General features: G+C 37.4%; 1 pseudogene; it reads right to left on the bottom strand.

The window, feature by feature from the left end:
* Positions 1–16,218: 16,218 nt before the first annotated feature.
* On the bottom strand, positions 16,219–64,379 carry LOC143690661 (isochorismatase domain-containing protein 1 pseudogene; annotated as a pseudogene).
* Positions 64,380–72,089: the final 7,710 nt, after the last annotated feature.

Raw genomic sequence — 72,089 nt, 5'->3', positions numbered from 1 at the left:
AAAGTCATGTATTAAAATCTCCTACTACTACTGTAGAACCATCAGTTTCTTCTTTCAAATGTGTACATATTTCCTTCATATGTTTTGGAGCTCTGATGTTATGGCCACCTATGTTTTAAATTATTATGGTCTTCTTGTTGAAGTCAACACTTTGTTAGTATATAATGATATTATTTGCCCATTTTAACAGTTTTGATTTAAATTCTATTTTATCTGAATTTAGTATAGCTACCCAAGTTCACCTTGCTGACTATTTGCATGGCGTATTTTTTTTCTGTCTTTTCACTTTCAATTTACTTGATGTTTTGAATTTATAATAAATGTTTTATGAACAGCATATAGTTGGAACATGTTTTTTTATCCATTTTGGTTGCCAATCTCTACCTTTTGGCTGGAGAGCTTAAGACATTTATATTTAAAATCACTACTGATATTTTAGGACTTTATTCTGCCATTTTGCTATTTCACCATTGTAAGTGTTATACCTTTTTGTCTTTTAATTTTCCATTAATGTCTACTTTCGTATTTATTTTATTTTTCTGTATTGTAATATATTGAGTCCCTTCTCATTTCTATCTGGATATATTTTTGTCTATTTTCCTTGTGGTTAGCATGAGGTTAAAATTTATATTCTAAAATACATATATACATGCACATATATGTATCATATTTCATTTAATATGAGCTTGACTTCAATAGCATACACACACATAGTTCCTATACCTGTATCCACCTTTATTCAAATTTGTTACAAATTATATCTTTGTACATGGTATGTCCAAAACCACAGATTTATCATTTTTATACATTTGAATTATAGTACCTATAAGAAGTAAGAAAGTGGAGATATATACCAAAAAATACAATACAAAAAAATACCAGCATTATAATTACACAAATGATTACATTTACCAGAAGTCTTTACTTCTTTATGATGCTTTGAACTACTATCTAATGTCCTTTCCTTTTGTCAAATAACAACCTTTAACATTGCTTGTAAAGAGATGAAGATTTAAAGAAGACATTGGGTGACCATAAAGAAGAACTCAAAAGCTTGGAAAAACAAATGGCAGAATTTAGGAGTATAAAAGGCACAATAGAAGAGATGACAACACAATGGAGACCTGCAACAGCAGAATTGAAGAGACAGAAGAAAGGAGTAGTGAACCAGAGGATAGGATATCTGAAATCCTACACACAAAAGAACAGATATGTAAAAGAATGGAAAAATATGATCAGGGTTTCAGGGAATTGAATGACAACAAGAAAAGATAGCATATATGTGTTTGGGTGTCCCAGAAGGAAAAGGGAATGGAAAGGGGGCAGAAATAATAATGGAAGAAATAATAGCTGAAAATTTCCCAACTCTCATGAAAGACATAAAATTACATATCCAAGAAGCACAAAATACCCTAAACAGAGCATATCCAAATAGACCCACTTTGGGATACTTACTATTCAGATTGTCAAATGTCAAAGACAAAGAGAGAATTCTGAAAGCAGCAAGACAAAAGCAATCCATTACCTACAAAGGAAGCTCAATATGACTATGTGTGGATTTCTCAGAAGAAACTGTGGAAACTATGAGACAGTGGTATGATATATTTAAGACACTGAAAGAGGAAACACTTCTAATGAAGAATTCTATATCTGGTAAAACCCTCCTGCAAAAATGAGGGAGAAAACACCCCTAAAGAGAGGAATAGAAAGATCAAAGGTGATGGTGGAGTTGTACAAAGAAGATAGGATTTAACAAATAAATATGAATGCTGAATCATTAAATTAATATCTCTTTTAGTCTCTAGTATTTTAGAGCAGCTAGAAGTAAAAACCTAAAATTGTGGAATTGTAACCCATGTCAAACTCTGAAATATGTTCTACAACTAATTGTGGTGCTGTGCTTTGAAATTTATAGCTTTTTTGTATACATGTTATTTTTCACAAAAAAAGAAGGAAAAAAGTCAATTGTGATAATAAAAAAATATATTTAAGCCCTCTAGACTCTTATATTCTAGAGCAGCTAGAAGGAAAAATAAAAGAAGATTGTATAGTAGCCTATGACAAACTCTCGGATCTGTCCTGTAACTACTTGTTGAAGAGTGCTTTGAAAACTATTGCTTTTTTATTTCTTTGCTTTGTAGATGTTATACTATACAATAAAGAAAAGTTAAAATAAAAAGGTTGAGGGAGAGTTTAAAATATTTTCAGACAAAGAGTCCCTGAGAGTTGTGAATAATCTTATCTTTACCCTCTCTCTGTTTTTACCCTTACTGATAATCTTCATTTCTACACTCTTCTACAAACCTCTCTCTATTGTCTTTTCCTGTCTTCTTTAGTGTTCCCTTTAGTATAAGACAGGAAAATGGAGTAGAGAGAGGTTTGGAGAAGAGTGTAGAAGTAAAGATTATTAGTAAGGGTAAAAACAGAGAGAGGGTAAAGATAAGATATGACATACAAAATCCCAAAGCTGAAATGGTAGAAGAAAATACTTCCTTTACAGTAATACCATTAAATGTTAATGGATTAAACTCTCCAATCAGAAGACATAGACTGGTAGAATGGATTAAAAAACAGGACCCATCTATATACTTTCTATAAGAGACTCACTTTAAATCCAAGGACAAAAATAGGTTGACCATTACAGTGTGTTAAAAGTGGGGTGGTGTGTGGAAAAAATATATTCAATGCAAACTACGTTCTCTAGTTAACAGTAACATTGTAATATTCTTCCATTACCCGAAACAAAAGCAATATACCAAAGACAATTGTCACTAAGAAGGAATATGGGGGGTTATGGATTCTTGTTGATTTTGTTGTTTCTACTTTTCATTTTTTATTTTTTTGTTCATTTTTTAAATTTCTTCTCTTTCTTTGCAGAAGAAATGGAAATGTTCTCATATGGATTATGGTGAATACCCAAAATGTTATTGTACTGGAAACCATTGATTGTTTACTTAGGATGGTGTTTTGGTTAGCTAAATGCTACTGGAATATGATATACCAGAAAGGAATGGCTCTTAACAATGGAATTTATTAAGTTAGAAGTTTACAGCTCTGAAACCTAAAAAATGTCCAAACTAAGGCATCCAGATAAAGATACTCTGACTCAAGAAAGGCCAATGTCTATCATATGGGAAGGCATGCAGTTGGCATCTGCTGGTTCTTGTTCCTGGTTCCATTGCTTCCAGCTTCTGATTATAATGGTTTCCTCTCTGACAGTCTGTGGGCCTTCACTTAGCTCTTTGGGACACAATTCTGGCTTCAGGCTTGCTTACCATCTCATGGGAAGGCACATTGCAATATCTGCTGGGTCTGCATCTTCTAACATCTGTGTCTAGTCATCTGCTTTCTCTGTTGACACTCCAAGAATCTCCAAATGTCTGCATTTCTGTCATCTCTGAAACAACTGTTGATTCTCCAAAATGGCTATCTTTTTAAAGAGCTGCAATAAACTGATCAAGACCCTCATTGACTGGGTGGAGTCACAGCTCCACCTAACAGGCCACACCCACAATTGGGTGTGCCACACTTCCATGGCATAATCTAATCCAAAGGCCACACCCACAATTGAATAGTCCATCTCCATGGAAACAATCTAATCTAAGTGTTCCATCCTACAATGGAATCAAGATTAAAGGACATGGCTTTTCTGGGGTACACAACACTTTCAAACTAGCACAGATGGATTGTATGGTCTGTGACTAAAACTGTTTAAATAATAAACAGAAATATATAAGTGGTGGAGAAACTGTAGAGTGAATGTACCTATTCACTGTTGGTAGGGAAGTAGAATGGTGCAGCCTCTCTGGAGGGCAGTGTGGTGATTCCACAGGAGTCTAAGTATAGCATTACCATATGATCCTTTGACATTGTTATTAGGCATATACTTGGAAGAACTGAAAGCAGAGACATGATTGTACATTTGCACAGTAGTGTTTATGGCAGCAGTTTTCATGTTTTGCAAAGGATGTCAGTAACCTAAGGGTACATGAACTGATGAATGGAAGAGCAAACTGTGATGTATACATACAGTGGAATATTGAATGGCTGCAAGCAAGTGAAGATATGAGGCATGAAATGAGGTGAATGATCCTTAAGGACATTATGTTGAGAGAAATGGCTAGAAGTGAAAAGACAAATATTGTGAGGCCTCATTAATATGGAGAAACTATAATACGCAAACCCTGAGAATTTAATCTGAGAGCATAGGTTATCAGGGAATAAAACATGGGCAGAGATTGGACAATTGATAGTTAAGGAGTACAGAATGTTCAGTGAGGCTTATTGTAAAGGTTCATAGATTGTAAGCTCTTACAGCAGTCACATCTATTCCTCAGTTGTAATGGTTATTTCTAAATTCTGAAATTAACTATTTGTGTATATCCCAGTCATTCCATGGAACTTTGTGTATCTGTGAGAAAACTGAGATTCAGAGCTAGAATTCCCAGCTTCTGAAAGTCAGCATTAGCCCATACAGCAACTGCTAAAGAAGCTGAAAAAGAGATCCGACTCCAATCAGTTATGAATAAAGCTGATATAGTTAGGACTGAGGTAAACCAGGCTTACCTCTAACAGTTTAAAGGATGATATTAACAGCATTTTAAAACTTCAACTTCTGCATGAGACCAAAGGAAGGAATGTTTATTTGTTACAAAATTATATCTTCTGTAGCACACTATCTAATTTCACTTGTATATTTCTTCAAACAACATAATTACATCGAGCCTCAAATAGGGAATGGGATATTATTATTTTGTGCAGGTTAATGTAATACCCCAATATATCTCAGAGTAATTTCAGCAGAGAATGGAAACATATTTGCAAAGTCCTCTTGAGAGACTGGGGGAATATGTGGAACTATTAAACTTCCCTACCTGGGGAATTCCTGATATGCTTGCAAGCATTTGGGACTTCCAATGTAATCAGCCAAGGCATCAATCTTGGGGCATGCCCTTATGAAATTTATTTCTGCAAAGAAGCAGCTAAGCCTACTTAAAATTACACCTGAGTCACCCCCAGAGAACCTCTTTTGTTGCTCAGATGTGGCCAATTCTGCAAATAAACTCATTACACTTCACCCTATGTGGGACATGACTCCCAGGAGTGTAGCTCTCACTGGAAACATGGGAAATGACTCCCAAGGATGAGCCTGGCCCTAGCACATGGGATTGAGAAATTTCTTGACCAAAAAGGGGAAAAGGAATGAAACAAAATAAAGTTTCAGTGGCTAAGAGATTTCAAATAGAGTTGAGGGGTAATTCTAGAGATTATTCTTATAATGTAGATTATATATTATAATATAGAGATATTCCTTTTTAGATTCATGCCCTAGAATAGTTAGAAGGAAATGCCTGAAACTGTTGAACTGTTATCCAGTAGCCTTGATTCTTAATGATGATTGTATAATTATATAGCTTTTACAGTGTGACTGTGTGACTGTGAAAATCTTGTGACTGACACTCCCTTATTCCAATGTATAGGCAGATGAGTAAAAATATAAAGATATAGATAAATAAATAAATAGTGAATAGTATGAGATATTTTCAGTGTTCTTTTTTATTTTTATTTCATTTTGTAATATTTTTAAGTAATGGAAATTTCTAAAATTGATTGTGGTTATGAATGCACAAATGATGATACTGTAAGCCATCGACTGTATACTTTGGATGATTATGTGGTATATGGTATAAAATATTATTAATAAAATTACATAAAAGAAAGCATTGCTTGTAGAGCAGATCTAATGGTGATCAATTCCCTCGGCTTGTGTTTATCTGGAAATGTCTTAACTTTCCCTCATTACAGAAAGAAATTCTCACTGGATTTAAAATTCTTGGCTGGCATTTTTTTTCTTTCAACACTTTAGTATTTCAACCTGCTGCCTTCTTACCTCCATAGTTTCTGATGAGAAATTGGATCTTAATCTGATTGGAAATCCTTTACTCAAAACATATTGCTTCAATAGGTTGAAGAGATATACTGATCAAAATGTCAAATATTGAAGATAAGTAAAGAGTCATTAAAGCAGCAAGAGAAAAGCAATTCACTACTTATAAGGGAAACCATGTAAGAGTGAGCTCAGACTACTCAACAACCACCATGGAGCAAGAAGGCAGTGGTATATTTCAGATTTTGAACAAGAATGATTTCCAGCCAAGAATTCTTTATCCTGCTAAGCTGCCCTTCAAAATTGAGGGAGATATTAAAATCTTCATGGACAAACAAAGGCTAAGAGAATTTTTTAAAAAAAGACCTGCCCTTCAAGAAACACTAAAAAGGAGTTTTGTCAACTGAAAAAAAAAAAAAAAAAGACAGGAGAGGGAGTTCTGGAGGACAGTAAAGAATTAATGTAATTCTTTAACTCTGAGAGTAACAGAATAACTTAAAGGATTATAAGAAAGAGAGGGAAAAGGATATATATAATCAAGAAATAAATACTAAAAGATAAAATAATAGATTCATGAACTGCCTTCACAGTAATAACTCTGAGTGTTAATGAACTAAACTCACCAATTAAAATATATAGATTGGCAGAATGTGTTTAAAAATATGATCCATCTATATGCTTCTTATAAGAGGCTATACTTAGACCAAGGATATAAATAGATTGAAAGTTAAAGGATAGGAAAAGGCATTTTATGCAAGCTCTAACTAAATAAAGCAGAGGTAGCTATATTAATATCAAATAAAATTGATGTTAAATGTAAAGATATCATAAGAGACAAATGACACTATATATTAACAAAAGAGACAATTCACCAAGAAGAAAGAGCAACAATAAATGTTTATGCTCCAAATCAAGGAGCACCAAAGTACATGAGGAAAATTCAAGGGAGCTGTTGACATTTCAACAATAATAGTGGGATATTTCAATACACCACTCTCCTCTATTGATAGAACAACCAGACAGAGGATCAGTAAGGAAATAGGGAATTTAAACAATGTGATAAATGAATTAAACCTAGCTGATATATATATAGATCATTACACCCTAAAATGCCAGGTTGTACATTCTTTTCTGGTACTCATGGAACATTCTCCAGGATAGATCATTTTCAGGGAAACAAATCAGGTATTTATAAATTTAATAAGATTGAAATTATTCAAAACAGTTTCTCTGACCACAATGAATTAATTTGGAAATTAACAATCACCAAAAAACTAGAACTTTTACAAATATGTGGAGATTAAACAACACCCTTTTAAATAATAAATGAGTCAAAGAAGAAATTATTAAGAGAAATTGTTAACTATCTGTAGACTAATGAAAATAAAAATACAACATATCAGAACTTGTGGGATGTAGCAAAGGCAGTGCTAAGAGGGAAATTTATCACCCTACATGTCTGCATTTAAATGACTATATTAAAAAAGAAGAATGCAGTCTAACTGCTCACCTGGAGGAACTAGAGAATGCTTGGTATTTATCTTTTTCTGTTTACTTTGGGGTTACTTTGCAGAAATTAAGATTAAAGTAGAAATAAATGAACTGGAAAACCAAAAAAGCAATAGAAAGAATCCACAAAACTAAGTTACTTCTTTGAGAAAATCAATAAAATTGATGTTCCCTTACTAGATTGATTAAAGAGAGAGAAAGAGGATGCAAATAAACAAAATTAGAGTTGAGAAGAGAGCCATTAACTTGGATCCTGAAGAAATTTTAAAAATCATAAAAAGATACTATGAACAACCATACACCGACAACTTAGATGAAATTGACAAACTTCTATAAGCATGAATTATCAACATGGCCTCAAGAATAAATAGAAGATATTAACAAACCAATTACAAGTGAAGAGATTCAATTAGTCATTAAAAAATCTTCCTACAAAGAAAAGTTTGTCTATATGGCTTCACAGGAGAATTTTATTAAAATCCAAAAAAAAAAAAAAAAAAACTAATACCAATTCTGCTCAAACTCCTTCCAAAAATAATTGAGGAAAAAGGATAATTACCTAACCCATTTTATGAAGCTAATATCACTTTAATACCAAAAAAAGGTGGAGATTTTACAAGAAAGGAAAATTACAGACCAATTCCCTAATGAACATAGATGCAAAACTTCTCAATAAAATTCTAGTAAATTGAATCCAATGATACATTAAAAGAATTATAATCACATCTGTGCTGGTTTGAACCTATTATGTACTCCAGAAAAGCTATGTTTTACTCCTGATGCAATCTTGTGGGAGCCAATTATTTTAATCCTGATCCAATATTGTAATCTGATTAGATTATCTCCATGACCAGGTGACACAGAGATAGATCATCAAAATCTGACCTTTTGATTAGATGGATATGTGACTCCATACATTCCATGTAGGCTTGATTAGTTTATTGGAGTCCTTTAAAAGATGAAACATTTTGGAGAAAGCTCAGAACAGAGCCGACAGAAACATCAAGGCAGAACAGAGCTGAGCCAGTGTAGATGTCTGGAGATAGAGACAGAAATAGCCCATATGCTAAGCAAAAACTCATGTTAATAACCAGTACCTGAAGAGAAGAAATCTATGGCCCTAGCAGATGCTAAGCTGAAACCCTGAGTTTTGTCCCAAAGCAGCTAAGTGAATGCCCATAGATGCTTAGAAAGGAAACCACTGGCATCAGAAGCTTGAAACAATGGAACAGGGAACAAAGACAAACAGATGCCAGCCACATACATGCCTTCCTAGATGAAAGAGACATTCTGGACAGCATTAGCTTTTCTTGAGTGAAGTAACCTCTTGTTTATGCCTTAATTTGGACATTTTCATGGCTTTAGAACTTTAAACTCACAACTTAATAAATTCCCTTTTTAAAAGCCATTCCATTTCTGGTATTGCATTCTGGCAGCTTAACAGACTATGATGGTTAGGTTCTGGTGTCAACTTGGCCAAGTGATGATAACCAGTTGTCTTGTCAGGGAAGCATTGACTTGACCATTGTTTTGGCTGATTGATAAACCAGAAGGCTCATGTATTAAATCATCAATCAGCTGATTGCAGCTGTGGCTGATTACATCTGCAATCAACTAAGGCATGTCTCTCACAAATGAGGTAATTCAATCAGTTGATTTTAAGGAAGATGAGAGACTTTTTCATTGATTTTTCAGGCTAAAAAATTTCAGCAGCCTCTCCTGTGGAGTTCATTTAGACCTTTCATCGAAGCTGTCAGCTTTACATCCATAGCCTGCCCTATGGATTTTGGACTCTTCCATTCCCCTGGTTGTGTGAGATACCTTTATAATTCTCATATTTACAGATATCTCCTGTTGGTTCTGTTTCTCTAATGAACCCTGTCTAATATGCAAACTAATACAACAACCAAGTGGGATTTATACCAGGAATGCAAGGGTGGTTCAACACAAGAAAATCAATTAATATAATACAGCATAAATTCAATTGGAAAAATCATATTATCATATAAATTGATGCTGAAAAAGCATTCAACAAAATTCAGCATCCTTTTTTAATAAAAACACTATAAAAATTAGGAATCATAGGAAATTTCCTCAACATTATAAAGGGCATATATGAATGATCTTTCATATATATGATTTTTCCAGTTGATAGCCAGCATCATTCTCAATGGTGAGAGACTGAAAGCATTCCCCTTAAGATTGGGAATGGCATAAGGATGCCCATTGTCATCAATGTTATTCAACATTGTACTAGAAGTCCTATCTAGAGAGATTAGGCAGAAAGAAGAAATAAAACGCATCCAAATAGGTAAGGAAGAAATAAAACTTTTATTATTTGCAGATGACATAATTCTATAGTTGGAAAATCTTGAGAAATCCACAGCAGATCTACTTCAATTAACAAACAAATTTAGTATAGTGACAGGATACATGATAAATGCACAAAAATCAGAAATATATGCAAAGAATAATTTAAATATGTAGAAAATTAAGGGAAAAAATCCATTCAAAATAACCACTAAAAGAATCAAGCATTTAGGAATAAGCTTAACCAGGGGAGTAAAGGACCTGGACACAGAAAACTACAAAAATGTCATTTAAAAAATTGAAGGGCGGGCAGGCCACGGTGGCTCAGCAGGCAAGAATGTTTGCCTGTGATGCCAGAGGACCTGGGTTCGATTCCCAGTGCCTGCCCATGTAAAAAAAAATTAAAAATTGAAGAATATCTAAACAAATGGAAAGATATCCCATGCTTATGAAAGGGAAGGTTGAACGTTGATGAGATGCCAATCCTATCTAAACTGATTTATAGATTCAATGCAATACCAACAAAAATTCCAACAACCTATATTGAGGACTTGGAAAAGCTAGATATCAAATTTGTTTGGAAGGGAAAGAAATCTTGAATAGGCAAAGATATTCTTAAAAAGGAGAGCAAAGTGGGAGGATTAACACTTCCTGACACCAAAGCTTACTACAAAGCCATAGTGGTCAAAACAGCATGGTATTAACACAAAGATAGAAGATCAATGGAACTGAATTGAGACTGTGGAGATTGAGCAACAAATTTAAGGTCAATTGATCTTCAGCAAGGCTTCCAAATTTACTGAATTGGGACAGAATAATTTTTCAATAAATGGGCTTGGGAAAATTGGATATCAATAGTCAAAATAATGAAAGAGGATGTATATCTTACACCTCATACAAAAATTAACTCAAAATGCATTAAAGATTTAAATATAAGAGCCAGTCTATAAAATTCCTGGAGGAAAATATAGGAAAACATCTTCAAGACTAGTAATAGGAGGTAGTTTCCTGAAATTTGAACCCAAAGCACAGTAATGAAAGAAAAAAGTAGATAAATTGGAGATCCTCAGAATTAAAAGCTTCTGTGCTTTAAAGAATTTTGTCAAAAAGGTGAAGAGGAAGCCAACTCAATAAGAAAAAATAATTTGTAAACCATATATCAGATAAGGGTTTGATATTCCATGCATATAAAGAAAGTATACAATTCAACAACAAAAGAATAAACCACCCATTTATAAAATTGGCAAAAGATATGAATATCTCTGGGGCTGATTTTCATCTCTTGGCTTCCCTTGTCTCTCTCCAGGTTCTGGCTTGCTTACCATCTCATGGCAGTGTCTGCTGGGCTCCAAGCATCTCCAAACATCCGTGTCTCTGTTCTCCAAGTGTCAGCATCTGTGTTAGCTCTGCTCTTTCCAATACATTTCCTTCTTTAAAGGACTTCAGTAAACTAATTGAGACTTTTTTCTGTATTTTTCTGAAGAGCAAATACAAATGGCTAATAACCACATGAAGAGTTCCTCATGTTTTTTAGCCATAAGTGAAATGCAAATTAAAGCTACAATGAGATATCATCTCACACCGGTAAGAATGGCTGCTATTAAAGAGGAAACTAGAAATGTTGAAGAGGATGTGGAGAAATTGAAACACTTATTCACTGCTGGTGGGACTGTATAATGGTACAGCTGCTTTGGGAGACAGATTGGCAGTTCCTCAAAAAACTAAATGTCGAGTTTCCAAATGATTCGGCAATACCACTACTTGGTATATACCCAGCAAAGCTGAAAGAAAGGACGTAAACAGACATTTGCACACCAGTGTTAATAGTGGCACTATTCATAATTGCTAAAAGATGGAAGCAATCCAAGTGCCCATTACCACATGAGTGGATAAACAAAATATAGTATATATATATAATGGAATATTATGTAGCTGTAAGATGAAATGAGGTCCCAAAGCATATGACAATGTGAATGATACTTGAGGACATACTCTTCAGTGAAATAAACCAGACACAAAAGAATAGATACTGTATAATCTCGATATTATGACTCTGGTAAAGATGACAATGTCAAGGCTCAAACAAGCCAAGCGAGTTATTCTGCATAATAGGCCAAGTAGTGATCAGCTCCCAGATGGAAAGTGTGCTGGTTTGAAGCTATTATGTACCCCAGAAAAGCCATGTTTTAATCCTGATCCAAACTTGTGGGAGCAGCTGTATCTTTTAATCCTGATTCAATATTGTAGGGCAAAAACTTTGAATATATTATCCCCACAGACATGCAGGTGCAACCTTTTGATTAGATAGAGATGTGACATCACCAATTCCTGGTGGGTTTTGATTAGTTTACTGAAGTCCTTTAAAGAAGGAAATGTATTGGAAAAAGCAGAGCTAACACAGATGCTGACACTTGGAGAACAGAGACACGGATGTTTGGAGATGCTTGGAGCCCAGCAGACACTGCCATGAGATGGTAAGCAAGCCAGAACCTGGAGAGAGACAAGGGAAGCCAAGAGATGAAAACCAGCCCCAGAGAAGCAAAGTAAGGAACCTTCACAAGAACAGAGCTGAAAGCAATGGAGCCCAGGAGCAAGGGACAGCAGATGCCAGCCACATGACTACCCAGATAACAGGGGTGTTCCTGACCCATTGGCCTTCCTTGAATTAAGGTATCTTTACCTGGATGCCTTTGTTTAGACATTTTTATAGGCTTCGAACTGTAAACATGTAACTTGTTAAATTTCCTTTTTAAAAGCCATTCCATTTCTGTTACATTGCATTTCAGCAGCTTACAAACTAATACAGAAAGCCAATGCAACTTCCTTTGATATTGTGTCCTGGTATGATCTGGATGAAGATTTTTCAGACAGATGGGGAATGTGATGCTCACCTGCCCATATTACCCTCCCACTCCCCCACTTCTCTCCCTCCTTTCTTCCTTCTTCCTTCCTCTATTTTTCTGTCTCTTTTTCTCTAGTTCTCTTTTGCTTCCATTCTTCCTTTCTTAAAAAGAAAAAATAATAAAATATTAAAAAAGAGTACATCATAAATAGAACAATTCAGGTAGAATTACTCCTGATTAGTGTTTTAAAATTCTTGTCACTATCACATTTCTTTTCTCTTGCAACTTTCAGAATTCTCTCCTTGTACTTTGCATTTGACAGTTTGATCAGTATGTGACAGAGCATATTTTTCTTCACATTTATCCTGCTTGGTGTTTTCTAGGCTTCTTGGACATGTATGTTCGCACTTGTGCTGTTTGGGAAGTTTTCTGTCATTATTACTTTGCGCATTCCTTCTGCCACTTTCACTCTTTGTTCTCCTTTTGAGACTCCCATAATGTGTATTTTTTTATGCTTGATGGTGTCCCAGAGATCTCTTAGGCTATATTTTTATCATTCTTTTCTCTTTATGCTCTTAAGCCTGACTTATTTCAATTTTCTTGTCTTTGAGTTCACTTTTTCTTTATTCTTCCAGCTCAAATCTGCTCTTGAAACCCTCCTGGGAATTTTTCATTTCAGCTGTTGCAGGTCTTCAACTCCAATAGTTGTTTGGTTCCTTTTTAAAATTTCTATCTCTTTATTGAGAGTCTCATATTGTTAATCCATTGTTTCCTGACATCCTTTAGTTCTTTCTCTGTATTCCTCTTCATCTTCTTCAGCACTTAAAAATCATTTTTTAAGTCTTTTTCTGATATGTCCACATTCTGGTCTTCTTTATAGATGTTCTCTGGATTTTTAGCCTCTTCTTTTATATAGGTTATCATTTCCTGTTGGGTTTTTTTTTTTTGTCTTGTAAACTTTCATTGCAGACTGTATTTTTTAATTTTAGTGTTAAAATTTTAGTATTTTAATCATTTTTGTATTTTAGTATTTTTAATCATTTTTGTTGATATATATTATATATTCACATAACATGTAATCATCCAATGTGTACAATCAATGGTTCACAAAATCATAATATAGCTGTGCATTTATCATCACAATTGACTTTTTTTCACTTTTGTGAAAAATAACATATATACAAAAAGCAATAAATTTCCAAGCACATCACAACAATTAGTTGTAGAACAGATTTCAGAGTTTGGTATGGGTTACAATTCCACAATTTTAGGTTTTTACTTCTAGCTGCTCTAAGATACTGAAGACTAAAAGAAATATTGAAATAATGGTTCATCAATCATACTCATATGTTAAACCCTACCTTCTCTGTATAACTCCACTGTTAACTTTGATCTTTCTTTTTTGGGGAGGTTTTTGATAACTAATTTCATCTCTTTACCTGTGATTGATTTCTTGAGGTCATCTCAAGTCAATGTTAGTTGATGATGCTTCTCTAGGAAGTTGTGTATTTTGTCTAAACTGTCTAGTTTGTTAGCATATATTTGGCTCATGGTAACCTCTCATTGTCTCCTCTGTTTCCTTGGGATCAGTAGTTACGCTCCCTCTCCCATTTCTGATTTTATTTGCATCCTCTCTCTTTTTTTTTGTCAGCACAGCTAAAGGGCTATTGATTTTATTGATTTTCTCAAAGAACCATCCTTTTGTTTTGTTGATTCCCACTACTGCATTCATAGTCTCAATTTCATTTATTTCTGGTCTACTCATCATTATTTCTTTCTTTCTGTTTGTTTGCTGTTGTTTCTCCAGTTCCTTCAGGTGAACATATTTTTTTAATATGCTTTGTGATCCAAATGTGGTCTATCCTGAAAAAATATCCATGAGCACTTGAGAAAAATGTGTATCCTACCAGTGTGGAATGTAACCTTCCATAAATGTCTATTATGTCTAGTTAATTTATCATGCTAATAAAACTCTCTGTTTCCTTACTGATCCCGTGTCTAGATGTTCTATCCATTGGTGACAACAGTGTATTGAAGTCTACTATTATTGTAGAGCTGTCTACTTCTCCCTTCAGTGCTGTTAGTGTGTGCCTCATGCGTTTTGGGATAGTATCGCTTGGTGTATAAATATTTATGATAACTATGTGTTCTTGATAAATTGTCCTTTTTATTATTATATAGTGTCCTTGTCTCTTTCTGTTGTCTTATATTTGAAGTCTCTTTTATCTGAAATTAGTATAACTCTCTTCACTCTTTTCTGGGTACTTGTTTGCTGAAATCCTTTTTTCCAACCTTTCATCTCCAACCTAGTTTTGTCTGGGTTTAAAATGATTCTTTTGTTAACAGCATACAGATGGGTTCTATTTTTAAATCCATTCTGTCAGTCTATGTCTTTAAATTGGGAAATTTAACCATTAACATTTAATATTATTACTATAAAGGTAGTACTTTCTTCAACCATTTTGTCTTTTGGATTTTATATGTCATATTTGACTTCTTTCTCTTTTTATCTTTACTAACAGTCTTCATTTCTACACTCTTCTCCAGATGTCTGTTTCCTGAATTTTCCTATCTGCCTGCAGTGTTCCCTTTAATAATTCTTGTGGAAGAGGTCTTATGTTCATGAACCCTCTAAGTGTCTGTTTGTCTGAAAATATTTTAAACTTGCCTTCATTTTTGAAGAGCAATTTTGCCAGATATGGAATTCTTGGTTGGCACTTTTTCTCTTTCAGTATTTTAAATATATCATACCCCTATCTTATCACCTCCATGGTTTCTGCTGAGAAATCTGCACATAGTCTTATTGAGCTTCCCTTGTATACTATGAATCACCTTTCTCTTGCTGCTTTAAGAATTCTTTCTTTGTCTTTGACATTTATGATCTGATTCATAAGCGTCTTGGAGTAGGTCTATTTGGAGTATTCTGTTTGGGGTACGCTGCACTCCTTGGATCTATGATTTTACATTTTTCATAAGAGTTGGGAAATTTTCAGTGATTATTTCTGCCATTATTCTTTCTGCCCATTTTCTGTTCTCTTCTCCTTCTGGGATACACCTTACACGTACGTTTGTGTGCTTTATGTTGTCATTCAATTCCCTGAGACTCTGCACATATTTTTCCATTCTTTTCCCTATCTGTTCTTTTGTATGTAGGATTTCAGATGTCCTGTCCTCTGTTCACTAATCTTTTCTTCTGCCTTTTTATATCTGCTATTGTATGTCTCCATTGTGTTTTTCATCTTTTCTTTTGTGCCTTTCTTTGTCATTTGCTTGTTCAAGTGTGTAATATCTTCTCCTAGGTCACACATTAACTTCTTTACATCCTTCATCTCTTTTACCACATCTTTCTTCCTTCACTGAGTTGATTTTTTAGCTGATTTTGAAAATCTTTAATTAGTTGTTTCAATTCCTGTATCTCATTTAAAGTGTTAGTTTATTCATTTAACTGTGCCATCTCTTCATTCTTACAAGTGTGACTCATGATTTTTTGTTGATGTTGAGGCATCTGAGACAATGTGATTTTAAAGGGAGCTCCTCGGTCCTGGTTCAAAAATGAGCACATATGCCTGTTTCTCCTCCTCCTTCTTCATGTTTCCTTCCTTTTACTTCATTGCTAGAGAATGAACACCTGGACATCTGGTCACCTCTCCTGGTCTCCTGGCATGTCCCCTATGTGCTCTTTTTGTGGTCTTTCAGATGCTTCCTCTGCTCTAACTTGGCAACAAACATTCCTCTATCTTTTTCTTTAATTAGATTTTGAACTTCCTTGAATTTTGGATGGTCTTTATCAGCCATCAGCTGTAGCAGAACAGCCTCACTCATGGTAACCATGATCCTAGTATGAGCAAGATACTCAAGAGCAAATATCCTGTCCATCATGAAGTGGCTTCACTGATGATATGAACCTCAATACCTCAGCCAACCAGCTCCAGAGCAGTTTGCTGGATGCACACATGAGTTTCTACTCTGAATAATACAACACTCCTGACTCCAGGAGTCTCAGCTAATGCTGCTTCTACTTATGGGAATATCATTGAAAACTTGGTCTTTGGGAGTACCAGTTTTACACCAGTTAAATAAATTTCTTGAACAGTGCTTCCCAGAAATTTAGGATACTGTCCTGTTATAATAACTGGAATTCCTAAAATCTGAGCTCCTTGTAACAATCTCTGTCCCACACTAATAATATCCCCAAAATACTTGATGGGTGATCTGAAACTTTCTTGCATATCACAGCAGAAAAACACAACGCTTGAAGGTGTAAGATTTCCCAGGGTAGTGAACTGGATTGGCAGCAGCATGAGGTGAACCTTGCAGTGTTTGCTCACGGCAAAACCCTTGGGCAGGTCAACATACTGGCCCCATTCCTCCGGGAAGTTGCACTACAAATTTGCCATGCTTGTAGATCTGGGTGCCATACAAAGAAATTTCTGGATGAGCAACTCATAGTCTGCACCATGAGGCACCAATGAGGGCCACACGAAGACTGAAAAGCAAAAGAGTATGGGGACCCTGCTCAACGGTGTCTCCTCACCCAAGCCACCGCTGATGGAGAGTACCAGCAAACTGGCTCTACCACCGTCATGTCCCCCTCAGCATTTGAGAGCTCCGAGGCCACCAAGGCACCATATTTTAGTATTTTAAAATATTAACTCTGGGATGTATTTCTTGAGGTACCTGTTTCTTATGTTTATATCCAGTTGGTATTACAACAGAGATTTTCTTGAGTATCAGGAGTTAACAAATCCCATGCAAACCTAAGCAAAAAAAAAAAAAAATCCCCTTTCACTCTTCGCAAATTGGCTTTGTGTTGTTTGGTGCTTTCTATCAGATTTCAGCCCTCATATCAGAAAGGTCTGTCTGTCCAAGGCAAATGCAAAGTGCAGGGCCCTTCTGTCTTTTCTGGGTCTGTGTGTTATGTGCTGTTCTAAGCTTCTGCTTGTTAGTGGCCTTAGGAAGCACCCCTAACTCCAGAAATTTGAATGGCCCTCTACCTCCCAGGAAACAGAACATCTCCCTCTCCTGGGTGTTTCACTGCAGGATTTAGACCAGGTAATCCCTTGCACCAGACGGTCTACTTCAAATGTTTCTTATACTGCTTTGTCTCGAGCTGCTTTTGCCTCAAGGGCAAATTCTGGGAGGTGGGAGGCATGCTAGAGAGTAGTTTCCCAGTTAGTCTTTCCCAGCCAGAATAAAAACAGGGACCCATAAAGCCAGCTTCAAATTGCCCCGGGAAGGGAATGAAAGAGACATTAAAAAGGGCACTGGGAGCTTCTTCAGTGGCTCCCCAAAGCTATACTTACTTTGTTCGCTGCCTAGTAAATGCAACCCTTCAAATGCTCTTTATTCAACTGCTCTGAAGAAGACATCTTCTTTAAGTTCCCTCTACTTCCTTTTTCTGAGGCAGCCTGGACAGTGATCACCCTTAGAGCCAGGACCCCAGCATTCTTAAGTAGCTAATCAAAAGCAGTGATCCACAATTGAACCATGTTCTCTCCCCCCACCCCATTCCTAATCTTGGGGAACTGCAGTTTGATGGTCCTTTCTGATGTCAGCCAGCTATGCCAGAGGGTGGACCCACTGCTGCCTGCCATGAGAGTGGGGGATGGTGGCTTTAACTGCTCTGGGGAAAGAGCAATTTTCTAGAAATTACTATAATCTACTTGCCTCTTCTTTCTTCTCCTCCCTGGATGCTGTACATGTTCTATTAGATTCTGGGGTTTTGAAATACTTGACTCAGATAGTTCCTACCTTTTTAGTAGTTGTTCTGGTGGAGGAACCAATTCCTGGAACTTCCTATTTCACCCTCTTTTCACAATCCACAGTTCCTTTGGGTCATTATTTTGATTCATTAAATAAGTAATTAAGTTAATAATCTGTAGAATTTTATTTGTCTTTGCATAACTGATGAGAAGCTATTGTACATAACAGTAGTATATGAGATTTTTTGAGAAACAGAGTGGATATATTTGGTCTTTCTGGTTTCCTAAATATCTTCAATGCCGATAAGTTAAAAGGGTGCCATCTCAGGCAGGCAAAGGTGGCTCAGTGGCAGAGTTCTCACCTGCCATGCCGGAGACCCAGGTTTAATGCCTGGTGCTTGCCCATGCAAAAAAAATTAAATAAATTAATTAAAAATGGTGCCATCTCCATAAATCAAATGTTTTCAATGAGGCTGTCTTCAGATTACTGAGTTCCTGCACACACAGGCAAAATACAGTTACAGTCTTTGACTTTTCCAGGATTCCCTGATTTCCACCTAAGCTTCTTGCTGACTCATAAATGAGCAAATCTGGTCCTTAATTCACTCTGTAGGAATTTAGTTAATACACAATCATTAATATATATAAATGTGTATTGGTCCTATTAATGGAAAGAACCTACTGAATCTGGTCTTGACTGTCCTGGTTTCTATGTGTATTATTTTAAACAGACCTGAATTCCCCTATTAAGCTAAACTACAGGAGGTGAACAGGTTAAACAACTTATACAGTCAAAAACTTAAATGTTAAGTGAAACAAGGTGGCCATCACTACTCTTCTGGAAAGAGGAAAGCAGAATCATTATCTTAATGCCCTGGATCCCATGAGGGAAAAGAAAACCTGAAGCATCAATGATAATGACTTAGCTTCACTTGGAACAAAGCTTGTCTCTTATTGACAGTTAATTGAATAAGAGTGGTTTCAGACAAAATGTTGGTGAACATCTTCCATATATTTAGCTAGGGTGGTTAGAATCAGGGTATGCAGTTTTATGTTGCTAAATAATAGTTAAGAAGTAGAGCTAAAAATCAAGAAGGAACAACTTCAGGGAAAGTAATAGTAAATTTTTAATTAGGTAAGAAAATCCTCAGCTCTAGTGTTACTAGTAATTATAACACAGCTTTAGCTAGTGGTGACTGATGTATATTACAGAGGGAGAGCTACTGGAGCAGATTAATATTCAACTTGTAGAATTTGCATGGAGTACCAACCGGCCTGTCTCCCAAAGAAGTACTTAACATTCCTAATTTCCTATCCACGAATCTAAGCTTTAAAATTTATACTGCACATGAACAAATTAGTCCCCACATTGCCTTTGAACAGCAGGTCAAGTTCTTAATTTTTTTTTCAGAGTCAAAATCTGTATTTATGACATTTACAAGCCCACAGAAATTACAAGTAATAGAGCTTGGGATTAAAATTTTATTTTCCTGCGACTCATCCTTAAGCTACATGATTTTAAATCTTTGTAATTTATATTTTTGGCTAGACTACATGTAAAAATCAAATGATCTTGTGCTGTGTTACAAAATTCTTTTCTATTTACTTATACACATCTTTCCCTATTCCAGTGAGGATTTAAAGTGATGTGTTGTAACGTAATACCTGATGGTATAAAATCTAAAAGTAGAAGCTGTTGGTAACAAAATAGAGAAAGTAAGAAGAGAAATACTGAAATAAAGTCAGAATTAAGTTAGCTTACAAATGTAGAATGTTTACATTTGCTTAGGTGGGATACAAATTTTAGTTTTGCTTTCTCCTAGCCTGTGCAAAGAGGCAATCAATGTGCATAAAAACTTTTTATGTTATTTATAAGGAGCACAACTATTACTAATTCTAATACCAGAAAGAATCTACTTGCCTGAGTCCATGTAAAGAGAACCACCTGTGGCTGCACAGGTAGTTCAGTGGTAGAATGCTCACCTTTCAGGAAGGAGACCTGAGTTGGATTCCTGGACCGTGCACCCAAAAAAAAAAAAAAAGAGAGAGAGAGAGAGAGAGAACCACCTGTGATATAATGAACTGTTGTTTCAACAATCCCCTACAAGAGAATATAACACATTTCATGGAGTAGACTCTTTAATGTCCCTCAGTGTAGAGAAAGGTCATACACTGGGGTTTTAGGAAATGCTAACAGAAAATTTCTTTACTTTCTAAAATCACAAGCTGCTATGGTGTTGTCCTCCCTGCTTACTCAAATAATATTACTTGTCAAAAGGACCTAAGACTAAAGTCATTGTTTGACTGAGGCTGTCAGCTGGACTGGCCCTGAAGCAACCATTTCTTATTATCCGTCATGTTTTTCCTTCCCTAAGGTTGTCAGAAATAAAGGGGGTCAACCCATGCTCACCTCTGCCAAAAGTGCTTACCCTGCCAGTCAGGGATGAGAAAGTCTGAAAACTACAAATGTGGACAGACACAGCTTTTTTTCAAATTCAAGTTTCTTACAGGAAAATAAAATATTAGAAAAGAAGAGCAACTGGGGAACAATTTGACAATGTTCCAGGACAATACTTGATCACTGTGAAGCTCAGAGTGAAAGTACATTTCTGACTTGTGTTCTAATAATTAACAGCAAAAATACACAAAGAGGTGGAGCCACATGAGGATCAATATGTCAACTTTATTTGTGGACTAGGAAAGAACTCAATAACTTCCGAAGAATGGGATTGTTGGGTAAACTGTATTGGCAAACAGGGCTGGAAGCTGAGGACAACCATGGGGTATCATAATCTCTTTCTACTGAATTTGAAGATGCTGGGCCCAAATTATTGACCTGAATGTTTGGGAAAATGAACAAATATCTGTTTCATTGCATTGAACAGGACTTCCCTGAGCCTGATCATAATATCCAAAAGACAAGGAAGAAGCAAGGGGAGTCAACTTTATCACATTAACCCTGCACACTGATGAAATTTGGTCCAGTGGATGTCAACTCCTACTAAGTAAAGAGGAAGTGCAAGGAATAAAGAGGAAGGCACTCCAAAAATCCCCACTCACAGAGAGGGGGCAAAAGCTTCCCTCTTGTCCATGAAAATGAGATGGAAGGGGAATAGTGGTTCCCAACCAAGCAGGGCCAGCTGTGTGGGCATACCACCTGTGCCGTCACACAGGGCCCCATGCTCAAAAGTAACTCCACATTTGGTTGAAGACTCTACTATTGCAATTTAGAAATTCTTAACTTTTTAACAGCATTCCGCACTGGACCCCACAAATTATATAGCTAGTTCTGCAACCAAGAATGAAGACAACAGTAACTTCAGAGAGAGTAGCAATGAGTTAGGGACAAAAATAATTGCCCAGATATGAGGCAAATAGATGGCAGCAACCAAAAGAACAGTTGTTAATATATTCTGATGGCATGAAGATCAAAATGAAGGGTAGGAGAAGGAAGAGAGAAGTGCAGGGGATGACTTTATCACATGCAGTCCAGTAGTTTGAAGGATACAGGAGAAAAAGAGCCAGTACTTAAGAGGACTGCAGGAAAAGCAGCATCCTCAGGGCTGACTGACTCTTGGTAGCGTATATGTCTGTGTGTGTGTCTGTGTGTTATGTGTGTGTTCATACATCTAGAGACATGGAAAGAGAGAAATCCAGGAATTTTAAAACCAACTTATGGTCTTTTAGACCAGGAAAGTATAAAATGCCAATTATGATGTACACACAAGAATTATAGCCCAGGGAAGAGGTAGGCTGCAGGTGTCTGGTCTTCTGAGATGAAGCTTTCTGGACATCACCCTTGAAAGTTCTGAGAGAGATTGTATTAGTTCTAGAGAAACAGAATCAACAGGGAACACTCGCAAATATAAAATTTATAAAAGTGTCTCACGTGACCGCGGGAACACAGAGTCCAAAATCTGCAGGGCAGGCTGTGAAGCCGATGATTCCGATGGAGGGTCTGGACGAACTCCACAGGAGAGGCTTGCCGGCTGAAGCAGGAAGAGAGCCTGTCCCTTCTGAATCCTCCTTAAAAGGCCTCCCGTGATTATATTAAGCATCACTCATTGCAGAAGACGCTCCTCTTTGGCTGATTACAAATGGAATCAGCTGTGGGTGCAGCCTACGCGATCATGATCTAATTCTATGAAATGTCATCATTGCAACAGACAGGCCAGCACTTGCCCAACCAGACAAACAGGTACCACCACTTGGCCAAGTTGACCCATGAAGTTGACCATGACAGAGACCTTAGGGAATTTCGCCATGGCAGATCTGCTGACAAAAGGGACCCTGATACTCCTGATTTATGGGGTGAGTTTTCTCTTAGCTGCCTCCCCAGGCCGTTATAAAGGCATTGCTGGCCATTATAAAAGCAAATCTGAAATCAGTAAACTATATCAGGGATTAAGAATAAAAGAGAAAAAAATTAGGAGATTTAATACTGAAAGATCTAAAGGAAGATAAAAGATGAAAGAAAATGAAAAAGTTAAAAAAAATAAAGATGAGAATTCAAAAGAAGATCAAAGCTTATGATCTTTTAAAAATTTAAAAACTGTGTTTAACAGATGCGATTTCAAATAAAAGGTAAAAGGCCAAGAGAATTAAAGTTTAGCCCCTCCCAAATTGTTTTACTCATTTGCTTATTGCTTAAAACTGACAAATGGTTAACCTTGGGCTAAAGCTGTTGCAACTAACTCATTCATTCTTTTCCCACCCTTGATGATGGGCACTGTTTTGTCTTCAGTGTGACCTTGATGTCCTATACGTGGGTTAGCTACTGCTTATCCTGCACCAGGACCCTTTAGCTCTGTCTAGCTCAGTAATGTGAACATATATTGACAACTTAATCAAGACATAAGATTTTAATTTTGCTTTAAAAAGCATTATACTTCCCAACATAAGTATAAATGAGACCTGGATGGTAATTTTAGATGTTTGGCTTTATTAAAGAACAGGAAGAAGGAAAGAGGTACATGTATCTTTATTCTATTTCATGATATTGTAAATGAAGAAAGCTTTTTACCAAAGAAACTTTGGCTTGGGAAAGTGTAGAAATCTTCTCTCTGAACTCTTTCTTCCTTCTCTTTCTTTTCTAGCCTCTGCAAGTGCTTATGCAATTTTGCTTACATTAATGGACTTGGATGTTAAGGCTATAAGCATCCTTTAATAACATAGAAATAAACTAGCACGTTCCATGCTGCTATTATCATCCAAATGTCTTCTCTCCTTCATTGAAACTTTCCAAGCCCTCTATTTCATATACTGAATATTTGCAGATAACTACTTCATATGTCAATGTATTGAATCATTTTATTCCATGTCTCTCATTCTATTACCTTAGTTTTAGTCTCAGCATTTTCCTTGTGCAGAGATTCAATTTATTGTTCACAATTTCTGCCAAAGTCATTTATTCCTAAAAGTTCAAACTGACCCTTTTACTAGACTGCAGACTTTCATCATACTCATTAACTAATAAACCATTTTATTTTTCCTGTTAAAAGGTCCATGCTGCCTTTTAACATTTTTGTATTGCTGAAGAGTTCCAACATATTTCTTAAAACTTTTGATTTATTTTTCAGAATCATTTCCTTTTCCTCTTCTCTCCACCTGATATATGCACTCATTTCAACTCAGTCTTTGCATTAACCATATCCAGTTATTTATTTTTCATCTTATAAATATATGCCCAATAATGATGGACAGATTTGGCAAGAGCTTGTTTTTCAAATCTCTCATGTCCTCTTCAAGATCAAGCTTGATTTTAACTCTTTGGAGAATAAAATTTCCCTGTTTATATTGAAAGCAAACAGTTTCAAACAGCGTCTTTTAGAATTTTGCCAAAAATCAAAATTGTAGAAATCTACTTTCAAAATTCAGTGATTCCAGCAGACAGGGAGGTCTTCTCATTGTTCTAAATTGTTGTGCTTTAATCTTTAACAATATTTTAGACTACAAATGGCATTGGGTATGTCTTTGAACACTCCCACTCCAGTCTCAAATCAGCTATGTTTAGTATCACTTCATTAGATTTTACAGTCAATACCACCATTACAGACTTGATTAAATGAACTCCACTGGGCTCTATAACATTAATTATAGCCACACAACTCCTGTAGCCATCAGAGAACATTTATTATGTTTAGTTCCTCCAAAGAAGTAGAAATTGCTGACTACATGGCAGATGTCTTTTCAGAGGACATGTGTAGAGTCCTGTTTCTCTCCGCAAATATGAAACCATTTGAGGAACACATCTGATAAAAATTTTGTGGGGTCATTTTTTACCCTCAAAGACAAGAACAAGAGAAATGTGCTCAAGTGCTGGTAAGCCCAATTTTCGTTTTCCATCCTAGTTCATCGTTGCCCAATTCCACAATAAATTGGTCTTGCCGCAAATTACCCGTTATTCAACAAATGTGCATTAAATAACAATCATGTTGCCTACTCTGCACTAGGGGTTCTGGAATATGCAAAGATAATGACCTGATCTCAAGAAGCTTTGTAGACTATAATATCTACTCTGTGCAAAGAATATGAAATTTGCAAGATATCTGAGGAGACAAAAAGTATGGATTAAGGAGTAAGAGAATACTTAAAGCCAATGTCACTTTTTGGCTCCTACTTCCCGCTTAGAAAGACATCATATTTACATCCAATCCTGGGTTGGAATCACAGAATAAGTAGCCTGGATGTCTCAGACAAGAATAATCCTACTTGGATTCCACAATAGAGAAGTATTAATTTCCCGGTTGCTAAAACAAATACCGTGCAATGGATTAAACTATGGGAATTTATTGACATGGTTTTGAGGCTAGGAGAAGTCCAAAATTGAAGCATCAGCAAGGTGATGCTTTCTCCTGGAGCACTGTGGCATTCTGAGGCTGACTGCAGCAATCCTTGGTCCTTGGCTTTCTGTCACACGGCAATGCACATAGTGGCCCCTCCTGGCTTCTCTTCCTGGTTCCATTGACCTCTACTTTCTTACTTCTCCCTGTGGTTTATTCCACCTCACTTTCATTCTGCTTATAAATGTTTCTAGTAATCCGGATTAAAGCCCAACCTGATTCAGTTGGGCCACATCTCAACTGAAGTAACCCTATCAAAGGCCCAATTTACAGTGGGTTCACACCCGCAAGAATGGATTAAGATTAAGAACATGTTTTTCTATGATACATACTTCCAAACCACCCCGAGTGACCTCTATATGATTAGTTAAACCAACCCAAATTTAGGTTTCTCTGCTTGCAGAAACATCCTTAAATAAAGGATAATTTAGAAAAAAGACATTAGTTGAAGAAATCCGAAATGAATGAATAAAATTAATATGTAGTTAGAAAATAGTTCATGTTGAAATATATTTGTGTTCACACTATTATTTAAACCTATATCATGCAGATATGGTTCTCAGTTTAATCAAAAGAGTAGTCTCAATAGGGATTTGTGATCTCTCTCCAGCCAAGGATGGCTGGAACTAAAGACCTGATCATCCTTTTGGCTCTTCACCTCTTCCTGTATGTCATCCTCTTCTCTCATGACCATGGTGCACTCTTCTTGAATCAGGGCTGGCCTCTCTTTCCTTGGCTACAGGACTTAAAGTCTGAATTTATTTAATATATTGTGATATGATGCAGCTATGATAACTGCAAACATACCCTGCTGCTGCTAATATTGTTTCTCTTTTATTTTATCAATTTTTTTCTTTAAACCTGCTTTGTAACTGTAATTCCAACATTCTTACTCTAAGTAGGAGATCATTTTATTTCCCTAAGACAACTAGGCTTTTCATCTTTTTTCTGTAGGAATAGTTGTCTTTATCTGACACTTGATTTTTTTAAGTTTTATGGCTTCTAAACCCAAGCAGACACAATCTCCCTATTTTTCACCTCAAAAATCTGACAATGTTATGACAGTGACCACCCAGCTCTGGGGTGACAGCTGGAAGCTTGAGGTCAGAAGAGTAAAATGTTAACCCTTTCCTGCACATCATGTATGGATCACACTAAGTTTTATAAGATTGGTTTCCAGTGCCGACAGCAACTTGAGCTACAGCATTTAAGAAAGAATTCAAGGAAGAATTCATGAGTCTAATGAAAACAAATTCCTTTTTTTTAATACCCTGGTTAAAAGGCAAAGTCAACTTTCTCAACTCATTCTGGATTCAGCTGACCAAATCATAAAGAAGTTTCAGACCTATTGCTTTTCTGCTATGTCATTTAGGCATGACTTTTTCCCCAAAAGAGCTCTTACACAATGCTATTTTAAACAAATATGTTAAAACAGCCAGTCTCTTCAAAGAGGAATTTCTGCTTATTCTGCATTTTTACCAGCTGCAAAGGCTATCATCTCTCTGTAGCCTCCCTCTGAAGAGCTCTTTAATAGTGCCCTTTCTAGAATGAGCTTCAGATGTGCCATCATCAGAACCTCATCCCGTGTATCAGACCTCATCAAGTGCACTCGTCAGTGAAGAGTTTCCAAAGCCAATACTTCAGGGGAACAGTAGAGACATCCCCTGAGATTCACTCTGGGTTGCAGTGACCACACTCTTCTCTCATGTCAGGAGGCATAGAGAGTCCACAATAGGGTTCGGGATATCTGCAACAGAGTAACACAAGAGACCAGAGCCCACTGGCAACCAGGCCTGTTCTGTGGACTTTTGCAGAAAGTATTTGTATCAGTAATGCACTTTTCCCTTATGACTTCTGATTGTATGTAAATTTAGTCGAGAAAACTGGTAACAGGACTGTAAGGAGCAAGCAAATCGCTAGGCCAAGTATTTTCTAAATTTGGCCAATGAGAAGCTTAACAGGGACAATTCATTAAAAGACAGAATTCTAAGCCTAACCACAGATCCACTGAGTCAGAATCTACAAGAATGGTGGCATTTTTAGCAAGAGTCTCAGATGAGTCTTAGGTTCAAGCAATAATGGGAAGCACTTGTTTTAGCTAATCAGTAGGGAATCCAACATGAATGAAACATTGAATGTTGAATAAAGCCCAAACCCCCTTAGCTCAACATTCAAGGCCTATTATACTCCAACACAAGCCTACTGTCTACCCATGCCCAGTTTTTGAGGCACAAGTCAGTTCTGATGTAATGAAATGAACACTGAAATCAAAGCTATTCATAGACTCTGTCTCTGAAATTATCTAGCTTTCAAATATTGAGTAAATTACCTAAACTCTCTGAGTTTCCATTTTCTCACCTGCAGTTTGATGGCAATAATTCTTACCTCAAAGAATTGTTGTGAGGATTAAATTATATAATTTAAATTATATAAACTAGTTTTATTAAATACCATATTATGTGTCAGATTCAATGCTAATAAATTGAATTATTATTCAATTATAATATTGTTATTAAAAAGCATTTAAATGCTTTTTCTTCTATCTTATGTTCCAAACATATAATACTCATTCAATAATTATTGATAGAATAATTCACTATAATACATACTAAATGGATTTAACAGATGGATAAGGAATTGCTGTACAGTATAACATACAGAAATAGCATTAAGGTATCATATGATGCATATTTAAAACAGTTCCACTGTATTAAAATTACATTTTAAAGTGTTTATATAAGAAGGTAAAATTTGATGGAGGAGATGGATAATGGAGTCTATATATCATCGGCAGAGCTGTGCCTCAATGCTTGCAAGGTGTTTATTCAGAGCAAGAAAACAAGCATTTATAACTGGGCTAGTCAGTGCTGGGTCTGGCTTCTGACCAGAGATACCAAACCCTCACAAGGATGCAGAGTGAGCAGATCACAAAGGAATAGCAGAAGACTCCCATTGTGGGTATTTCATATGTAGGGTATTTTATTTTTCATCCCCAATGCAACATATTAAAAATTATTCTAACGAAAAAAAGTTACTCTAACAAATTACAGGATGATGAGAATGTAATTCATTTAACAAATGCTGAATTTCTGCAAATGCTACTACTGTTCTAGGTCTTTGAAGGTACAAGGTACTTTTCTTCAAAATACTCAATACTTTTCCTTGAGAAACTAAAGTTCTGTGAAGAGGGAAGACAAGTAAGCAGGTAACTAAAATCTGGTGCCACTATACAACACAGAGTTTGAACCTTAATATAAACTATGAACTATAGTTAATAGTATAATGTTGTTTCATTGGTTGTGACAAAGTTGCCACTGCAAAATGTTACTAATAGAGAAAACTGTATATATAAAGAGATATATGGGAACGCTGTACTTTCTGCATGATTTTTCTATAAACTTATACAATTTATCTAAAAAAAATGCAGCCTATCCTCTCAAAAAAAAAAAAAAAGGAATTCATGTATGTGCTCTCCTTCTCTTTTTCCCTCCCTCAACTCCCACAAGACAAAGAACATCTGCTCTGGGTGGTCAGGTTCCATGACATTTGGAAACTATGTTTTCCAGGAATAGAGCTTTCACATGCAGGCAGTCACTAAGTGTGGATCATATTCCTCTACCAACCAAGCAGTATCAGTTGAGAAATTGACCAAAGTCTAGCCATTGTTTCTTTTTTTTTTTCTGGATAGTTTGTCTTCTTCCCGCAGGGCTGCCAGGCTAGAGCTACTAGCCATGTTAATCTTAGGCCAGGTCAGTACTGGACTTCGGAGTCATGGTTAGAACTCTTGCTTAATGTGTGTCATGCTCCCTAGAACTGGTGGGTAGGTTTTGAACAGGTATTTCCTTGCACTGTAATCTTAACATCCGAGGCTTGGGCGTGGTAGTGCGGAAACCAAGAAAACAGACCTCATGACCTGCTTTGGTTTGAAGTTATTTAAACATAACTAGCATAGTAAACAATCAAACAGAAAGTTTTGTATTTGGTCAATCTAATCTAATCTATAAAGGTTCTCATGAGGTTTAGGACCAAACTATTAAAGAAGTTTACACAAGGAGGAAAGAGAGCACAGAGAAGGAGCACCCAATTTTAGCTGGGAGGCATGGCAAGAAGCAACTAGGGATGACATTTAGAAGAGGAGGAGCCAGCCAGGCAAAGAGAGCTGCAAGGGATGTTGCACAAACACAGACCATCAGGTGCCAAGCCTAGATATTTGATGGTGCAGAGAAGATTCAGAAAAATTGCACCTGTAGTGAGAAATGTGGAAATGAAGCTCCAACAGAAATGTTGAAGGAAAAGAGAATATTGAGGATGTTTCACCTTTATAAGAAAAAGCTCAAATAGAAGCATTTGTACATTTAAAAGTTATCTTATTTATGGAATAATTGGACTGACTCTCATTTTCCCAGAGGATAGAATTAGCAGCAATAAGAAGTGCATAGGCAAAGGACTACACTTCATATCAAGAAATCCTCTTCTACAGAAGCAATTTCCAATGGGGTGGGAGGCTGCATGCCCTGGTGTTGGTCAGGGGCACCTGGAGAGCAATGCATGAGTGCATCAAAGAGAATGTGTCAGGTGGAGTCACCTACCTGACTTCTCATGTTTTCCAACTTATGATTGTATTGCCAGCTAATACTCTGACACACAGTTCTATGCTGAAATGAAAACTCTATTTTTTTTGTTTAAGTTTAAAAGGAAGAAAGATGAATACGACATTCAAATACCACAAACTTTTACTTTTCCTAGTTAGGGTATAGTTAAAAGGGAATTATCATGTATTTCAAATAATTAAATGCCCTTAAGCTAAAATTCTTTTAAAACTATTTCCACTGTTCTTCAAGATTCAGAAGGCTCTCTCTCTCCAGCCAACACAACAAGCAAACTCATCACCCTCCCCCGTCTACTTGGGACATGAATCCCAGGGGTGTGGACCTTCCTGGCAACGTGGGACAGAAATCCTAGAATGAGCTGAGACTCAGCATCAAGGGATTGAGAAAAACCCTAAAATGGGCTGAGACTCAGCATCAAGGGATTGAGAAAACCTTCTCAACCAAAAGGGGAAAGAATGAAATGAGACAAAGTATCAATGGCTGAGAGATTTCAAACAGAGTTGAGAGGTTATCCTGGAGGTTACTCTTATGCATTAAGTAGATATCACCCTGTTATTCAAGATGTAATGGAGAGGCTGGAGGGAACTGCCTGAAAATGTAGAGCTGTGTTCCAGTGGCCATGTTTCTTGATGATAATTGAATAATGATATAGCTTTCACAATGTGACTGTGTGATTGTGAAAACTTTGTGTCTGATGCTCCTTTTATCTACCTTGTCAACAAACGAGTAGAACATATGGAATAAAAATAAATAACAGGGAGAACAAATGTTAAAATAAATTTAGTTTGAAATGCTAGTGATCAATGAAAGTGAGGGGTAAGGGGTATGGTATGTAAATCTTTTTTTTTCTGTTTTTGTTTTATTTCTTTTTCTGTTGTCTTTTTATCTCTTTTTCTGAATTGATGCAAATGTTCTAAGAAATGATGAATATGCAACTAAGTGATGATATTGTGAATTACTGATTATATATGCAGAATGGAATGATCACATGTTAATGTTTTAGTTCGTTTGTTGTTAATTTTTTAATTAATAAATAAATAAATTTTTTAAAAAAAGATTCAGAAGGCTCTTTCAAGTCTTGCAAAACCTCACTTTATTTCTTACATACATATATAGCATTGTGTTATAATATATGTATTTCCTTCTCTCTCTCAAACAAATATGCCTCCCTTTACAGTAAGGACTTGCCATATGTATCTCTGTATCTCCCAAGTCCATTACATTGTCTGGCACACAGGAAATTCAAAAATTAATGAATCAATCTCTTGATTTTCGCAATTCTTCTGTGCTGCAGCATTCTGAGTGCAAAGAAAGATAATGGAGTTCAGTGAGGGTATTGACACATGCTTATCTCTGTACCTCTTTGGCCAAGTTTTCATCTTTATTTTTATTATAATTCAAAAGATAAAGGCCCCCACACACTGGGATCTCAAGTTTCTGATCCTTACTTTGCCAATCTCTTATTAGTGATTATTATTGTTGCTAGTTTTTAAAAGTTGATTTTTTTTTTTTAGGTTCCCCTTGCTATTTGTCAAACTGAGTGAAATTACTAGCTCAGGTAAGTGTGGGTATATGTAAGTGACTATGGGCTACACGTGCATAAAAGCTTCAACAACCTCTCCCTGGCCCTCCAATAAGTTCTCTGAGGGATGATCAACTCTTTGCTTGGTGAAGCTATCTGATACTGGATTGTCTGGGCCATTCACACTCTCTTATTGTGTTTGTTTGCATATCCTGAAAGCTTAGCCAGGATCAAACTTTTTTTGTCAAGTTCCTTTCATAATTTAGAATGCTCAGTTTACTTCCAGTTTACTGTCTGTGTAAGAGTTTGGTTTTTCTTCCCTAATGACATTATGTGGTTTTCACAGGAGCTGAATGACCGCATACTTCTTTACCTTGCTGCAGTCACATATCTTATTAGAATCCTCATTATCCATAAACAGAAAGAGATACAACACTTGTGAGTTTTCTAAATATATTTGCCTCTCCTCTTTTGTGAGCAGGTGCTTGGATTTTCCATATAACATTTGAGGTTTGGCTCTTGTTTCTCAAGAGACTTTGTTAGCTCCTTATACATTTAAATATTAACAATAATAGGCTATCTCTATATGCTGAACACTGTGCCAAGTGATGGAATGTTAAATGACAGCAACTATAAATTCCTATCCCCAAAAAGCACTAAATGAGACCCATAGAGTTATTCATATACCATAAAATATTTAGGGGCAGGCAAGACCAAGTTAGCATGTTTAGCGTCTCTGAGTGTCAGGTGTAGCTTCTTGAGTTTACAAAAAATCTTTCAGTTGGAGGCAGACACAGTCAGATGAGGAAGAGCAGAGGGCTTCCAAGGAAGGTGTGTGGCAGGACAATCTATCCAAGTTAAACCCACAGTACTGACCACCAAGTGACAAAACTGGAGAATCCCCACATCATCACTGTTAGAAGAGCAACAGCCTGAAAGCTTCAGAAACCAAACCCATACCTGTTCTAGTTTGCTAGCTGCTAGAATGCAATATACCAGAAATGGAATGGCTTTTAAAAAGAGGAATTTAATAAGTTGCTAGTTTACAGTTCTAAGGTCAAGAAGATGTCCCAATTAAAACAAGTCTATAGAAATGTCCAATCAAAAGAATCCAAGGAAAGATACCTTGGTTCAAGAAGGCCAGTCAAGTTCAGGGTTTTTCTTTCATCTGGAAGGGCACATGGTGAACACAGTCAGAACTTCTCTCTCATCTGGAAAGGCATATGGTGAACACGGCCAGGGTTCCTCTGTCATCTGAAAGAGTACATGGCGAACACGACGTCATCTGCTAGCTTCTTCTCCTGGCTTCCTGTTTCATGAAGTTCCCTGGGAGGCATTTTCCTTCTTCATCTCCAAAGGTCACTGGCTGGTGGACTCTGCTTCTTGTGGCTATGTCATCCTGCTCTGCTCTCTCTGAATCTCTTTCTTTCTCCAAAATGTTTCCTCTTTTACAGGACTTCAGAAACTAATCAAGACCCACCTGAATGGGTGGAGACATGTCATCACCTAATCCAGCTTAACAACCACTCTTGATTAAATTACATTGCCAGGGAGATGATCTAATTAGAGATTCAAACATACAGTATTGAATAGGGATTATTCTGCCATTATGAAATGAGATTTTGATTAAAACATGGCTTTTCTAGGGGGCCTACATCCTTTCAAACCAGCACAAAGCACTTGCTACTAACTCACACTGTCTTCCAGAAGATATCTGGGAAAAGTGCTTGATTAATTTCTATGGCATCAATAATAGTAATAACTAATACTTATCGAGTAATATGTGCCAGGTACATCAATAAGTGTTTTGTGTATATTAACTCATCTAATCCTTGCAACCGCTCCATGATTATGGGGGTAATTTTATCCCTGTTTGCAACACCAAAGTTAAGTTTACCCTTCTGGAAAGTGGCAGAGGCAACGTTTGAATCCAAGCACAATTATTACCCTTTGTCAAAATATTGTCGTTGCTTCAAAACATCTCTAACATCTCCTGAATTTACTATGATGCTGATATCCAAGAATTATTTGAACCTCTTTATATTTTCAACTTGTACTATCTCTTGTGATAAGACTTACTAAAAGTTTGACACTCCTCATGAAAACTAGAAATTGGTTTGATTCCCATGTGGACAGGAAACCTATTTTTTCTTTCATGGCCATATGTGCTCTTGACCCTGAATAGCCATCTAATAAATGTGTGCTCTGCTTCACAAGGGAAAATTTAAAAAGAGAATGGAGGGATCAACACAGCTTTCTCTCTGCCAGTCACAGCCTCTCAGAGCTTCATTTAATTCGTATAAATATGTGAGCTTGGACCAAGTACTCTCTGAGGCTTCTTTCAGGTTAGGGTCTGTGATTATGTCCTGTAGGACCACAGGGTATGTGTCCTCCTGATGGTCTATCATGAGGATACTTTTGTTTAGTTAAATGTAGAAGTTTCTTTCTAAAAAGTTGATATCCTCTTGTGCATTGACTGGAAGAACAATGCTCAAAATCCTGAAATATATTAACCATTTTACTGGTGCCATTTTATATTATTCTCCTAACATAGATTGCAAATATGTTTGAGGCCAAAGTAAAATAACTGAGAAAATACCTCTGCTCCGGTTGACATCCTGGGGAAGTTTTCTCTTCCATGGCTCCGTCTTGGAGGACATGTGATATAGAGAGAGTATTGAGCTGACAGTCAAAAGTCCTCAGTTAGGACATAATCACTGATACCTGTGACCTTGGACAGATAACTCTCAAGCTTGTTTCTTCATCTGTAAAAAATAGGCCTACGATGAGATGATCTTACAATCCTATTCAGTTGTAAATTTAACATTTAAACTTGTGCTGATAGCCAGAATTTGAAGATAAGAATATAAATGAGAAAGCACACTATTTCCTTTGTAATTTATATGCTATTTCGTACTGCAGAGTTGTGAATACATTTGACATAAGGTGAAGTGCATGCATATTAGTGTTACTACATAAAAACTCTCCTATTTCCTAGGAATTTGGGTAGCTGGTAAAGAAAATAAATCAAAGCATCTTTTAACCTTTTTAAAAGGTCCTTGCTTTATTTGAAAAAAAAAAATGGGGGGGTATGGGGTGGGAACAAACAATACTGCAACATACACTCTAAACATAATTTGGCTGTACCAGTCCTTGGTTTAGAAAATATTTTGGTATTATTCAAAGGCAGATTTGTTTGGTAGATAATGTATTTTCAGGTCCAAATTTGTTTTATCTTTAAGTGACTTCTCATTTAAAATTTTGCTCTTTGAATGAAGTCTTACAATCTCTGCATATAGAGAGAAAGAGAGTGATTTCCTAAATGAGTTCATTTTCATTATTATTTTCCATGACAGGAGCACAAGATGATGTGCAGTGAAATGAGCAGGACCAGCAGATGTCTTCTGTGGCATCAATGTCAGTTTTCCCTTGAGGTCCCCTTGTAGCCTGCTGACATATCTCAGTGTTTCTTTCAGTCTCCCTTAGGATTGCAAATCAATTTCTTGCCAAGAACCGTGGCAATCTTGCTCTACTTCTTGACTCTTGGAATTACAATAATATCAGTTTCCTGATCAGGAACCCTTATGTTCCATAGCATTCCTTGGTATTCATAGCTTTTGAACATACCTTCCCTGGATCTTAACTGGAAACCAAATAATAATAAGTTGCATCTAACATCCTCTTATATAATCCCTTTACATAATATAGGTTAGATAACATAATGGGTGCCATTAAAACAACTCTGTAATATCTATTGTTCTTGACTTTATATCTGTGTGTTATTCACTCTCACACCTAAAACAATCATTAAAACTCCAAGTTTGAAAAGCAGAGGCATTAAGAAACTCACTAGCTACTATTTTAAAAGTCAGCTATATGGAGAATTTCTTTGGTAACAGAGACCATCAGGGGGTAGAAATAGGGTAAGATAATGGATAATTGGAGTTGAAGGGATACAGATTGTACAATAGGACTGAATGTAAAAACTCAGAAATGGACAGCACAATACCACCTAACTGTAATACAATTATGTTAAAACACTGAAAAAAAATTTTTAAAAATAAAAGTCAGCTATAAGCACTGTGCTGGTTTGAAGGTGCTCTGTACCCCAGAAAAAGCCATGTCCTTTTAATCCATTCCTCTAGGTTTAAACCTGTTGTGGGTGGGACTCTTTGGTTAGGTTATTTCAATTGGCATGTGACCCACCCCATTCAAGATGGGTCCGAATCCTTTTTAGAGAGAGAAACACCCAGAGAAAATTTGGAGACAACTTAGAGATCAAAGCTTCAAAGCCTTTAGAGATCAACAAAGGTTCAGAAGAACCAAAGCTTCCGGTTCTTCACCACTGGAACCAGAAGCTGAAGGCAATGAAACCCAGGAGAGAAGGACAAGCAGATGCTGGCCATGTGCCTTCCCATTTGACAGAGGTGTCCCAGATGCCAGCAGCCTTCAGAGAAGGTAGCATCCTCCTAAGACCTTAAATTTGGGCATTTTCAAAACCTTAGAACTATAAATCTGTAAGCTAAAAATTCCCCATTGTCAAATCCAACCCATTTCTGGATATTGTGTTCTGTAGTGTTAGCAAACCATAGCAAGCACTGTATGTACATTTTTTTGGGGGGTGGGGGGTGGGGGCAGGCTCTGGGAAGTGAATGTAGATACATTTTTATCATTACTCTTCCAAAAGTTCAAAATAAAAATTGTAGCTTAATTTATGACTAAATGCAAAAGGATGTAAAGAGATGTTAATGACATACTGAAAAAATAAATCCTGAATATAGGATGCCAAGTTTTCTATTAGTTGCATATGATTTAAATCTTATATTTCTGGTTTATAATTACCCTGCCCATTGATTGGCTTCCCAAAGAAAATGTAAGCTTCTTGAAGGTAGAAAACATGTTTCTAGCATCCCATAAATTTAAAATATCCAGAACAACAACTCTTTCCTGGTGTGGTATTTGGCAAAAATATATTAATTAGAGAATTCTGCCTTAAATAAACTATATATTATATAGCTTCTTTTATGGCTGGTTTAAACATCAATCAAAGTTTGGCACTCTTCCTTCCCAATGCCCTACTATAATTTTTATACATGTCAACATATCACTTTTCCAAGGCGCTTTATATTAACAGTTTGTTGAAGGGAATCTTTCCCAGGGGAGAATGTAAATATATTTTTGAGATCCTTATTTGAGAATCCGTCAAAAAAGGAGAACAATTTGGGTTTTTCTTTGTGTTTTGAAAGTATTGAAAAGTATCTTTTTAACTGGCTTCCCCGCTCAGGGCTTTAAAATTCATCTCCTTCAACAAGTATAGTGCTGTGTATATCCCTATAACTGGATAGGGATGGAGTTGACAGTGTAGCTGGGCTTTAAGCCCACAACTGGAGTACAAAAATGCATTGAACAAAGAGTGAAAACAAAAGCAAAAAAGCAAGAATCAAGAAGTAAATTGGAATGAGAGCTCCTGCTAAAGGGAGAATCACATTAGAGAAGTAGGAAAGCAGGAGGGAGTCAACCAAAATGGGCCATTACGGTGGCAACAAATACAAAGGACAAGGTCAAAAGAATGTTGAAAGCCATAAAACGTACAAAGCAAAGAGGCAACTTTGGAGCCCTCACAGAATCCTGCTGGATGACACACTGCAGCTTCACCTACCTTTAATTTCCCTGGTGTTCTAGTTTTCTAGCTAGAATGCGATACACGAGAAATGGAACACCTTTTAAAAGGGGGAATTTATTAAGTTGCGTGTCCATAGTTCTAAGACCATGAAAATGTGCCAACTAAAGCAAGACTATAGAAATGTCCAATCTAAGGCATCCAGGGAAAGATACCTTGATTCAAGAAGGCCGATGACATTTAGGGTTTCTCTCTCAACGGGAAAGGCACATGGCAAACATGGAGGCATCTGCTAGCTTTCTCTTCTGGCTTCTTGCTACAAGAAGCAACTCCAGGGGCATTTTCCTTCTTCATCTCCAAAAGTCTCTGGCTGTATGGACTCTGTAACTCTTTTCAAAATGGTTCTCTCTTAAAGGGCTCCAGTAAGCAACCCCACTTTGAAAGGGGATTTATGATTTCCTCCATGGAAATCATCTAATCAAAAGTTATAACCCACAGTTGGGTGGGTCACATCTCCATGGATAATTTAAAATTTCTCACCCAGCAATACTAAATGAGGATTAAAGGACATGGATTTTCTGGGCCCCACCACAGATTCAAACAGGCATAAGTAGTTTCCAGTCATAGAGTCCTTTATAGGCATCAAAATGTTGTCAAAAACATGGAAAATCACTGCATTTTCCTCTGGTATCTATTTTACCTCTTTTGTAAGTATATTTCTTTTAGCGAGATCAGACCTTCTGCACACAAAGCAGTAGCACATTAGTTAATCATTTAAGTATTACATAAATGTCAAGCAAATAAACATGGTGATGCTTTGCAACTGACAACTCTTTCTCACAAAATTACCCATATCCCTCTGGTTCTGTTTATCCAAAGAGTCTGCAGTATGATTTTGTAAGCAGCTGCGTGTTTTGAGATTTAAAACTAAAATAAAGTTTACTTTGAAGCACTCTTGTCCTCTCAAGGATGGCTTTACCTCAAAAATCAATTCCAAAAGTCTAGAGTGTACGTGAAGATCATTTCACTTCTCCACAAACACATTTATTTAAGTGCCCTACCTATCTTCCAAGATAATGCAAGAACTTTTACCAAGTTTTGACATCTAATTTATCAGGGAAATTTTCCATCATTAAGAAAATGGTTCTGTAAAGCTATCTTTACCCACTAGCAATTAGGGAAGTTAAAGATGTATAAATCAAAGCCAGGGAAATTGTGAAATATGAATCAGTGATTTGACCTCTGCTAGCCCAGAAATCTAGAGAAAGGTTTGACTATGAAACTAGGACATGTTAACATTTTTACTTATAAACCACACACACACACACACACACACACACACACACAACACCACAAATACAATCTTTTCCTAATTTAGGCTCTTGAGTTTTGTAACTTGCCAGAATTGTTAACCAGCATGTTTCAAGTTGTTGTTCTAAAAAGAGTAGGAAAGATTTTCCAAAACCATTTTCAGTAGCATGCTGTGATTTAACAATAATTCAACTCAATTAATTAATACTTTCCATTAATATTTTCTAACCAATCTTCTGTATTAAACGTAACTATCTTATGTTTGTGTGTCTGAGATAAGGAGGGGGAGAGTTAAAAAAAAAAAGGAGGGTTGCATACCATGTATATGCAAGCATACAAGAGTTTGCATAAACTTATTTTGGATGATTTTTCTTGAAAAATTAAATTTTGGGAGCAACATCAGTTCAAGAGTTTAGATTTGAGAATTTTGCAGTCAATCTGAAATAAGGAATGAAAATGGCATTTAGTGTCCCTCCCATCCCCCCAAATTAATTACTGCATCATGTATAGATATACCTAATTTATTGGAAAAGTGCTTAACAGAATTCTAGTTTAAGCAATTTAAGAAGCAGTCACAGATCACTGAATAGTCTAATGACAGTGCATATGAAATGGTTAAAAAGGATGAATTCTGAATCTACTGTCTGTTGTGATTTAGTGAGATGGAGGAGAGATTTAATGACTTTACAAAAGAAATGTCTTATCATCTATTTCTCTGCTCAGTGGGAGATTTCATTTTCAGTTTGGACCCCAAACGGTAATTTACACTTCCCATCAAAGGTGGCAGAATAAAACTCCACAAAGGTCAGAGCCAGGAGCAGGCCAAAACCAAAACACAAGAGAGCAGAACCCTGACCCCCAGTGTGAAAGGAAGTAGAGTGTATCATCAAGTACATGACCCAAAAGCCAGCCCATGGGTAATAAAACACCAATGAAAACAGTGTTACATCTAGTATAGGAAGGAAACAAACAATACCTGAAAAGATTCAGTTCTGGGCAAAGGCAAAAGTTTGTGTGAAGAACCCAAATCAAAAGTGAATGACTCAAATTGAGCATTGTGATTTATTAGAATGTGAATTTCTGGAGCTCAGAGACTGTGATATTTTCATCCACGCATTGTTCATGACTTTACAGCTATCTACTGGAGAAGTTCAATATGGGCATTCCTTTTTTACAGTTGAATTACTGTTGTTAGCAATTACATTTTTCCAAGTAAACATAATTCTTTTAGTTATTTTGTTTCAATATTTTAGAATTATCTTGTCAACTAACTCTGCATAGAAAAAGCCAGATTTCAGGTCCAGCCTATCAGATGTATAGATATTGATATCTGGCTAATGTCAATCAACACAACAATCAATAGAATGTGCCTGTTGACATTTTTATTCTCATTATTGGTTACTTTAACTAATGGCTATTGCTCTGATGAGCACTAATATGCCCTATGAGATTCATAAAATAGGGAAAAATGAAAAATTTGCAAATTGTCTATTTCCCTCCAGGAATCATTAGTAATAGTTTCACTGTACTTTGATATGCTTAATAAGGAAAAGAAAGTGTCCTTTACTGCAGTAAAGATGGCCAATCTCTTGTTCAATATACCTTTTTCAGTTCACAGACTGTATACCCTACCATAAAAACAAAAGAAATTGGTTATGCGTGTGTATACACAAACACTGTCTTTTTCCATACAACTGAAGATATCATTCTACATCTAAAGTGCAAATTACCCAAAAAGAACATTTTTATTTAGAACAATAAAGCAGACATATTTGTTATAACATCTGACATGATGTAGAATCAATCAATGAATGGAGACTTGCTTGGTCCCTAAGAGTTGTGTGAAATATGATATTTCATAAATAATGCATGAATAGGAATATTTGGATATTTGAAAGCAAATAATCTCAGGGCACAAAAAGCCTGCTCTGAAAATGCAGTCAGTCTCCATACTTGGGGAATTCAGCCTGTCACTTGTGGTTGGCAAAGAAAGAATCAGAGCATTCTACTAATAATCTTTCTTGCTTTGGGCTTCCCAAAGAGGCTGTTAATCAAGGTAAACTTAAATTGTGATATCAAATTCTTTTCTAAGGAAAGTTTCCCTTTTCATGGATGGATTCTAGTGGGTTTGTTAAAGGAATGATTAATTATGTGGATTTTTCAGCATATATAGTCTAATACTCTGCTACCTGCTTTGGCTTTGAACTTTTCACAAAAGAACTGACACGAAAATCATTAGAAGTTTTTCTTAGAAGTTAAAAATTTGTCATACAAATGAAGAAATAGGCAAGTGTCTAAATCTAATATTAATCAAAAACGCTAACCTTTAGAAGTTGATTTTTATATGACTTTCATGAATTCATTAATCAAGAATGTTAAAGAAATGTGCACCAAGAGATGGCCTGGTCTGAAGTTTCAAAGATCCACAATACATTTATTTTTAGAGCAATGAGACCATCTGTAACCTTTGAAACTGTTATAAACCAAACAGAGGGGGCTCTGGAATTTCCATAAAGAAGAGCCTTAGGCAGCAATCTGTTGGAATGGAGTTCTAGAAATTCTTTTGATGATACATTTCATAGCAAGCACATTCTTTTTCCTTGGCTTGGCTGGCATATTTATTTGCTTTTAGTTTGGAAGAGTAGAGACGGATAGAGATTATAAGAAACTAAAGCCCACTTTCTTTGGTATCTCCTTTAAGTATTCTGTCTCATCTTCCATAAGCCAAGGTGCAAACTGTACCAGAGTATCACATTATATACCGGAACTTCGCAGGCTTTAGGCTTTTTGTTGGGGGTGGGGGTGCATGGTCTGGGAATCGAACCCAGGTCTCCTGCATGAAAGGCGAGTACTCTACCACTGAACCACCCATGCACCCTTTGCTTTTGACCTTTATATTACTATATAAGTAACATCAGCCACATAGAAGTAAGTGTGAATAAAGAGCACAGTCTCTAGAGCCAGGAGGTCTGGCTTGAATCATACATAACTCCAGCACTTATCAATTATATGACCTTTGGCAAATTAATCAACCTTCTTGCCTCTCAATTTTCTCATTCAAAAAATGTAGACAATTACAGTACTTATTTCATTGGATTGTTGTGAGGATTACATTTCTAATAAATAATAAGTACTATCTATTATAAATGTTAGCTGTTATTTTTCTGCATGGTAGAAGAAGTCCAGAGCTGAGGCTACAAGTTCCCCAGCAGAACCAAAGTCATAGGATTCAAGCTAAATGAAAAAGGATGGCACAATGTGAAAAGCATTTTGTCTTGATATACTGCTTCTTCATATCAGTCACTCCAAAGAGAGAAAATAGATAGCCACCAAGGAACAACTAGTAAAACAAGCAAAATCCAATGACCAACAGACAAGATAGACTGTGTCTTATTTAATCCTATGAATCTAATATACAATACAAATTATTCACATAAGGTTGGGTATATGAGAGCAATGTAGTCAGCTCCAATTTTCTTTTTTGCCCTGTACACTCACAAATATGCAAATGTAGTCTAAACTCTTCAAATGGCTGAAGAGCATAACAGCCATTAATGTAAATTGGGCTTGTCTTTGGAAAGCAAACAAAGGAAGAGACATGAAGGGCTAGGTAAACATATTACATGTGTGTCTATGGCAAAAAGGAGAGGCAGAGGCAGGGAAGACAAGTAGAGGTAAGGGCACGAACTGAAGATATAAGACGAGATGCCTCAGAGCTTCTAGGTGCTTAGAGGGCACCCTAACGAGAGAAATAAGGGAGTGGTCATAGATAAAAAGCAAGGAAAAGGAAAGCAGAGGACAGAGGACAAACTAACTTGATCGGTCTGGGGAGCAGCCAGGCTGGAAGGAGTGAGTTTCTAGGATACATATTTAGATCCTGATGGTTCCCAGAAGAGTATTGAGTCTAGGCAGGAAATAAAATGCTGAACAGATACAATCCAGGGTGTTTAAGAGTTCCCACGCAGGGGCAACTGCACTTTCGCACACAAACATCTTGGTAGCAGGTGGTTACGTTTGCTAGCTGCCAAAATGCAATATACCAGAAACAGAATGGCTTTTAAAAGGGGGAATTTAATAAGTTGTTAGTTTACAGTTCTAAGGCCAAGAAAAAACAAGTCTATTGAAACATCCAATCTAAGGCATCCAGGGAAAGATATCTTGGTTTAAGAAGTCCAATGAAGTTCAGGGTTTCTCTCTCAAGTGGAAAGGCACATGGCAAACACGGTCAGTTTCTATCTCATCTGGAAAGGCACATGGTCAACACAGTCAGGGTTTCTCTATAGGCTGGAAGGGCACATCAAGAACACAGCGTCATCTGCTAGCTTTCTCTCCAGCTCCCCGGGAGGCACTTTCCTTCTTCATCTCCAAAAGTCGCTGGCTGGTGGATGCTCTGCTTCATGGTGCTGTGGCATTCTCTGCTCTCTCAGATTCTCAAGCTTTCACCAAAACGTTTCCTCTTTTATAGAATTCCAATAAAGTAATCAAGACCCACCTAGAATGGGTGGAGACATGTCTCCACCTAATCCTGTTAACAACCACTCTTGACTGAGTCACATCTCCAGGGAAATGATCTAATTAAAGTTTCAAACATACAGTACTGAATAGGGATTATAAAGCTGATTAGGATTAAAACATGGCTTTTCTAGGGTACATAAACCTTTTCAAACCAGCACACAGGTAAAACAACTCTTGTGAGTTAATGTCTAGAAAAAACTTCCATGTCACTTGTAGCATCTGGAAACAATTCTCAAAATTTGTCTGCTTTCAGACATCATGCTTTGTTTCTTCTATATGCTTTTATTTCTCTTATTTTTCTTTTGGAAAACATATGAGCTTAAGTTTTCCTTGAAGTTTTGATTTTATTCTTAGATTATTTGAAATGTTCCTCAAAACCAAAAAAGCCAAAAGGGGGTAACATTTTCCTTTTATACTTCTAGCAACTTCTCACAGGTAAATATTCTGAAGTATGGTTGAATTATAATGCATAGGATAAATTGTGGCTTTATCCTTATGATTCCCAAATGCTCTCTGTATAGCAAGATCAATTTTCATCAACTGAGCAGTATTGCCCAAATTATTTATTAAACACTGATGACACAGTCCTATGAAACAAAATGATGTCAAGACTATGCCCTTTGGTTTTAAAATCTACTTATAAAAGGTGAGCCATTTAACTAAGAAAAAACCTCATCATAACTTCTCAGGGTCATAAACATCTATGTAACTACTCAGGTTCATAAACCTCGATGTAACTACTCAGGGTCATTCATGCTATCTTTTTTGATCATGCAGATAAGCAAAATTAGACAGTACCTAACTGATTTACGGAATATCTGTCCTGTTGTATACAGCACTCTAACCCATATATCTCAGTTCTTAGTTTTCAAAGCAAAACAGAAGCAAAGGGTTCCAATAATTTGGGGGGAAATTATTTTTATTATTAATAAAAAAATTTTAATAAATTATTTTTATTATAATTTTCTTTTGAAATTATTTTAGAAGAAAAAACGGAAATTTATATGCCAATAACTTAGATGCCCTTGACTATACAATCATACTTATGAAACTGCATAGGGAAGGGGGTCCTGCTTGGAAATGCACACTGTTCACACTCAAGTGCACAGTCACCTTGACTCCCACCTCCAACAATCACATATGCAAGTATCAGCTGGAGTGGGAGGAGGTAGGAATACCTTAGAGTCCCTTGGGGCAGAAGCACTCTGTGCAAGATTCTGGAGTATCCTGACCCTGCCAAGACAAGGAGAGAAAAAAAAATTAGGGTATAATATATAATATAGGGAACCAAATTCCAGCCGCCCAGTGACCTTCTTGGCAGGAAATATTTGCGAGAAACAGAAACCAGAAAAGAAGAGACAGAGAACCCAAAAGGAAGGCAAATAAAAACAGCAGAAACATGAATGCTTTCCCATTCACTAAGTACTTTCACATATATGAATTTCATTTGATTTTTCACAGTGTATTATAAGTGAAAAACAATCAAGCTTGTGAGAAGTCGCCACTTCTGGTGTCTAAACATGATAGTTTTAATTTTTCCAACATCTACTTCTAATCATGATATGTCAAATTATCCCAACTTGTCACTCAGTGATATCTTGGGAAGATCACACCATTTATTCCTTTCTATATGTTGCCCTCTCTCATCTTTTTTCCTTTTCACTTGCCATCATTGTCCTTTCTCCTTGGGACTAGAGATTGGTCATGAGATAGTGTTGAAGAGCATGGATTCTGAAACAGGGCTGCCTACATTTGTATTCCACCTCTGCCTTTGACTGCCATGGGACCTAGGGCAGTTTGTCTCAACTCTGTGCCCTGGTTACCTCACATGCAAAATAAAGATAACAATGCTCCTTACCTCATATGTTGTTGTATCAAATGAATAAGTGCATGTAGAAGGCTCAGAACAGTGTCTGGCATGTATCAGTAAGTAATGACTTTATTGCTTTTTGTTAATAGTTTGCCACTATTACTTTTACACTTGTTTCTCAAGTATATGAGTGTATCTGCTGGTTTGGCCCCCAATCCAAGCACCAAACTCCGATAACAAACAATACAATAGTTCACAAATGGCAAAGGCCCAGAATCCCGGTCAGGATGGACTTAAGATTTTTAGCCAAGCTTGGAACCCAGGGATCTGGGAGGTTGCTAGGAAGAAGCTCTGGAGGAGCCATGGAGGGTGGGTCATGTAGCACAGGCCCTGCTGTCACACACTTAGCAGAACAAGACAGTTCTGAACCCTGTCCCTCCCTATGCCCAAGGCCAGTGACACTGCACTTTTCTCTCTCAACTTTGCTGGGGATGTGGAGTCCTCTGGGGGAGATGGGACATGAGAAGACAAGTAAGCACTTCTGGCGCCTGATCTGACATCCTCTCAACAGCTCTTCAGTGTCTGAAACCCAATGCTTGGAGGAGAGGAAAGGACACCACAAAGGTGCCAACAGAGGCCGCATTGGCAAGACAGCAGGCCTGTCTTTGCACTCCATCTAAGGAAATTAAAACCATCCTGTCCAAATAGCCTGGGCACCTGGAAGTTGCTTCATGATCATCTGCTGGGTGAGCATGTTTGGAGGGGTGTGACAAGGTGTTGGTTATAAGTAGACACATGAAAAACGATTGTCCAGGTGGTGATAATTTTTGAAGTTGGGCAATATGTACATGGGGGTTTATTTTGCTAATTTCCCCATTTTTTTTTGCATGGTTGTAAATGTCTGTAATAAAAATCAGAAAGTAAAATGAATTTGACTCTTCCTGTCTAACAGATCATGAATTGAGAGTGAGATTCTTCTTTTGTCCCTGACTGATGCTCTGTTCTTGAGCACCATTCCTGTGGCCTAGTGGTTCTCAGTACATACATACATATGATATATACACATATACATATATAAGCTATATGGATTCTCAGTACATACATACATATGATATATACATATATACATATATAAGCTATATATATATATATATATATATATATATATATATATATATATCTTGATTGAATGAATTTGGGGATGTTAGAGGTCAGAAACAGAATCGGTGAACTGGGATACCAAGTGAGGGGAATGCAAGCACCCTCCCCTCACCCACATGTATATACACCCTGGGGCTAGGAATATAGGATGAAAAGCACAGGCACTATCCTTACTTAGCTTCCACTCCCGCCCTATGTCTATTTCTCTTGATCACTTTAACCACTTGTCCTTTTGAATAGAAGGCTTGGAGACAAGTAGGGTCTTAGAGAAAAAGAGTTATTGGAACAGGCTCCAGGAGTGAAATCATCTAGCTAGGTTTCTGCTTACAAGGCTGAGAAGATTGGAATTCAGATCTGGCTCAGCTCCCAGCACTATATTTTGTCCATTAGCATTTCCTTCCTCTATTGAACATTGATCAAGCCCTTCTATCAATGGTTTCCTGCATCATGTCAGGTCTCATTTGGAGATGAGAAGCATAATTCAGGGGCAGACCAACAGGCTGGCCAGTGAGTCTCCAGGACTGACTCAACTTCAAAAACTGTGAGAGAAAATGCAACTACCTAAAGCCTCGTCTGAAACAGCTGCTATGAGAGTTATTCATTTAGTATATGTAAAGGTTCCTAAACACAAGAGATATTTAAATGTGGAGACTTGTTTTTACTAATCCAAGTTCGCTACAGGTTTATGATTTGCTGGTTTGTTCTGGTGTGCTTTGGGAACAGAGCCATTCTTAACTCTTAATTTATATTTCTACATTTTTATACTAGAGAAGACAATAATATAGTGCTCTTCTCCCTAAAAATTTGCGTAAATCGAGGGAACAGCTCCACAATGAGGCTATTAGTTTCTAGCTTAAAATGTAAATGAGAGAATTCAGATATTAGAAATATCAAGGAAAAAAAAAAAGGATTGCCCAAATAAGGATGGATTGCCTTTATCTCCCAATCATATAGTAAGTATCCCTGGCTTCATATAGAGTATGTGCCGGTTTGAATCTGCTGTGTACTTCAGAAAAACCAAGCTCTTTAATCCTCATTTAATATTGCTGAGTGGGAGCTTTTTGATTGTTCTCATGGAGATGTGACCCACCCAATCATGGGTGGTAACTTTTGATTAGATGGTTTCCATGGAGATGTATCTCCACTCATTCAAGGTGGGGTTGTTTACTGGAGCCCTTTAAGAGGAAACCATTTTGGAAAAAGTTCAAGAGCCCATGTAGCCAGAGATCTTTGAAGATGAAGAAAGAAAACACCCCCAGGGGAGCTTCATGAAACAAGAAGCCAAGAGCGAAAGCTAGCAGATGATGCCCTGTTCACCATGTGCCTTTCCAACTGAGAGAAACCCTGAGCTTCATCAGCCTTTCTTGAGTGAAGGTAACATCTTATTGGTGCTTTAATTTGGACATTTTCATGGCCTTAGAACTGTAAATTTGCAACTTAATAAATTCCCCCTGTTTAAAAGCCACTCCATTTCTGGTATATAGCATTCTTGCAGCTTTCAAACTAACACAAGAGATAAGGTAAATTATATTTAAATAATCTAATATAAATAAGAGCACCAAAAAATATTTTAGCAAAACAGGGAGAAAAAAACAGAAAGAACAGAAGTCCAGCCATTCTTTTTTAAGTGCCTAACAGGCTCTGCTAAGTGCTTACATGCATTTCATTTAATCATCAAAAAAATTCTATGAGGTAAAATGGTTATTTTTATAACCATTGTTAAATATCTTTCCCAAGATAATACCTAGTAACTGGTAAGCTAGAATTTAAACCCAGGCAATAGAACTGCAAAGTCCATATTTTAAATCATTATACCACCCGGGTTCTTGTGCTCCAAAATTCACTAAGTATAATAGAAGGTAGAGGGATCATCTTGAAAGGAAAGGCTTAATGGCACAAACCATGAAGACAGAAAGAGGACAGGATTCTGGGAGCAGGTTGCAGGGGTGGTTGAGGATGTGGGTTAAGGGAGGCAGGTAGCTGCCAGAACAAGAAGCTTATAATGAAGAGCATGCCTTGGGTCCTCCAGGGACAGGAGGGGCAAAGGCTAAGACTATCCACAGCTGGGGTGTGGAAATGGGGTGGAGCCAAACAAAAGGTCCTAAAAAGACTTTATGGGACGTTGTGCCAGGTGTTAAATACCAGATGGTATTTGAAATGCTGAAAATCCATTCATTCTTTTATATTTAATATGCAGTCATTTACCTCAATATGATTTACCTTCACTTTAGAAGGTTCAATTTAACGAACTTTATTGTATACCTCTGTGCCAATTTGAAAGTATTATGCACCCCAGAAAAACCATCCTTTAATCCTAATCCAATTTTGTGGAGGTAGCCATTTCTTTTAGTCATGATTCAATAATGTAGGTTGGAATCCTTTCATTAGATTCCCTCCATGGAGATGTGACATACCCAATTGTAGGTATTAACTTTTAATTAGATGAAGATGTGACTCCACCCATTCCAGGTGGGCCTTGATTGGTTTGCTGGAATCCTTTAAAAGAAGAAACATTTTGGAGAGAGTCAGAAATGACAAAAGCCTCAGAGCTGACAGAAGTTTCACAGCAGTGTTGACACAGATGCAGACGTGTGGAGAACAGAGACATGGATGTTTGGAGATGCCTGGAGCGCAGTAGATGTCATCAGGAGATGTTAAGCAAGCCTGAACCCAGAGAGTCAGATGCCAGTCATGTGACTGCAGCTGACAAGGTGATCCTAACCCATGGACCTTCCTGAAATTAAAGTAACCTCTTGTTGCAACCTTAATTTGGGCATTTTCATTGCCTTGGAAATGTAAACTTGTAACTTCACATTCTGGCAGCTTGCATACTAACACACCATCTGTTTTAGTTTGTTAAAGCTGCTGGAAAGCAATATACCAGAAATGGAACAGCTTTTAAAAAGGGAATTTACTACATTACAGGTTTACAGTTCAAAGGCCAGAAAAATGTCCAAACTGAGGCATCCAGGAAAAAATATCTCTTGCTTAGTATCTCATGGGAAGGCATATAGTGACATCTGCAGGGCTCTGCCTGTGTCTAGGCATATGCTCTCCCTGTTGGCACTTCGAGTATCTCCAAACATCTGTATCTCTGTTACTCCTAAAGCAATTGTTCTCCAAGTGTCTGCATCTGAGATTTCTCCAAAATGTTTCACCTTTTAAATAATCCTAGTGAACTAATCGAGAGCCACCTTGAATGGTGGAATCACACCTCCACCTAATCAAAAAGCCACATCTCCCTGGAAGTAATTTAACCAAAAGTCACACCCACACTGGGTGTGTCACATCTCCATGGAAATAATCCATTCAAACTTTCCATCCTAAACAAGAGGTCTGGTCCCACAAGATTGTATCAGGATTAAAACATGACTTTTCTTGGGTACACAATAGTTTCAAACAGGTACACTTTCTATATGCAAAGCATTATCCCTAACATGACAAGGTTTTATAGATTTATTTTTTAATGGGGCTTCCAACTTATGTATGAAACAAGCATATATAAAATAACATCAGCAAAGGACAAAATGTGATATTTAATAACTGTTCAAAGTATTGTGGAGGTTTGGAAAGGGAGGGCACTAAATCCAAAGGAGAATCTGGCTGGGGTGATTTAAGATGAGATGTAAGGAATGTGTAGAACCTCAGCAGTCACAAGAAAGAGAAGAAATTCTAAGCAGAGGGGACAGTTTGAGCAAATGCTGAAGGCCACAATTGGAAAGCGGTGAGTGGATGGTTGTGACTGAAGATACTATATAAAGGTATAAAATGGGAATTAAACATGATTTAAAGATTTCACTTTATATCAAAGTGTGGACTGCTTTAAATGTCAGACTAAGACGGCGATTCTTGATCTCAATATTGGGCTTTCAACTAAGCTGAAATAGGGGACAACCAAGAGTCAGTTGAGTCTGAAATGATAGAATCCTACAGATAATTTATTGGGATACAGTCCTGACTCCACTGCCCCATGTAAGCCTGAAGATGTCTTCCTGCCCATCCTCACTGCCCCTCAGAATGCTGACCAACTTCTGCTGCCCCTTTAAGGACCTGGCAGTGGTGACCCATGGCTGGACATAGCTCCACTCTCCGCAGACGGAATATCACTCCAAATAACCTTTCTGCAGGAGATTCAGGTTGCATGCCTGAACATCCTCGTAAATTCCCTGGATTTGGCCTTGCCCAGTCCTGGAGGTATCCAAGCCACCCCAGTGCCACCCAGACTCTCAATTGAAATCCTCCTTCCAGTAATGAAACCATTTTCCTCACATTCACTTCTCCCCACTGTAAATTTCCTCTCCTAGGCCATGAGCACCTCCATCTTTCCTATTTTATATGTCAAATTAAATCTCATATCTGCTTTGCCTCTCAGAATACTGTGGTTCTGCCTTTTGGCACACTTGTCTCTCAGTAACAAATGATTTTTTTTTCTGCATCGTTGACTTGAGAGTAGTAGCCATGAAAATAACTCCTGAAGTATAGAATAATGGCATAGAGTTTAGAATCCTGAGAAATTCTCATCAGGTTCCAAGAGCAAGAGAATCTGGGTACCACAGAGAGGATACCAGCAGAGACAGAGTATATGTGGTCTAGAGACGCTCTAGGAAAACAGCAAGTTTCAGCCTCCTCTTTGAGTTTTGCTTCACTGCACCTAAGCACGTAACCTGAGACATAGAAAACTGTATTCCAAGGAGACAGTAAGATACATCCCCAAAGGCCACAGAGAGTAGCCACAAGATAGGAGTCAGGACATTGCTTCCTGGGGCCACAGAGAGGGAGGGAGCATCAGACCATCGTCCAAAGCCAAGAGCATTATTTCATACAAAGAGGTGTGAAGTAGCCCAGAAATACCTGGAGATCACTCACGAGTACCTGAACAACCCAGCAAAGGGAACCTGAGAGCATCAAGTCGGAATAGGCCTGCCTTCTCCACTACCTCTCACAATGCCCAGCATAAAATAACCAGACAATAAATCACTACAGTGTAGATTAATGGAAACCATGTGGCTTCCTTTGAGTAAACCACCTTCCCAAAGATCATGCCAGGTTTTCTTTCTAGCTTTTACTCCCCTTACCTCCCTAGACATTTCAATGTCTCCTGAGGAAAAGGAAAAGGGAAGAGTTTCTATGAGGAGAGGAGAAGATTGAGGATAATCTGCCAGATGAAATGCCTGGTCAAGGAGTGGAGCTTGAATTAAATTGTGGTTAAAGTCTCAGATTTCTAGGGTGGACCAATACTTGGTCTGACCTTCTGACCTTGAATGTCAGATTCTTTAAACTAAAACCAGGTATCTTACTGATTGGCAGTAACTGTAATAGAAACAGCTTTCTTCATATATGGGTTCCCCAGAAGTCTTGAGATCCTCATCATTTTGCTCCTCATTCTCCAGGTACCAGTCACCACTGGACATCTGCAACCTTTGAAAATGCACTATTCATCATTCCACCTAACTCCTTCACTCATTGAAATTGTGATTAAAATCTGAACTTGCCCACTACCTAGTTTCTTTGGGAATCAATGTACACTTTTTTTCTGGGCTATCAAGAATGATTAGTTAAAAAGGAACATAAAAACCAATTAAGTATAAACCACTGTGGAGACTTCTATCTGTCTTTCCCTCACCATCTGTTTTTAATAAGAAGACCTGCTAAGAAAAACGAATTCAATCAATGGAGGCTGAATAGAAGATACAACATTACTTAGCTCCTTCAGTCCTTGAGCAGGTCCAGTCTTCTTTACCAGGCCACCCTGACCTAAGTAGTTAGAGATCCCTGGGAATAAGATTATTTTCCCACTTAGGTGAGAAAGCTCTTTAATATGCATGTCACAAGCACATTCCCTTCTCCAGCTGGGTCTACATAACTTTGCAGAATTACTTTCAGCAATGGAGAAGCCTAAAGCCAGAAGAAGAGATTCATGTTAAACTTTGCAGAAATGATGCTTGTTGTTTTGACATAAAACTGTCAAAAAAATATTTTCCCCATCTCTTTTATTATTGTCATAAAAATATGACTTTCACAAAGCTCTTTCACACCAGAGGCATAAAATGTAAGCCCAAAAATATGAATTTGATTTTATAAAAATTAAGAATTTGTGTTCAACAACAAACGTCATAGACAAAATTAACAGAGATATGACAGATTTGGAAAAGATATTTTCTATGTCTAAGTCCAATAGGAGACTCCTGCAATCAACAGGAAAAAGACAGGAACCCCAATAAAGAATAGAAGAAAATGTCACTTTACAAAAAATGAAACACAAAAGGTCAACAGATAAATAAAAAGAAACAGTAAGAATGCCTTAAACAATTGTGAACTAAAGCAATAATGGGATATCCCTTATACTCAATTGACTGGTAAAAAGTAGAATGCAGGGCAATGCTGCATTAGCAGACAAACACAGATAGATTGCGGTGCTGCCATCACTTCTGGTGGGATGGTAGACTGGGGAAGCCATCCTGGAGAGCAGTGGATGCAGCTAGTGAATTCAAATAGACAATTTTACAAGTATGCCCTGTCAACCCCACTCCTGGGTATATACGGTTCCTCAAATGATCAAAGATATGTAAGCACATGAGTACCAGGACAGTTGTCACAGCACCGCTCATGAAGCAGGAAAGCAAAAGCCATCTGGGTGTCCAACACTGAGGAATCACTAGCTCAGATGTGATAGTTGCATTCCATGGAATTTAACGTGGGAACTAAAGGCCATGGTTGGATGTTTACTTAGCTACCTAGTACATCACAGTGCTCAGAGAAAACGGTTAATAATGTACCACACCAACGTAAGGTGGCAATAATAGAGTAATATATGGGCTTCCTGTATTTTATGCATGTCTATTCTATAAACCATGATTTCTCTAACAATAAATAAATTAATTAAATAATGAAAAGAAAAAATAATAATAGTAGTAAGGATAATGTCTATAGCACAATACAATGTAAATTATAAGTTAATGTACATAAAATAACAGAAACAAAAAGAACCCCAGACACGGAAATATGCTGAACATGGAGTAGTGAGCAGGAGAATAGGAGTAAGAAAGGGGAACCTAAAAGAACAGAGAAAATAACATGAAAAAGCCTCTTGTTCTCATAAAAGAATCTAGTATGAAGAAGCTTGGAAGTTAGGAAACTTCACAATGAAGGATTTTGTAAAATCTCATCAGAAAGGGCAGTGAGGAGGAAGGAAAAAAGAGTAGCCTTGTTCCTGATGACTACACCACTTCCAGATTATTGACTGTAACACAAATCAAATCAGCACTGGTGAGCATTGACATCTTTGATGTTTATGAAAATCAAAATAAAAACAACATTTTTCCTATGTGCTCGTTTATTCAACCATTATAAGCAGCTAGTATGAGCAAGACACTGTTGCTGGTGCCTTGGGGGACACCCCTTCTTAAGCCTCGCTGAGGCTCTGTACACCAACTGAGAAATCCAAAAGCTGCCTAGACCCCTCTCTCACAGCAAATCTGAGCCTTGCATCTTGTGCCCAAGAAGTAAACAATATGGAGCACTTTCCTTCTCTTTGGTTCTTTCCAGCACAGCTCAGCATTCTACATCTCTTCAGAGTCTTTCAGAAGTATTCTGAGAGTCTCCTGACTTCTTAAACATAGTATTTTCTTCTCCCAGGATGTTGGAGAGAAGTAATTGAGAACATGTGCCAGTGTACTGGAGAATGGGGAAGCCACCCAATAACCCTTTTATTTCCCTTCTCTCCAAACCCATCCTAGTTTAAGAAAAACTTTGATTGGAAAAGAGATATATGCCAGGATAAAGCAGAAGGAAACAGTCTTTCACTCTTTCAACCAGATCACAGAGCCCTCCTGAGCTTCAAGGAGGATATATCCCCACCTCAAAGGTTGGTCAACTCTGAAGATAAACTTTTTGTTGTTGTTATTGTTGCTTGTGGTTGTTGTTGTTGCATGGGCAGGCTCTGGGAATTAAACCCGGGTCTCCACTCTGCAAGTGAGAATTCTTGCCATTGAGCCACCGTTGCACCTCCCTGTAGATAAACTTTTGATCATTTAAGGGTTTGTGTAACTTCTAACTCAGGAAATGAGACTGGATATGTGCTTAAATCTTCTCAGTAAGCACTACTCAGTCAGCCCTGTTTACTGGAGTTCATCATCTCTTCTTCAGTTCCATGTAGGATTCCTCATTCTGTTGAAAAACAGGAATTAGGTGCAGTAATTAGAATAAGAGAGCTGAGCTAAGAAATGTAGATGTATGCTTAAAGTGAGATATTTTATTGTGCTGGTCAGTGGTACATGAATTATTCAAGAGCACATGCAAGATTAATTTTAGAAATGGATATTTTGAGCCACATGCAAAACTTTTCCTAATTCCCTCAATAGAAATTTAGTTCTATTCTTGATAAATCATGTTATATGTGCCTCCTAAGATTTCCAATTATATATGTGTAATCTTCTGGGGGAAACTGAAAAACTTAGGGGCATAGATGCCACTCCTCTCTCTTCTTCTAGATTTAATTCATGACTTCATAATAAAAAGATAGCAATGGGAAGTGAAGAGCTAACCTTGAAATAGAACCAAAGATGAGGATTTGGTCTTCAGTCGTGGCATATGAGGATGAAGGCCTCAAGGTCAGATTCTTGAGTAACCTCTATATTGAAAGGGCAAAAGGAGAAAAAGGAGCCAGAGAGAAGGAGCCCCAAGAGATGTGTAAGAAGAGTTAGAAAAGTATATCATCCCAGGTGTCAAGGCATCTTAAGGAGCAGAAAATCAAAGGTTGCAGAGAAGCATTGGGGAAATGGGAAATAAGAAAATTACAGTGAATTCAACAGCTTGGAGGTCAATTTAAGAGAGTAGCTTCAAAAGAAAAAAAGAAAAAGTGTGCCACTGCAGAGTAGGCAGTGGGTTAAAGCGACAAAAGATGAAGTGCTAAATGCTTTTCTATACTTATATGTTCATTCACTCAATAACTACGTAAGGGCCTTTCCCTCCAAAATGTATTCCAAATCCATTCTCTTTTCATCACCCTCACTGTGGCCATATCAGTCAAAATCCCTTCCTCTTTTGCTTCACCTGCCTCAAGAGCCTCTTCAGCCCCATCTCACCCCTCCAGCACATTATCTGCAACAATAACCAACATATTTAAATGTAAGTTAAATCTAATTTAAAACTCTCCAATGACTTTCAAATACACTTAGTATTAAACCCAAATTCCTCCATAGCTCTGGCCCTTACCTTCTTCTTAACCCCATCTTCTCGTTGTCTCCCTTTTGTTCCTGATGCTGTCATTCCTTGAACATACAAATTCATTCCTGCAAGTAAAAAAGTTAGATGTTGTGCTGGTTTGAAAGTATTATGTACCCCAGAAAAACCATGTTTTAATCCTGATTCAATCCTGTGGGATGGAAAAATTTGATTAGATTATCTCCACAGAGATGTGACACACCCAAATGTGGGTATTAACCTTTGATTAGAGGGAGATGTGACCCCACCCGCTCCAGGTGGGTCTTTATTAGTTTACTAGAGTCTTTAAAATGGGAAACACTTTGGAGAAACCTCAGAAATGACAGAAGCCTCAGAGCTGACAGCAAGAGAACCCACAGAAATTTCAGAGCAGAGCTGACACAGATGCTGATACTTGGAGATCAGAGTTTTGGATGTTTGGAGATGCTTGGAGCCCAGCAGACATCACCATGAGATGTTAAGCAAGCCAGAACCTGGAGGGAGACAAGCAAACCCAAGAGATGGAAACCAACCCCAGAGAACCAAAGTAAGGAATCCCACAGGAACAGAGGCTGAAGCCAATGGAGTCCAGGAACAAGGGACCAGCAGATGCCAGCCACATCACAGATGACAGAGGTGTTGCAGACCCACTGGTATCTTTCTCTGGATACCTTAGTTTGGATGTTTTTAAAGGCTTAGAACCGTAAAGTTGTAACTTATTAAATTCCCCTTTTAAAAGCCATTCCTGCTTCTAGTTTATTGCATTCCGGCAGCTTGCAAACTAATACAGATTTCAAGGTAAATAAGAAGAGATAAGCCTCATGAATGGTACCAACAATGCCACAATCCAGGATAAATTAAAATTTTCTTTTTTCATCCAATTACCTAAGGTGTTATTGAAGTATGGTGGGTAAGAAGTGAGTTCCTGATGTTACCGGACAAAGGCCATGGATTCTTTTGCCTGAGGTGCTGAAATGACCAGTTCCTGAGACATTGGGGTTTCAAAGAGAGAAAAAGTTTATTACTAGGTGCATTGTAGGAGAGCAGACAGCCCATCAACTCAAAATCTGTCTCCCCAAACTGCAGTAATTCTGACAGTTTTCTGAGAGAATAAGATGGGCAGTGTTAAGGATAATGAGCACAGTGACCCCAGATGATATAATTGGAGGTTATCTAATTATTGAGCATGCACATATAGATTACATGCTTAGTCACAGAATCTATGTAAGAAAATGGTGGCCATAATATAATGTTGGGCATGATTTTTAGTATTATAATGAGGTATAGGTGACTTGTAGGTAAAGTCTAAGCTACTACACGTGTCAGGCAGGCCCACTTTGGCTAGATCCAGTCTCGGTTATCTAATTTAGGACTTGGTGTGGGTTAGTTCTGAACTAACCCAAGACCCTTCATTAATAAACATTAGGGGCTGTCTTTAGTGATTACAAAACTCTAAAATCGAAAAACTGTATAAATGAGTGCAAACAAGGTTTAGTCACAAGGTTTTTACAATCACAGGGGCAGAAGATAAAGACCAAACAATCATTATCAGGGATTGAGGCAACTGGATTACAATTCAGAGATTTCAGGAATTTCCATCTATCTATTCCAATATACCAGAAAGCAAAAGGGAATATCTATATAATGGCTCACTAATCAAAATCATCCCTTAAATCCTAATTTCTCAGTTGCACTGACTTTGAGTACCTTAGACTCAAATTCTGGCTCTACTATTTATTGGTCATGTGATGTCAGTAACCCACTTAATCTCTCTAAACTTGGTTTCTTCATCTATAAAATGGATCAAACAATAGGACCTCCATAGAGAAAATAACAGATAGTATCTTTTATTTAGTGAGAATGTTTAATTAGAGATACAAGTAAAGTCCTTTGCATAATGCTTTGGCATAAATATTAGTTATTATAATGCATTCAATAAATATTTATTTAACATAGCTCAAAGTTCTGTTCTAAAATCTGGGAAAGTAGTGTTTTCCCTCATGGAGCTTATAATTTGTATTTTTTTAAGGGGAAAAGAGGGAAAGAAATTTTTTAATGCTATTTGCAGTAGAAAAAGAATAAATTCAGGATAAGGTCCCTATCTGAGGAAGATGTTATAATGTTCAAAAATGTTAGAGAAAATGCTGAACAACTCAGTCTTACTTATCAAGAAGTATATTCAATTTTAGAGTATAGAAAATTGAGAAGCATTTGACGGTCAAGGTCCACTCATTCCTTGAAGATGATATATGATAGGCATGTGGCACAGAGATGACCATGAAAAAATAGCTCCACCCAAGGATCTCACAAACTGAGAAAGAAAACCAAAAAATAAACAATTAGCTATTTTCTTGAGTAGCTGAGTCAGTGTGTTCAATGCTTTACCAGAGGAAACAAAAGGTGCTATAGAAGCCCCAAAGAAGAGACTTGAGCTAAGCCTTGAAAAGCATTGGAAGGGGTTCACCAAAAAAGTAAGGTGAGAGGGAAGGTATTCTCAGCAGAAGGTCATGTGAGGAACTGATGAGAGTTTGATGAACTGGACGATGTTCTAGTTTGCTAACTGCTGGAATACAACATACCAGAAATAGAATGACTTTTTAAAAGGGGGAATTTAATAAGTTGCTAGTTTATAGTTTTAATGCTGAGAAAGTCCCAATTAAAACAAGTCTATAAAAATGTCCAAATAAAGGCACCAACAAAAGGTTACGTTCATTCAAGAAAGGCCAATGAAGTGCAGGGGTTCTCTCTCTACTGGAAAGGCACATGGTGAACACAGTGAGGTCTGCTAGCTTTCTCCCCAGGTTCCTTGTTTCATGAAACTCCCGAGGAGATGTATTCCTTCTTCATCTCCAAAGGTCTCTGGCAGTGTGGGCTCTCTGCTTCATGGGTGTCTCATCTCGTGGCTCTGTTTTCATTCTCTCCCTCTTTCCATAATGCTTCCTCTTTTAAAGGATTCCAGTCAACTAATGAGAACCCACCTGGAATGGGTGGAGTCACATCTCCATCTAATCAAGTTAATACCCACAGTTGGGTGTGTCACATTTCCATGGAGATAACCTAATTAAGTTTCCAATATGTATTATTGAATCGGGATTAAGAGAAATGGTTGCCCCTACAAGATTGGATTATGATTGAAACATGGCTTTCTAGGGTACATAAATCCATTCAAACTGGCACAGACATATAGACAGGGGTGATGATCAGAACAATTAACAATCAGTATAGTGTGTGGACCTAACAACCGACAACATCCTCAAACAGCCAACACAGTAACACCAGTACTACCAGTATGAGCTCTGTGTGAAGAGTTGATGTGGCTGGTGAGAAGTGAGATCAGAAAGATTAAAGCAATTCCCCAAAAATCAAATCCCCACAAATTAAATTGCCAATAGCCAAGTCACTGAAAATCAATTCACCAAAAATTAATTTGCCAAATGACTGATCCATCAAAGTATTGGCGCACTGTTCAAGGTTTTAGTTTTGCCAAGGCTTGGCCAGCTGGGATGAACATAATTTTTGTATGTGCTTTATGTTTCAGATGCTCAATGCTCATATGTGTCTAAACTAGTTTTCCCCTTTGGTCTTTACTGTTTTTGTGAAGTTACATCTCACCTCCACTTTTGCCCTTACCCTTGCCTTTGCAGAGAACCGTCCTAGACCAAATTTAAAATATTTCTATGGCAGTTTGCTGACTCAGTTATTCAGTAAGTTGGCTTTGGCAAATAGTTTTAAAGCCAGAAAATTAGGAAAACAGAAATCAGATCTCTGAGGACTTTAAGCAGCCATTTGCATAGTGGGTAAGAGCCCAGTTTCTGGAGCTCCCTTTCTAAATTCAAATTTGAGTCCTGTCATTTATTAGTGTGTCTTTGGGCGAAAATTTTAACGTCTCTATATCCTTTCTTCCTCAATCATAAAATAGAGATAATAATAGCACTTACCTCATGGAATACTTATCCTATGTTTAGAACAGTCTGGTGCATAGCTAATGACAGTCATTAATAGCATCCATGTTAAAGAGATTTACTTTAAGCTAAAGACAGTAGGGAGTCAGTGAAGGACTTTGCAGTCTGGAGAATGGATTAGAAGTGGTTGAGAATGGAAGCTGCTGGAATAGTCCAGCAAGTAACGATGAAAACATAACTAAGTATTAGCAATAAGGAAGGAGAAGAGAGAAGACATTAAGGGAACACACAGTTACCTTAAATGAGGTCAGATTTCTAGGTCCATAGAAAGGATGGGAAAGTAATGGGAGGGTTTATGCATTAGCTGCATAGCTGATGTTTGTCATCTTTAAGGAAATCCATGAAATGATAGAAAAGCCAGGAGAAGGAAGGTAAGTAGGCAAATGTCCAGCTTTCCAAAAAGGAAACTCAAGTATGAGTATGGAGAGCCAATCCTAGAGTGGGTTATTAATGGAATAGTTTGTATTCACTGGGAGTCAGAGTTCTTTAAGGACAACTTGGGCCAAATAAATTACATTTGATTTATCTACAATGTTTTTGGACCTTAGGCTAGAGAAAGCAGGCTTTTGTTAGGGCTCTTTTTTTTTTTTTTAACTTGTCTATAACCACTGGCATTTCTAGGTTGTCAACTCTTCAGCTCCAACTATGGGATATGTGAGGCAAAAAAAGAAAACCAAATGAATTCACCACTTTTTCATTTTATGGGTCCTGTGAATCTTCCTATGAACTATTAGAAAAATTTAATTTCTTTCTTTTTTGGGGGGATAAAACTCAAAATCCTAGTATTTTTCCCAAATTTTATGTACATCAATTTTGAATCCACTAGATAAAGTGAAGAATACTATACAGAAATGCTATATAGGAAAAACAGTCTATATTGAAATACAGAAAGCCATGAAAACTTAACAATTGGATAATATATTTGATGATGGAACAAGGATTCAAAAAATTACAAGCTAGAATGATGGACAGAACTATTAGGAAGAAATACAATAGGAAAAATGTGAAAATTTGCATACAAGATAAAAAATTTTACACCACAAGTCAAATACAGGATGAGAATAACTTGGCCAACAGGGATAGTCTCCACCTCCCTTTCCCAGATCATATGGATAACAACTAGTGGCTTGGATAACTGCTAGCTCAATTCAGTATGGCAGCAGAACAAGCTGCTCAGTACATGCAGAGTGGTGTGCACAAAATAAGCACTCACAAAAAATGTTTAGAATAAATTATATTGTGAGAGGCAAATGCAAACTAGACTGTACCAGAAGAATTATAAGTCTACAGTATGAGGAAAGTAATAATTCCATGAGGTCTGCATTCATCAATTATATATAAAATATGATGTCCAGTCTTGTACAACATGTTATAAATATAAAGTTGTGCTATTATGTTTTTCTTTACCATAAAAGTAATACATTCATTTTGTAAGCAATTTGGAAAATATAGGAAAGCTTACAAAAGAATATTGAAATTGTCCATCAATAACCACTGTAAACTATTTCCAGGCTCACACTTTCTAATCCCATTGTATCAATACTTATTTATTGAGTGCCTATGATATGCCAGCAATTGTGTTAAACAAAAGCGTTGCAGTAGTTAACAAAAGAAGCATAATCTTCGCCTTTGGGGAGCAGGGGACCTAGGGCAGAGAAAGCTGTGAGCAGGCAGCTATGTAAAAGGATGCCCAGGACAATTACAGATGTGGAAGCAATGTCATTTGAGGGATAAGTTAGTTGAAAGAAACTAAGTCTGTTTAGTTGACAGAAGAAAAGACTAAGGAGAAATCGTATGCCTGTCTTCAAATAATTAAGGGTTTGCTTGTATTACCCTTGAGGGCAAAACACGATCAATGTATGGGAGTTACAAGAGGGAAATTTTTGATTCAGCACAAAAAAGAATTTTCTCATAACTGGAATAGACTGAAATTGTTAGAGGCCACTTTAGAAGTAGTGAATTCCCTGCTCTGAAAGTGGCAAGGCTCTATGGCCATCATTAGGAAGGACACGGGGAGGGCTCCTGCAAGGAGATATTGGACCTTTGGTCTTCTTTTGTGCAAGGTAAACTCACAGGCAAAGCATTAAAAGAAAAAAAAAGTGTTTACTTGCAACATTTTGCAGGAGAAACTGGCTCACTGAATAAAAAATATAACAGATATTTAAAGAAAATGCCACAAAGCTAACAAAGTTATACTTAGATTATTCATGAAGGAAAATAGCAGTTTTCTCATACGATTACCACACCTGCAAGGTTTGTCACATATATTAGAAATCAAGGACATTAAAAAAGGACTCAGTTTCCAACATTTTGGGAAAAAGTGCTGGATAGTGTGATCCTGGTTTTGTTTGTTAGTTTTTCTGTTTCATCTTGTTTTAAGTTACAGACAGGGGAGGGTGGACTGAGAATAGGAATTTGTAAAAAGTAGGCTCAGATACGATGAGAAATGAGAAATTAGAGCTCCCATATGTTTTAGTTTGTGAATGCTGTCATAATGCAATATACCAGAAATAGGTTGGCTTTTATAATGGAGATTTATTAAGTTACAGGTTTACATTTCTAAGGCCAGAGAAATGTCCAAACTAAGGCATCCAGAGAAAGATACCTTGACTCCAAAGAAAGACTGATGTCTGTCACATGGGAAGGTACATGGCTGGCATCTGCTGGTCCTTATTCAGTTCTATTACTTCCAGCCTCTGATTCCAGAGGCTTCCTCTCTAAGCATCTGTGGATTCTGACTTATCTGCTCCAAGGCAAAACTCTGGGTTTCATCTCTTAGCAGCTCATGGAAAGGCACATGGCAACATCTGCTGAGCTCTGGTTCCTGTCTAACTTCTGTCAGCTCTCTCAGCTCCTGCCATCTCCTGGAGCTTCTGCATTTCCAAATGTCTGCATCTGAGCTTTATCTGTCTTGGCCATCCAATCTTTACTGTTGGCACCCCAAGTGACTCCAGATGTCTGCATTTATGTCAGCTCTGAAGCAACTGTGTTTTCCGAAATGTTTCCCTTTTTAAAGGACTCCAGTAAACTAAGCAAGACCCACCTCAAATGGGTGGAGCCACATCTCCATGTCATCAAAAGGCAACACCCACCATTGGGCATGCCATCTCTCCATGGAAATAATCTAATCAAAAGGTCACACCCACAATTGAGTGAGCCAATCTCCATAGAAACAATCTAATCAAAAGTTCCCACCCTAAACAATAGGTCTGCCCCCACCAGATTGGATTAAGAAAATAACATGGCTTTTCTAAGGTGCATAACAATTTCAAACTAGCATACAATATTAAGTACATGTGGGCCAAATATAAGGCTAGTTGTATGCCAATAAAGAATAGGGAACTGAGGAAAGAATCATGGAATATGTGCCTTGGGACAAGAATTATTGGATGAAAAGGAGAGAAATATAGCATGGGAAAAAGAGTGGTTAAAGATCTCAAAAAGCTTCATGGTATTTAGAAACTTTGACGACAGCTTCTAACCTTATGAAGGTGAACTTTCTAGTTAATGTCTTTGTGCAATGTAAGGGGTGAAACTCAGTCAAAGTGGTCTATTTTTGATAATGTGTTCATGATGATCCTTAAACTCTGGTAACACTCTCCTACCCAATGTGAATCAAATTCTACTTGATTAAAGGACGAGTCCTACAATTATAGTTGCAGATATTTCGAGACTTGTCAGAATTATGCTGACACGAGGACAAACTTACAATGAACAATAGCATGAAAAGGTATTATAAAAGAAAGTTTATAATGTTCAACTCATGTTGGAATTGTTTTCCTTTTTTCACAGTGGCCATTTATAATGGATAGAGGAAAGCATCCTGGTACGCCTGCTCTGCTATGTGACAGTATTGTCAGCAAAAGGAGAGTCCAGGGGTACAGTTCTTCATAGCTGCTTTGAATCAACTAAAAAATTTCACATTTTGTGAATTCAGTGGACTTGAGATAAAAGTAAAATATAAAGTGTTTATATTTTCAGGATAGTTTACCTTCCCATAAAATAACAGAATACCTTCTACTCTGAACCATAATACAGTTTTTCACTCCACTCTCACTATGACTTGAAAAACTCGATTGTCGGGGCGGGCCGCGGTGGCTCAGCGGGCAAGAGTGCTTGCCTGCCATGCCGGAGGACCCCGGTTCGATTCCCGGCCCCAGCCCATGTAAAAAAAAACAAACAAACAAACAAACAAAATATAATAAAACAAGAAAATGTTTAAAGATGTTTCGCTTTCTTCCTCCCTTCCTTCCTTCCATCCTTCCTTCCTTCTCTCTGTCTTTCCTTCCCTTCCTCCCTCTTAAAAAAAAAAAAAAAAAAAAAAAAAAAAAACTCGATTGTCACAATGTTTGCTATGGGCCTGGGGTAGCTCTGTAGTTAGAGGCTATCCCTACTAGTTCATAGTAGGTTCTGAAAATAAATTCTGATAATTCCCAGGGCAGAGTTAAGCTTTTTTTCTTATTTTATCACATTTTGGTCACATACTTGGATGCTGAAGAATGAGAAAAGATAGCAAAGACAGGTCTTAAAATGACCATGGCTACCTGTGCTCTACGGTTTTTTTTTTTTTTCAACTACTATGTAACACTTAAATCTATGCTATTCATGAAAATTGTTGTCATACAATTAGCATTGCCAAGTAAATCACAAGATTGTTAAGGGACACACTTTTACAAAATAAATTATTTGTTGTTTTCCTGAAATTCAAATTTAACTGGGTGGGTAAACAAGTCTTTAATGATAAATACACTGTAACATTCCAATCTCTCTAAACCTTGGGATCCCCACAGTTAAAATATACCAGCGCAGTTCTGGCATTTCAACTTCAGGCAATGTAGGTCACCTTTTTGTGTATGCTTCAGCCAACTACCTGAACAAACCATTAGGCCCCTTCTAGACTCTCAAGCTATAACATTGAATTCAGAATCTTTACTTAGTAGGCCTATATCAATAAATTCAACCTGATCCAGCTTTATGTTACTTCCACCAGTATTCCATATCATTAATATCCATTCTCACTTATAATCCCCTGATTTTTGTCTTTATAAATTGGAAAAAAATCATGCATTATTTTTGGAGTGTAGCATACCTCCTTATGGGTCACATTTTGTACCTCATTTTTTAGAGCCTATTGAGACATCAGTCTAATTATACATCTGGAAAAAAAGAGGTATGGTGAGAGTGCATCATAACAAGCCAAATACTTCAGGGCATTAGGGCATTCCATTGCAGTTTTTTTTTTTTTTTTCTCATGGGCAGACACCAGGAATCAAACCTGGGTCTCCGGCATGGCAGGTGAGAACTCTGCCACTGAGCCACCCTGACCCACCCCCATTGCAGAGCAAAGGATTTAATCTCTTAAGACTGAGGTGTGAGGGATGTTTCCTTAGGAGAAGTGGTTACTACTTTACCAGGCAAAGCAGAGTTAATCTCTTCCAGTAGAGGTTCGGTGGCTGATTCCTCCAAGTAGACCATTATAGGTTTATCTGGCAAAGAAGACTCAGCATAATCTAGGGCAATGACCCCAGCAGCAGCAGCAGCCCATATGTCCCCATTCCAATTTTCAAGATCCATTCCTTTTCAAGCCATACCATCACTTTATAGTAAACGCCTTTCAAGATTGAGAATTCAATTCATATTGTAATTCAGCCACTCACACAATCAGACTCTATGCCTGGTTTTCTTATGTGAAATAAGAGTTTTTTTCAGGCATACATAGAAATCTGCATGTCCTCCATGCAGCACATAACTTGGGAATTTGAAGCCTTGAGCTCATCCCTTTAACAACTGTGTAAGGATCCAGGGCCCAGGACCCATGCCCTCCTCCATTTTGAGAGTCACTGCACGTAGCCACTGACATGACCAGGGTCAGAGAATGTAAAAATATGTACCCACTCCCCAATTACTGTCAGTGACCAACTCTTACAAGACTCTGCTGAACCAAATCTCATGAGTCTGCTAAAACTCATTCGTAACCAAACCTCACGTGACTGTTAAACTTTATAAGCTGCCCACTTGGCACCGTTGCCCCCTTTTGGTTTTGGCAGGCAGTGTTCACCTTCATTTCCCAACCGGCCACCACTGGGAAGATTTTCCGCTGTTAATAAATCCCTAATTAAAACTGATGGGTAATATTCTGCCTGGCATGTTCTTTTGTCTCAGGATTGAGTTGGGTTGGAACAAACTATATCCAGCATACTTAGGAACAATCATCCAACATTACTATACTTTTTAATTCCGCAAGTCTCTAAGATATCAAATGAACTGTCACTCAGAGCCTTGCCTCTTTCTTATAAGCATTTAAGCTGCCATGTACAATGGTATTATTTTGCATATCACTATTGCCAATTCATGCCATGGGCTATCAGTGCCCTATTGAGCCTTGGAAATAGAACCATTAGAGCTTTTGAATCTAATCAGATTAGAGAACTAATTCCAAAAAAATGCAGAACCAGTTCAGAAATCTCAACCTTAAGATTCTGTTTCTCAAGAACTACTCCCAACACCAAATCTACATTTCTGTGTATTAGTCAGGGCTCTCCAGAGAAACTAACAGAATATGTATGTATATAAAATATTATGAGATTTATTATAGGAACTGGCTTTCAGCAGGGATGGGCAGGTCTGAATTCTGTAAGGCAGGCAGCCAGCTGGGAACTCTGATGAAGGTTTTTGGTGAATTTCCCAGGAGAAGCTGGCTGAAGTAGTGATGGAAATTCTTCCTTCTGACTGCTGAAATCATCAGTTCTCCCTTTAATACCTTCAACTGATTTGATGAGACAAAGATTCTTTTACCACAGAGCTATAAATCCAAACAAGTAAGATCTCTATTACACATATATAAAACTTTCCATGTCTGGGTTTCATATAGACAGCAGTGTTTCCTGAGCTGCCTTGGTGTTTAGCTCCTACTCACATGCACACGCATGTTCACATACTCACACGAATACACACTTTTGTTTGTTTAGCATGCCCAGTTTCCCTTCTTTCTTTCTTTCTTTCTTTCTTTCTTTCTTTCTTTCTAGCATACGTGGTTTTCCCTCTTTATCACATGACTGTTCTGAGATGTTATAATTACAGTTGAAAGTGACACATTATGGAAAATAGCTGTATTGAAAGCATAAGGGTGCCCACAAACACTCTCTTGAAGAGAACAAGGGTTAAAAACTTCCAGAGAACAGGGAGGTGGGGCTGACATGACAGGGTTCAAAGGCCTAAATCTCCAATCAACTGGTTAGTCTCTCTGGTATGGCCAGCCCCACCCTGAGACTGTGGTCCTGGGCTCACAAAGAAGGACAAAAGACATTCTTATCACAGGAAAGGCCAAAAATTCAGAAGTTCCTTCCCAAGGAGCTGAGCACAAAGACCAGAGAGGTTTTTCACTAAACTATAGTGTGAATTTCAATAGCTAACACTGGTGTGTTGGTGCAGGCATTAGTCAAGAGAATTGGCTGAGAATAATAGGTTCAAGGACTCAGAGTACCAAAAAAATCTTGTAAGAGAAGAAAGACAAAGGCTAGGAGAATGCCTTTTAAAATGCATGTTGAATTGAGAGCAATTAGTATAAGCATAGGAAAGAGTCACAAAGTTTACTTCTCCATTCATTGCAAAATATTTACTGACTACCTACCATGTGCCAGGCACTGTTCTAGATAATGAAGATTTGGGCATAACCAGGGCAAATAAGACAAGATCTGTTTATATTTTATCAGTGCAAGGTAGTCAATAAAAAGTAGCACATACTTAAAAATACTTTGTCAGAGTGATAAAGGCTATAAAGAAAAACACCAAGGTAAAATAAATGGGGAGGGGGGAGGCTAATTTGGATAATGTGGTCATATTAAGCACACAAGTGGTAGAGAGGAGCCAGCCATGAGAAGATTGGGGATAGGGGTTTATGTGTAGAAGAAATGGCAAATGGCTTGATCCTGAGGCATGGACAAGCACAGAACATGCCAGGAATAGAAAGAAGGCCAGTGTGTCTGGAGCTTAGTGATCCAGGAGAGAGTAGTATGAAATAACATCACATATGAAATAGTGTGAAATAAGAGGAAGATGAGGGCTGTCCATGATAAGGAGCTCAGTCTTTATTACAACTGAATAGGGAAGCCATTGGAGGCTTTTAATCATCAGATTAATAGGCAAAGACAGACAGATCAAACCATTTAACTCCTTCTCTCTCATGCTTACCTCTCTACCCCTTTAGGATCTAGTCAGTACTTACTCATGGTATGTACTCATTAATGTTCATTGCAGTGAATTGAGAAAAACAATGTCTATCTATCCTGCACTGGTTCTTTTATACTCTGTGCCCTTTGAGGGGTAGAACTGTGTCTTACTCTTCTTTGTAATTTCAGTGACTAGAACAACATCTAGTACTGCACTTTGTAGAAACGGTTGTGAATGAATAGACAAAGAAGATACTGAAATTGGAGTGAAGGTCACAGTTGCTAGACATAGCTTTCATCCTGGGGGGAAATGTTTCTTTCAGGATCTACTCTAGCTAGGGGTACATTTTTGAGGGTGAAAGGGGGCTGCTGTTAATAATTATGTAGGAAGAACAGGTGCATGGGGGACTATCTTGGGCAGTCTGGAATATATAGTCACTCAGAAAATGGTTTTCATTAAATCTTTGCAAATCATCAACTCTGCACAACTGTCATTGGTTCCATATTTGCTAAGAAAATTTTTGATTGACTAATTTTTTGGGGGGGTGGGGCATGGGGAGGCTCTGGGAATCAAACCCGGGTCTCTGGCATGGCAGGCAAGAATTCTGCCACTGAGCCACTACTGCACTGCTCAATTGACTAATTTTTTAATTTGCTTTGATTTTAAAGCAAGGCATTAGGAAGAACACTAATGTCTAGATCTGTTCTCCAGTTAGAGATGAACGTATGGATTAAACATATAGGTTATTTTCCCTTCTACCACTGAGAACCCAATATGCTAGTTTATTTTATCCCAAACAATTGTTTGTTGATACATTGGTCCAATCTAAATGACCAGATCAAAAAATCATAGCATATTATTCTTTGTAAAGCTTCTTATATAGTATTTTACTATACTTTACTTCTAATCATAAGTGATTTTCCTATAGTTTTGTCAGTTGTAGAAATGGAAAATAGATTTTGCCTAAACAAGTTCTCTAATAGAGTAATCCTGGTAGGCTAGATCCCTATAATCACATTCATTTGTTTAAGTTTACTGCTCAGCTGAATTGCCAAAAAGGCTTGGCTTGTCTGAACAGAGTCTGGACAAAGGGAAAACTATAAAATGGAAAAATAAAATAATAGAGTCAAAGTTTCCTATTTGAGCTTTCAGTTTCCTCTATATTATTCTGAAAATTGGCATGAACCAAAGCTCAGCATGAGAAATGTGGAAAGCAAGAAAGTATGCCTACCTGAAGCAGCCTCACAAAGGATTGTTAAATTGAATTCTAATGCTGTATATAAGTTCATCCTCAAATAGTAACGCCAGTACCCAGAAATCTGAATTTCTCCAAAGGAACTTGGAAAATGCTATACAGGTCCTCTAGTTACACACAGCAGAAGTTTACTAATTATCTATATCAGAAATGGAAATGATACTGAAAGTTGCCCCACCCTTTCTGCCCTCAAACATGCCAAAGATTAGTCCTGTTTGGGGACAGTTGCAATAGGTGATTCATCCACCTGAAACACCCTTCCCCTAAATCTTCACATGGTTGACTTATTCTCCTCATTCAGCTGAAACACCATCTCCACAGAACAGCATTTTCCGTACATCGTCCCTAATCATTACCCTACTTTCTCTTTTAGGTAGCATAGATGTCTGTTGACTTATATGTCTATGCATTTACTGTCTTCCTCATCCATCTTATCTCACACAAACACACACTCCAAACTAAGTTTTCTAATGCAAGAAGGTTGTCTTTCATTTTCACCCTTACAACCCCAATATCTGGAATACTCTCTGGCACAGAGTAGTGCACAAAAACAGTTAGATAAATGATGATTGAATAAATGAATGCCCTTCATGGTCAGCACACTGAGACCTTCTGAAATAGCCATCACAGATTTCTCCTTCCTCTAGTATTTCTTGCCATCATTCTGGCCTGTATCTTTAACTGCCGTGGATTATGGCCTAGCTAATTCCATGTGTTCTCGTCTTATCTTTAAACAACTAATCTTTGGGCAGTTCAAGATCAGACGCTATGTCTGGTCTTCTAATGTCGCATTAGAAGATGCAGCTATTTCATTTTCTATATTGTGAACTCTATGTGGATCAAAACCAAATCTGATTCATATATGCACACCTAGCATTCAACAATAAAGCCAATAACATCAGAAGTGCTAGCCACATGTTTGTCGGACCACAATTTTATTCCTTTGACCATTATTTTAGTATGGTGGACACTAAAACTTCCAAAAGAGAAATCTGTCGCTCATTCCAAAAGAATCCATCATCTTCTAGTTTTGAAAATCAAGAAGACGCATTATGCAATAATAAATGGAATAGTGGTATTTTCCTTGAGAAGTTCTGCTTCAGTTTTCTAAAATAATATACCAGAATGCAATATATCAGAAATGGGTTGGCTTTTACAATGGGGAATTATTAACTTACAATTTATTGTTCTTAGGCCATGAAAATGTCCAGATGAAGGCATCAACTGGATGAAACCTGGACTCTGAAAAAAGGCTGCCAGATTCTGGACATCTTTGTCACATGGAAGGCACATGACTGGCATCTGCTGGTCCCTTGCCCCTGGATTTTGTGCCTTCAGATCTGGTACCAGTGATTTCCTCTGTGGGTTCTCTTAGCTCCTCTAGGCCTTTCTCTCTAAGCTCTATCAGTTTTTTCTGTCCTTTATCCTTTAATAAAGGACTCTGTAAAAGGATTAAGGCTCACTTGAATGGGGTGTGTCACATCTCAATTGAAATAACCTAGCAGAAAGTTCCCACCTACAACAGGTCTGCACCCAGAAGAATGGATTAAAAGAATATGGCCTTTTCTAGGGTACATAACAGCTTCAAACAAGCACAAGCTCTAAAGTTAAATGCAAATTCAGTAAAAGTTTTTTTAATGGCATCCAGTTACCCAAGGATTGACTAAAGTCCTTTATTTCCAGACAGATAATCAAAGCAAGCTAAATGTTTTCAGCTGGCAAGCTGCCTCTGGTATGGCTCTTGCATTTTCTCAACCAGTTGAGTTGTGTTTACAAATTAGTCCAATGTATTTGCTCCCAAATGTGTTTATACCAGCTTTATTTATTATATTGCAAAATTTAATTAAACATTTGGAAAATTTATAAAATATGAAAAGGAGAAAAATGTTTATATTAAAATTAAGTAGAAAGTTTGGAAAGACTTAATAAAGATCAAAAAATCAATTGAAAATCTAGTAAGATGACTATAAATGATCAGGAGAATTTTGGAAAATAAAATTTAGTAAAAATCTAGAAGGATTCTACCCTCATTATTTTACAAATGTCTTTAAGTTCTCCAATATAAATAAATTGGAATTGGAAATTTAGGACAATCATTCTGGATATGGATATTCCAAAAGATATAAAGCCACACTTAAACAAATGGCCTTGATCTTGCATCAAAAGATAAGTAAATTAATGTTTATTTATACATATTGTGATCAGATAATGTTTAAGATAAATGCATATTATTTTTTTAGTATCCTCCACATTAAAAGATGTGTCAGTTTGCAAGCTGCCAGAATGTGATATACCAAAACTGGAACAGCTTTTTAAAGGGGGAATTTAATAAGTCACAAGTTTACATTTCTAAGCCGATAAAAATGTCCAAACTAAGACATCCAAGGAAAGATACCTTAATTCAAGGAAAGCCGATGGGTCAGAAACACCTCTGTCACCTCTGTAGCCATGTGTCTGCATCTGCTGGTCCCTTGCTCCTGGGCTCTGTTGCTTTCAACCCCTGTTCCTGTGGGGGCCCCTTACTCTGCTTCTCCAGGGCTGGCTTTTATCTCTTGGCTTCCTTTGGCTCTCTCCAGGTGTTGGATCGCTTAACATCTCATGGAGATGTCTGATGGGCTCCGAGTATCTCCAAATATCCGTGTCTCTGCTCTCCAAGTGTCAGCATCTGTGTCAGCTCTGCTCTGAAGTTTCTGTGGGCTCTGTCACTTCTGGCTCTCTCTAAAATGTTTCCTCTTTGAAAGGATTCCAGTAAACTGATCAAGACCCACTTTGAATGGACAGGTCACATTTCCATCTAATCAAAAGGTCACACCCACAATTAGGTGTGTCACATCTCTGCAGAGATCTAATCAAACATTTCTAGCCTATAATACAGAATCAGGATTAAAAGAAATGGCTGCCCCCATAAGATTGGATCAAGATTAAAACATGGTTTTCTGGGCTGTGTAATAGTTTCAAACTGGCACATTCAACCCTCTGGACCCCAGAAAAGACATTTTTTTTTCCATATACAAAATGCATCCACTGCATCACAATATCACAAAGCCTTAAAACATTTCAGTAACATACAAATGCAATGCAAAGTTAAAACCAGTACAAAACTCTCATCAAAGATAGTTACAGGCATGATCTGTTTTAAGGCAAAAATTTTTCCTCTGACTCTGTACCTGTGAAATTCAGAACAAGTTATCTGCTGCCAACATACAAAGGAGGAACAGACACAGAATACATGTTTTCATTTCTATGGGAAGATATTGGAAGGAACGCAGGGATCAACAAACCCTTAGAGTTCCTAAATACTGCAGGGCAAACTCCATTAGATTTCAAAGCTGAGAGTCATTTATCATCAAGGCTTTAGAAAGCAGCAGTCCCAACCTTTCCAAGGGCCAATGCAGTGGCTTTGCTCTCTGCAAATACTGGGGTGGTTACAATCTTGGGGGACATTTGGGAGACCACCTTTATCTTGGCTCCACCCTCTACAAGCTTCAGGGCAGCACCCAGGATCTCTGCCATCTCTGGGGCACATGCTCAACCCCTCCAGAACAATGGGGTTGCAGCCAGGATACCCCTAGTCTCCGGTTTCTGTGTTCCACTTTCTCCAAGGCCTGAGGTGGCACAGTTCTTCCTGAACAACAAAGCCAAAGGTCCACCCTCTGCTTTTGGGGCAAACTCACCCTCTCTATGTGTGTGGGTCAGTCTGCTCTCCTGGCCTGAGGCTTTCTGGCTCTCCATGTTAGCCTCCATGGTTCTGCCTCTGAAGACATTTTTCCTTCACTTTGTCCCTTTTCTAACCCTTTTAGTTCAGACTGGCAGTGGTTCCACTTATGCAGATCCCACAATACTCTTATTGCTTTTCTAAG

Source organism: Tamandua tetradactyla, chromosome 7, assembly GCF_023851605.1.
Source record: "Tamandua tetradactyla isolate mTamTet1 chromosome 7, mTamTet1.pri, whole genome shotgun sequence".
NCBI lineage: Eukaryota > Metazoa > Chordata > Mammalia > Pilosa > Myrmecophagidae > Tamandua > Tamandua tetradactyla.
Note: the sequence above shows the minus strand (reverse complement) of the source record. Positions and strands in the feature narration are given on the sequence as shown.